At 37.5% G+C, this 72,089-nt stretch overlaps 1 protein-coding gene across 1 annotated transcript; it reads right to left on the bottom strand.

Moving 5' to 3' along the window:
* Window positions 1-35,311: 35,311 nt before the first annotated feature.
* On the bottom strand, window positions 35,312-49,964 carry CXCL14 (C-X-C motif chemokine ligand 14). The gene is made up of 4 exons (XM_014069731.2): window positions 49,640-49,964; window positions 48,639-48,744; window positions 41,820-41,930; window positions 35,312-36,399 (listed from the first exon to the last, which is right to left on the bottom strand). Exons 1-4 carry the CDS (start codon window positions 49,701-49,703, stop codon window positions 36,384-36,386), a joined length of 297 nt encoding a protein of 98 aa, XP_013925206.1. The 5' UTR covers window positions 49,704-49,964; the 3' UTR covers window positions 35,312-36,383.
* Between the last annotated feature and the right edge of the window lie 22,125 nt (window positions 49,965-72,089).

Below are 72,089 nucleotides of genomic sequence, written 5' to 3'. Positions count from 1 at the left end.
TAAACAAATGGGAGAAGTTGAGAAAAACTTTCCAAAAAACGAAGCTCTGAATTTAAACTTCGAATCAACCAAGAGTGTTTACACTGGGGTCGTCTCCTCTCAAGAACGATTGGAAGTCCAAACGTATCCTTTTTTAAAAATGTATAAGGTAACCAAATTGCAGCCCCTCCTATCTGAGCGCCTTAATTTATCTCAGAAGCCAGCCAGCAATAACAGCTCCCTGTTTGAAGTTTTTTTTTTTTTGCTTCATACTCACTTCAAGCGCGCTCAAGGCGGCGGTCCACGCATACGACGCACGCTCGCCCGCCCGCCAGCCCAGGTTCCAAACGTTAATTTGGAGACTTGGGAAACCCGGATTTCGGCTGAAAGCGAAAGGAGAGGACACGTGACAGCCCTCGTCTGTCGGAGGGATCTCTGCCGCTATCAGGTCGCGCGAGCAGCGGATTTGGCACACGACTGGCCTCAGATATCTTATATACCCTTGTAAAACAATAGATCTCGCCCCTCGCCGCCCTTCCCCCCCCCAACTCTCTTCTCTCCTTTTTGCTCGATCCCCCCAACCCCCCCCCCGCCCGCGATCTCCGGCGGCATGAATGAATCAAGGCATCAGGTCTGCCCCGTGCTGCACTTTCCTTCCTTTGCATAATTTATGTGCCGAGGATTCCGTTCTCTCCCGGGAGTGTGCCTATAATTACGGCGACCCAATGGCGAGCGAGCAAGGCCGGCGAGCCACGTGAGCTATCACTAGGCTAAGCCGCCTCCTTTGAGCTTCATTAGTCTATTAAAAGGGGAAGGGGGGCGAAGGAGGAACAAAGTGATTAGCCTTCGGGCCGGAGGCACAAGTCCCCCACAGGAGCCCTGGCGAGCCGGTCCCTCCCGCTCGGAAGGCGGCATTACTGGCCATTCAGCCTTGCGCCAAACGGGCATTGGGGAGGAGGGAGGGGGGCGCCCGCTTGGCTTTTTTCGGGTCTCCCTTTTTTTTTGCCTTTGGTTTGATTTTATTCTTTTTTTTTTTTGGTGGGGGGGGGAGCAGGGCTCTTTTCTGAGCCTCGGTGAATGAAGCGCGGCGTGATCTGGCTGAAGGCATCAGGAAATAACAAAAGCGACGTCGCCGGCCGGGAGAACTCGACCCCCTGCCCGTTGAATAGAATGAGGAATAAATAATCGCGATCATAATAGTGTCAAAGGGGGCATCGAGTTCCTGTCATTCTCTTCTACCTGCCGCATTAGATGCTCTGTGTTTGTGTGTGTGTGTGTGAGAGAGAGAGAGAGACGGGGCGGGAGATTTCTAATTAGCGCTTGTCTTTAGGAAACTCAAGAATAGTCGGGAAGGCTCTTCGTTTTGCACGAAAAAGAAAAAAAAAGAAAAATACATTACCGCGTCTTTATTTTCGGCTGAGAACATAGCGCTTTTTGCAAAGTTCAAAACTCAGAATAAAACAAACAAGCGCGCCTTCTTTTCTACCCATTCTCCTTGCCTATGGAGAAAAAAAATTAACAATGATGTGGATTTATCCTCTTTTGGGATTCCATCCACTTTCTTTACTTTGTGGTATGCATATATAAGGCGGAGGCGTGTTTTCGCATTATCAAGTGGAAGGTGCTTAGTATTAAAACATGGCTAAGTATTGGTTTTAAGTTGTTATAAATTATCCTAAGAGGTTAAAAAGCATTTTGTCCAAGTCAGTTTGGGATAGTAATAGTTTCACCCACTGCCAGTTCTAATCTACATCTATTTGGAAAGCAGGCAATATAACTTTGCTTGATTAAATGTAGACAACAACACAGTTACTTTATGAAAGTATTTCTTTTGCATTGTGAAGTGTCTCAGCATTTTTTTTAAAGTTAAAGAATAAAAGAAACAGCACACCTGATTCTTAGTGATTCAGTCAACATTTATTTTATAATTTATTTGGTGATTGGATTTCTTACTACAGACTTGCAATACTTAGTGGTTTAGAATGATAGGCACCATATAATAAAATTGACAACAACATAAAGTGTAACTAGAAAAATAACAAAAATAGACAGAAAAAGAAGGAAATGGCATAGAAAAGCATCACTAAAACGTTACCAGGAAAAGTTCAGTGTTAAACACCTTTTAAAACCATCAAAAGTCTTGTAGGATTTGGTTTGGATGATTTGACTACAACACAGAAGCAATTTGCTATTACTTTCTTATTCTTTTTTCAATTTCCTAGATTGGGTTCCTAGGTGCCTCATTGAGTACTAATCAGGTTTGGGGAGGGGGTGTTTGGGCTTTTTTGAAGTTAGACAAGGACAGCTGGATGCTACTATCTGAAGTGGTTGAGTTGTGGAACAATCAAGAAGGATACCAATGTAAATTCAGTTACACAGATGTAGATTGCACTTGCGAGTGATGTGTTCAGTTAGGTGAAATGTACTTCTGCCTTGTACAAACACACTAGGCGACTAGGGTGTAAATTTTAGCAGAGTGATCCTTCCTCAACCAAAGTCCTTTGCTTTGAAAAGCTGCATCCTAAAACTAAAAGCTATGTTGTGTCTTTTTTCACTAAGGAGCTAGATGGCACCACTAAGCCAACCTGTTTATAGGCTACATTAGGACAGTAAAACAAAATCCAACACAAACATTTTGGAACCAGGCAATGGCAAACCACTTTCATATTGTTGTCAGAATATAATATAGATGTGTTCAGGAGTTGAGCTTGACTCAAAGAACTTTTGAGTACTTTTTCCTTAAGTCTGCAGAAGACGGGTGTTACATCCCATCCTCCCCTCCAGCCTCCACCCCTTCAATTCAATTATGTCCGATTCTCAGAGACTGGGGCAAGTCTTGGCAAAGTTTGTAATTTGTAATTAAGGTTTTGCCTTATAAGGAAATAATGCAAATGATAATTTTATAATAATAATGTACAGTAATATCTTTTTGCATGATACATTGGCTATACACCAAGGAAATCCAGATTCAAGTTTTTGTGACACCATGGAACTGGCTGATGTTTTCAGGCTAATCCATCTCAGCCAAAACTGCCCCTGAGGTCTTGTGTGCCAGCTTGAGTTGCCTCAGAAACGTGAGAGAAATATAATCAATGACTCAGTCAAGTTTTTATAAGGAGATACCACTATTTCCAGTTTATAAATTGGGAAATCCTGTAATGTTGCAAGTTTCTGGACTTCTGCATTCAGTTTATGTCCATTTATTCCCACCCCATTAGAAATGGGCACTGTCACGTTTTTATTAACATTTGAAGTAGAAAAGTAACTGCCACAGCTTTTCACACTGTGGGTTAACTAGTTCAAAATAATTCTAATCTATTTTTTTTTCTAATCGGCTATTATCTATAGTTGTACATATATTTATTTATTGACTCTTCAAACCACTTAGAGAGAGCTGTAAAAAGCTGTGAAGTGGTATGTAAGTCTAAGTGCTATTGCTATTTGCTAGCACAGCTTTTAGCTGTATTTGTAGCTTACATTTTGGACATTTATTTAAATAGATTTTTTGTTTTCATCCAGTCAGATCTGAAATAGAAAAATAAAAAGCATTAACCTATTGCCTGGTATTAAGCACACCATCTTCAGAGGTTTGTGTTTGTTTGTTTTTGCCAAAGTATACCATGCATGCAATTTATTTGGAGCATCTATTTAGTGACTTCTTATGAATTGTCTATACACTGAAAGAATTAAAATTGATTCATTAGCAAACATAAAGAAGTGCTAAATGAATAATTCAATTGGGCTCAATAGCTTGCTACTTGTTTTGTGAATAAATTGTTTAGCCAGCAAAGATCATTCTACTTAGGCTTTTAGGGCTTCCTTCAATGGAAGACAATTGCAGAAAATTCATTGACTTTTCAAAAATCAAGATTAGACAATTGACTGGAAAACATTTTAAAGAGAATGGCTTCATGGCTTAGATTTCTGTTTCTGTGAATAAAATTTTGAAGGAGTTATTTCCATTATAACAAAATTATTTTTATTTACTGTCATTTTTGATAAGTATGAATTGGTACAGATAATATATAAATAAGAGTGGCCTAGACTGACTTATTTTAAAGTAAGCTTTGTTATGGAATAAGCTTGACTATTTATTTATTTATTTTAATTAACTTCTGATGCCTAGATATTTTGGTAACATCCTAATCCTGATAATCAACAAACTCCAGAACACTTTTTGTGTGAAACAATTACAGGTAGTCCTTATTTAGTGATTGCCTTGTTTAATGAACACTTAAAGTTGCGATAGTGATAAAAAAAATAAGTGTATGACCAACCCTCATATTTACCATCTTCACAGATCTGTAGATCAAAGGTAAGATCATAAGCACAATTTCATTTTATTTTAGGGAACACTTTGCTTACCACAGAGTTGACTGGTCCTGATTGTAATTGCTAATCAAGGAATATCTGTTTTGATTTTTTTTTAGAATTGATTGTCTTGGCAGAAGAGTTTAAACTAATATACAGTCAGTTCTGTTGTTTAACTGGACTGCAGAAAATACAATGGTATATTTAAAGTCCTTCAGAAAGTAGCAATACGTTATCACATGAATAATCCCCCCCCCCCTATTTTTCCCTGGTATTTACTATGAGGAGAATTTTAAAGTTCTCTGTTTGGAATTTGAATAATTTGCTGTCATATGATTATCTAGTTTACAACAATTTGTATAATGCTTAATATCCCCCCTTCTATCTATTCTATCTATCTATATAATCATCTTCTATCTATCTATCTATATAATCATCCATCTATCTATCTATCTATCTATCTATCTATCTATCTATCTATCTATCTATCTATCTATCTATCTATCTATCTATCTATCTATCTATCTATCTATCCACATTCCCTACTTCATACTGCTTAAGATTTAGTCCAGAATCTCCTATCCAAAATTCATGTAAGGATGTGCTCATATGCAATATAATGAATATTTAGTCAGAAGCAAACTTTTAGAGGAAATTAACTTTTAATTTTTAACTATTAAAAAGGGATGAGAAGGAGAAATTAAAGTAGATACTCTCTTGGAGGGGGGGCGGGTTCTATTTCAGTAATTCTGTTCTTTAATTTTGTATGAGGATTAGTGTTTATTTTTGGATGGGAATATTTTCGTAAGAATCTTATGCTTTTATAATTCATAATTAAGAGCAGAATACATAATACTTTCCTCCTTTTTTTCAGTCAACTGACCAGGTTTTATTCAAACAATTCTGACAAGCAGGCCTTTTCAATCCATGCCTTTTTAAAAATTGTTCTGTATTCCAACCCTCACAGATTTTGGAAGTGATTCTAAAACATACCCATTATCAATTTGAATAAGTCCTTTTATACATTGGGATTCGTTTCAAAATACTCAATGGCCAAAATAATTTGCAGAAGAATCTGGTTCTAAATACAGGGGAGGAAAGGATCAAATGGGTATTAGTTAAACAAAATGTTGCTCAAGAGATTTTTTTATAACACTTTAAACCTTTCTCTGCTTCTTGACAGGGTGTTTTAAGAAGCTGTTTCTTCATATTGCTGGATATCTTGAATGTTATTTTCCAAGTTCACTGAGAATTGTCCAAGTGAACCAGAAACTTCAGCATCTTTTTGCAGAAAGCACATCAGAATCACTGTACAGTTCAGTGGCAGTATGATCACATAGAGAGATGGAGACTCTTGGATAGGATCGTTCAGAGAGCTAAGTTTGTTTGATGCAGTTCAGCCAACTTTCTCTTTTCCAAAGCATGTGACTAAATTCCCCATATAAGGTACCATGTTCTTGAAGACCAGGTTGCACATAATAAATATTACTACTTATGAAGGACTAATCACTTTTTGAGTCCCTTCCTTGCTATCTGAATTTGCCATTTGGTTTGTTCTGTATCATTTTCTGTGATATGAGTAAACTGGTGAAATGTCCATATCGACTTAAGCAGTTATAAGTAAATAGTGGCTATGTTTCCAACAGTTCAGCCCCTGGCTACATGAGCAATCAGTTCTTCTGTTGTTGCAGTAGACTAGAAGCTTCAACAATAGCCTGTTAACATCTCTAAATGGGTTGCTTTATTTCCATTAAAATGCTACCACCTTCTATACTCATATGATGTCTGAGATGGACACCACCCACAAATCAGGCCAAAGTTCTTCAATATTTAATGATGAACACAAAGTGATTTTTCACATTAATTTTCAACTAAGTGACAGAAATGTAAATTCAAAGTCAATTTCATCGAAGAAATTTTCATTCCAGATAATATATAATGTTTGAATGCACTTGAAATGTTATGCTAGTTTCTGTAAGTGGTTCTTAAAGTACACTTAATTTTTCTTTCTCTCAGTCATTTATATGCAGTATGTAAAATAATAATTCAAGCCAAGTGGCAAATTTACCAAATTTACAGCAAAACCATCATCTCATCTGCTGCATTTTGTCTTCTTAACTGCATTAAGAAATCAGAAATGTGGTAACAATAGCTCAGTATATCCTTTATTTTATACACATTTTAGAACTTAACTAAATTATGGTTGCCTATGAACACAAAGTATTTTTCTTCCAGCAATTAAAATGTTTTAATGAGACAATCATAAAATCAACCATTAATTATTTTGTTTCAAACACTTCTGTGTCCTTTTGAGGCAGGTCTATTTAGAAATAGTTTAGAGAGTAGCCTGCAGTTTTATTCTTTCGCTGGTATTATATACAAGAGTGGAGAAGTCATTTATAAATAATTACACAATGTTTTGGGTCTTTGGGCTTGTATAATATATCAAAGCGATTAGTACATGCATTGTTCCATTGTAAATGGGTGTCCCCCCCCCCTCTTTGCTTCCTTTCAGTTTCACTTGCCTTGTATTCTAACCAAACCTTTTCCTTTAAATCCTTTGTCATTCTTTTAGCGTGTTACAGTGCTGGGGCATTGTTCTTATTCAAACACTCACAGCATGTGTAAAGAAAGCCACTGCTGTCGCATCTTAAATTTTTACCATAACTTCTTGATGATTTTTCTCCTACTTTTTTCAAGCATTTTTTTTTGTGGTGGGGGAGATGAAGAATAATGGTAATATCTCCCCATTGTTGCTTCTTTGATATATCTGATAGACCTAGAGAGAAAGTTAGAATGTTCAAAATCTCTTTTCCTTGGTGGCGCCTTTTGTTTGGAAGAACAGAAAAGTGGAGAACTCGGCAACAAGTGATAACCATTGGCTGGGTTTTGTCCCCTGTAACAATATTCCCATTCCACCCTGGATTTTATGGTTATCAAAGTGTGTGTTAGAAGAGGGGGAAGTTAATGGGGGATACCGGGGCATTTAACTTATTTCTTTTATGGGCAGCCTAAACAATACATTTTCAACCCAAACAATATCTGAGCCACAGTAGTAGTCAATGTCAGTCATGGTCTCAGCAGTTGACAATAAATGATCTTAACACAGGACAGTGTAAAAGTAACTCAACCCCCACCTCCAATTCCCAAATGACAGATGAGGCCATTTTAAAAGTGACTTTAAGGAGGGAATTAGTGGCATTTGTAGGTCCAGCTCTATTTTAGTCACCTCATAAAACTGCCATAGTGCCATAATGCAGTGTCTAGAAATTTGAAAATGGCATAGTCCACAAAACAACAACAACAAAGGAAGCAACAACAACACATATACACACAATTGCATTGTGTTGAAGAAGTTCAGGGATGAAAAGAACTAGCCAAGAGGATCCTCCAAGGAGAATGTCTGATGGGATTAAGCCTGAGATAGGATTGCAATTCAATGCCTGCCCATGTGAGAAAGGGAAAGAAAAAAGGACTACTCTGTTTTTGTTTTTTTTTTAAGTTTCAACAGCGCTAATCCATGTTATCCAAAAGAATCAGGCCAGAAAAAATTGTGGGGAATATGGAAGAGAAAGAGAATAAAAACATGATAAAGTGAACAGACGTTTATTGATGCTTGGCCTAGTTTCTTTTCTGTAAGTTGTAGAATTTTAAGAAAGACCAAGTTTCACTATTGTCTATTTGATGGAAATAATTATGAAACAAGACAAAAAGAAAAAGGAAAGAAGGAAGGAAGGAAGGAAGGAAGGAAGGAAGGAATCGCTATAAAATAAGGCCAAAATAGAGTTGGATAACATATTTTGGATAGAACATATTCAGCTGAAACTTTTAAATGAGAGTTTATGTTCAGAAGAAAAGCAGCCTCTGTATAGTAAATAAGACTGTGAAGTGGACATTTAAGAGCGAGTAGGGTATTTAGGGATCTGCATAACTTTACTTCAGGTTAATATCAGAATTTCTTGGGTAGCATTTAGCAATCTGTCAAGGCCCCAAACCTGTTTACATATGAACAGTCTCCCAGCAGATGAATGCCCTCGGCTTTCTTGCTCCCTTCTTCCTCTTGGCTCTCCCCCCACTTCCCTCAGAAGGGAAGGATTTGCTGCCATTTGCATAGCAGGTGCTTGATTCTTCATTCTTCGTTAAAGAAGTTTTAATATGGGATAAATTGGCAGGAATTAGGGGAGGCTGGAAACAAGGCAAGGGACCATACAGGCTTTGCTCAGCCGGTCTGAAAGAAAACAAAGTTTGGAACAGATAAGTGAAGGAAGAATAATTGCTGAAAAAAACTCTCCACACTTTGTATTGGCCTTGATTAAAACAACCTTACTTTCTTCTTCACGCCTATTAAAAATCAATGTTGCACTTGGTAAAACCAGAATCCTAAAGAAGACAGACATATGATTTACTGTCCAAAAGATCTCTTGAATCAGAAATACTGGTTGGAGAGTTGAAAATGTTAATTCCTGGTTTGTTTGTTTGTTTGTTTGTTTGTTTGTTTGTTTGAGAAATCTTGACATGCGAAGGAGAGGAGAGGAAGATCTAAAATTAAAATTAATGGTTTATTTCAGTGCTATTATAATTTACTAGAAGTGGTATCAAAAAAAGGCAGTCAGAAAAGTTAAGATGGCAGCCCAGGCTACAGATCAAAGTAATGCCCACTTTTTATAGGCAATGTATGGAATGTGGCTTCAATCATATAATATAGTCTTTTTGGATTCTGTTGTTGGGTATGAGCCAGGAACGAAGGGATACAGGTTTACAGATGGTACTAAGCGACTAGTGATCTCAAGATCTGCTAGTTTTGCAGAACAGAACAACTGAAACAAGATACATGCTAATCAGAGTTCTAATCTGTCAGAAAATGAGACCGAGTCAGACCGATGTAGAAGAGGATAAAACTGATAAAATGTGGAAGGACAGACGATATAGATGTAGAGAGGAGAGACCGGAAACAGTGACATGGGAACACATAATTCCAAGAAGTCCTGAGAGGGGTAATAAAGGTGTACCTCATGAGTGGTTTACTGCGAATGAGGTCAGAGCATATAGTGTTAGGCATGAACCGTATCAGTGCCAGGAAATGTTGGTAATACCCAAAGTATGTGCAATTGCTGAAAAATGTAAATGTTAATGTAAAAGATACTGTACCAGTGTTTGAAGATAATGCTGCTTGTATAATGCAACGAGGTGTGTGTGTGCTGATAGGTGCTGGCTGTGTGTCGCAAACTTATACATGGAACATTTTGAAACTAATGCCTTAGATAAATCTGAACACAAACCCAAACTCTGGCTTAGATGTGTTGATGACACTTTCGTGATTTGGCCACACAGGAAAGAAAAACTGGACAACTTCCTCACACATCTCAACAGCCTACACCCCAAAATACAATCCACCATGGAAATAGAAGCAAAGAACCAACTTCCCTTTCTGGAAGTCCTAATCTACAAAAAACCCAATGGCTCCCTAGAACACACCATCTACTGGAAAAAAAACACACACCAACCACTACTTAAATGCACAATCTCAGCACTACCCTGCACAGATAAACTCTGTAGCCAAGACCCTCATCTCCAGAACCAAACACCTAGCTGACAAAGACCACCTGAAAACTGAATTGCATACTCTCACAAACGTATTAATCTCCAACGGATTCCAAAGAAAAACAATTACCAACCTAATACAAAGGGAGACTCCCCCCAAAAACCGAGACACACAACAGGACAACGGCATCGTCCTCCTCCTCCATCAAAGGCACCACAGATAAAATCAGCAAAATTCTCCACAAACACAATATCAAGACAGCCTTCAACACTGACCAAAAAATAGCCAACATGTTAAGAAACCCCAAAGACAAAATCCAGCTAGAAAACCAAGGAGTGTATGAAATACCATGCAAAATCTGCCCTGCAACATACATAGGACAAACGAACAGGAGAATAAATGCATGCATCACAGAACACAAGAACGCAGTAAGAAAAAAAGAAAAAAACTTCCTCCCTTTTCCAGCACCTTAAAGCTACAGGAGATGAAATTAATTTTGAAGGAACCAGGTTAATCTCCAAAACTGAACACTTCAACAAAAAAATAATTATGGAAGCTGTCGAAATAAAGAAACACCCCCACAACATAAATAAACGTGACAATACCTCCCACCTACCAGACATCTGGAAACTAGCCCTAATCAATAAACAAGCCCCACCCACCACCCAGGCTATTACAACACGAAACAACAATGGACCCACAGCCAGCACCAATCAGCACCAATCTACCAATCATGATACAACCACACAACCAATCATTCCACTTACTGAAACAACACCAGCACTCCACATACCCCCACCAAGATTTATAGAAAGACGGAAGCTCCGACCACGCTTTAAGCCCAAAACCCAGCCTGAAGATGGCGAGTGAGATGTCGGCGAAATGTTGCCAAGACAATCTCAATCTTACACGGGAAAAGACCCGAATACAAAAAGACCAGCATACGTACACCCGGGAAAATCTACGAATATGTGTGTGTGTGTGTGTACATACACACACAAACACACCTACCATATTTTTCGGAGTATAACACGGACCTTTTTCCCTCAAAAAAGAGGCTGAAAATCTGGGTGCATCCTATACACTGAATACAGCATTTTTTTTGCCTCCTGAAATCCCACCCCTTCACCAAAATGGGTGTGTGTAGCTTGTAGGAGGCTTTCAGAGAGCTCCTGCGGGCTGGGAAGGGCATAAATGATTTTGCGCCCCCCCCCCCCAGCCTCCAGGAGCACTCTATAAGCTTCCTAATGCTCCCCCTTTTTTTTGACAAAAACAACAAAAATTTCTCATTGTGTATCCTTGTGTGTTCGTAGCTGAGTGGTAAGGGATTTATCTCCATGTGCATGTCTGTATATATATGTATATATATATACCACTAATAACTGTATAAAGGCTGTGTGCTATGTGCTGTGTATTGCTCCTGTGCTTTATCTCATAACAATAGCCACCCTGACAAAAACTCTGACAAGTCCTTTGGAAAAAGACATGCTGTTGTGCGTTTCATTGTGAACATGCAATTGGCTATGAAGTTCCAGTCTGGAAGGGCAAAGTATAGTTCAATTGGAGGCACTGGAAATTGTTACAACTGTGAGTGTTATTCTGTGATGAGACTTACGGTTTCCGTAGTGGTACCTGTCTTTGAAGATGCTATAGACTTCATAGCACAGGGCTTACCATTGAGTTCTGTCAACAGCCACATCATCTAGTTCCCTTGGTTGAATGTCACAGTAACCTAGGGTTTTCTTCACAGTGTCTTAGTAACACTTGCATATATAACTTGAGATCTCCAGTTCACCAAAAAGCAATTGGCAAGAACATGATGGATATTCATTCTAATGACATGACCCATCCACTACATATGGACTCTGATAAACCACCCAATTCTGGTGGACTTCACCTGTTTCAAGACTTTAAAGTTAGAGGCACATTCTTGCCAATGAATGCCACAGATGGAGCAGAGGGTGTGTATGTGAGATTTTTTGCAGTTATCTGATTTGTTGTTAATATCTCTCTGTAAAAGAGAAGGGATAACCACAGCTCTGTAGACTTTTGCCTTTGTGGAAATGTGAACACTCTGCTGATTGACCACTCTGGTATGCAACCATGCAAGAGCCTGCCTGATCTTGCTGATCTTAGAGTCAATTTCTTTGTCCAAAAACCCATCACTCAAGGTGACCCTTCCTAAGTATTTGAAGCTGTTTACCTTTTATCAGTTGGGTGTTGTCAACAGTGATTTCTGGTTCTGTAGGGTTAATACGGTACATGGCACAAGCTGATAAAGTAAAACTACAATAGGTACTCCTTCACATTTGCAGAACACAAACTGTTATCCAGTTCTTTTGTAAACACAGAGGTGTCACTGCAGTCCCAGTCTTGAAAGCACAGAATCTAGCAAAATGGGAGCACTTTTATACTTCTGTAATATAACTGGAAGCTTATAGTTTTATATACAGTTTCCCACTTAGTTTATGGAAGTCCATAAATTATAGATAATTTTTATTTACAGGGGAAAATTGTAATGAAGTAGATATGCAGGTGTTAAGGAAGCTTTTAGTGCCATGATGGCGAAACTATCACACACGTCCACAGGTGGCACCAGAGCCCTCTCTGCGGGCATGCGAGCTGTCACCCCAGGTCTTCTCCAATGCACACGTGCACCCACCTCCCTCCCACCAGCTGATTTTCAGGTCTCTGCCGTATATGTGTGGGGGGCAGGGTGCATGCAGGAGATGCCTGCGCACACGCAGGGGGCGCACAAACAGGGGCGGGGCGGGCAATTTTGCTCCCAGGAGGCTGCAGGAAGGCCTACTAGGCCCAAAGCTGGGCGCTGGGGGGGTTGTCACACTCATGAGGAAGGGGAAACGCCTGGAGGTCACGCATGCATGTACAGGGGGCGAGGCACACGGAGGGGGAGTAGCACATGCATTGCTACGACAACAAAAAGGTTAGCCATCACCGTTTTAGTGGATAGGTTAACTGAATATTTTTGGTGAACTTAAGTGAGTGACATTTCAAAGGAGAGGAGGTAGGAATTTTTTGTTTGGTTGTTTGGCAGCTGGAGGTCATTATTTTTCCCTTTCTCTGTTTCTGTTACATTTTACATCCAAAATATCATCAAGATTTTAAGGAATCATGCCATAAGGTTTCAAATGCAAGGAGAAGTAAACTATCTGGAGAAGTGTGGCCTATTTTGAAGTTTATTCCCGTCCAAAACGCTTCAAAAAGGTCTTCACAGAGCACTTCTTTGTATTTCTATTAGGTTTTATCAAACAAGATAATAGGCGCATGCCTGCAGTTGGCTACATCTGAAGAGAAGAGAAAAAAAAGGAAAATGACCATTTCCCCCTCTTTAAAATGCATATTTATTTCTCTACTAGACGTAAAGAAAAATTGCTAGTTTTCTATTGCAGATTGTCACCTGATCATTCCTTTGAAAGGTCCTGTTCTATGATGAATGGTAGGAACATTGATGAGAGACACATTTTGGTCTCCTCCTCTTGTAATGTGTATTTGGGTATGCATAATGGAAATGGAAAGCAAAAATGAAGGTAAAAACCATGGCTTATGGAACTGTTAATATGTTTTTGTTATGTAGCAAGTCTATTAATTCAGTTTTGCTCAATTAGAGTAATGGGACCTACTATAGCTTAAATCAAACATTCCCATTCAAAGGGAAAACAATTGCCAGTTCTTTAGCTGGTTTCAGCCTACATGTGCATCAAATTCTTATCCAGAACCTCGGATACTGTAATGCGTGGGTGTGGTACGTGCGTGGATTGAAACAGTGTGGCCTTTTGTAGCACTATCACTAGCGCTTAGACTTATATACCTGTTCATAGTGCTTTACAACCCTCTCTTACAGAATCAGCATATTATCCCCAATAACGTGGCTCCTCATTTTATCAAGCTGGGAAGAATGGAAGGTTGAGTCAGCCTTCAGTGGGTCAGAATCAAAGTCCTGGCAGCGAGCAATGAGTTAGCCTGCAATACTGCATTCTAACCACTTTGCCACTATGGCTCCTCTTATAATTGACAGATGGAAATTTTATTAACGTGCATATTTTCCACGTGCTGTCCAAGATGTTTTTGTATGGCCTATAGTGTGCCAATTAACTACCTGGGCCTGATTTATGCTATAATCTTTCAACTTCGGTTTTCAGCTCTTAATACTTTGTAATCTTCTCCAATTCTCTGTTTTCTCTTCTAGTATCTTCTGGTAGTGCCACATCACTTATCCACACTTTCTTCTTTTCAACTATAGTTAAACCTTGCATTATTATTATGATTGGTTGCAAGTCAGCCAGATATTTAGACTGGACTTGACATTTTTATCCACCTATTGCATCCTTCCCAAGGATCTGAGATAGACAGATGTCGTTTGACGAATTTAAATTTACGAACTTTAAATTTACCAAAGGACGCAGGCTGTTTCAAGTAAAACAGCCTTTTGCAATTGAGTGATGGTGATTTTGTCAATGCCGATGATGTTTAAGGGGTGCTCTAGATGTTTTGTGATTGCCCCCAATGTGCCTATTACTACTGATACTTATTATTATGTGTGGGTAATTTACACAATCTAATACTGGTGAAAACTGAATTCACATCTAAAAACCTCCTCTTCTTTCTCCTCCCACCTTCCGCTCAGTTGAAGATATAGATTCTTCTATTCAGAGAAATTTCAACTAATCTAGAGCTTGGGCATTGAGATTGAAATAAGCCAGTTTGTAAGCAGGTGTTCAAATTATTTATTCCAGAAATGTAAATAAACATTGGAATAATGTGAATGAATAGGAGCTCTCTCTCTCTCTGTGCGCATATACTGCAGTCAGAAGTATTAATAATCAAGTTTTGATGACGTTCTTTTGGAGTTGTGTGTGTGTCTGTGTGTGTGTGTTTTCCCTATAAAATCCCTATTCAGTCCCGGGTACTTTAAATCTCAATTAATTCATGAGGTGGTGTAATTCACAGCTGTGCCACAGACCAATGATTCCAATAAGATGTGGATTAAATTCCCATTACCTAAGACTAGTGCATTGCAAGGCAACAGGATTGATGTTGAAATCCTTTTTTATGTATGTTATTGCAAATTTGGCTGTCTGGATAGACTGTTGCAAGACCAGCAACCTGGATTCTTGAATAATCAAGAATTTAAGAGTTCCATGAATTTTCCAGTTGGCAGAGATTGGAAGATGACAGTTTCTAGATACAGAAATTGTAAAAAATAGACAGTTGGAGGGAAAGAATAGAATTTAATTAGAGATAGCTCAAACTGGGTGCAGTCTTAATGTTGGCTTAACATATTCACATTCTGGGAAATTGTTACAGCATTAGCTGTTCTGCTACATTTTTATGAATGTGCCATTAATCGTGACTCTATAACTGCATATCTTTGCAGTGTCCTCTAGTCAAAATATAATTAAAATTGACAAAGATATTATCAGCTTTTATACTGCTTTGTGGTGATAAATAGCACGTAAAAACCAGGTCTCTCTTGATTTTGCTTTCTATAATTGCATTTTTAAGATTGCTTTATGGATTGCAAGATGGGATCTTGATCTGTAATTCTCAAAAATAATTTCCTTCAAAAACCACCTGTGACAAGACCTAGAGATTTAAAGTGAAGATATTAGTGTCAAATGGGCAATTGAATTTTACTGAAATTAATGGCAGGGTCTCCAAATTGCAACGTTGCTCATTCTTGTTCCTCAACAATTGCCAAACATAGATTTTGTACAGAATAAGCATCAGAATGGATGATTAACAAATATATTTGTCCTATTAAACTCCTGCAAGGTTTGTAAAGTTTTCATACTTGCTCCACCACTGTAATATTGGGAGGGTTCATATGTTTATAGAGATAGACAGCTTCAGACAAAAGGAGCCCCCAGGTTCTCTGTGTTAAGTGACACCAGATCTGTGCAGTAACAGTGTGTTTGCAGATCTAAATTGTGTATGAGGCTTGGAACATTCCCAATTCAGGCAGCGTGGATCTTTATACTTATTTTTTTTTAATCTTTAGCTGAACCATATGGTATGGAGAGTAAGAACCAGGAATGGACAAACAATAGCGAAATTGAGAAGGAGAGGTCAGTGGTGCTGAGCGGGTGGGGCTTTAGGCCCCCCTTCCAGTCTAATGAAGCCGTTGTCTGGGGGTAATGAGGCACACGCCTCAAACCCTCTGCTTGGTGCGAGAGTCTCTCTCCCCAGGACGTGATTTGTCATACAATCCGAAACTTTGCGAGGAAGGGACCCGCCTTCTCAAGATGGAGATGAGCCATATGTCCACTTGCTTTGCATTTGAGAAGCAGGGGGGGGGGGGGGAGAGAAAGAGATTCTTGAAAAGGTTTAGTTTCTGGCAAAGCTTCAGGCATTATCTCCATTATCTACTCCAATTTCATGTACACCTCATTGGTGTTAAATATCAACTCCTACTGGTATATAAATCAGAAAGTGTTTTGTATCTTTATGGATCCAATGCATATGATCTTTCATATGGGCATGTGATTTTTTTATTTAATAGTCACAGATTGTGTTCTTTGGCATGAAGGCTGTTGGAATGCCATTTAATATCTTGCCACCAGAGAGGAGTCTCTTCTGCTCGTATGGGATCTAAAAGTATATTAAATCTCTGTGTTGAAAGCATTCTATGTTATAAAGAAAAAAATGTAATTAAATCCCACTGATTTCAGTGTGTTTCATGAAGACTGAATGCATTTTTGTATTTAATGCATTTTCCTGCGCATTTTATATCTGAATGACCTACACGGGAACACAAACCAGTAGCATTATTAGTATGCTCTAGCAACAAAACAAACAAACAAACAAACTTCCTTATCCTGAAATACAATTGATACAAAACATCTGAAAAAGCGTGGCAGAATAAAAGATAATACTAAACATGAATGAATTGTTTTTCGATAACCCTATATTGAAGCATCCTTATGGAAGTTGTACAGAAAAATGAAGTGCCACCAATGGATCAGTAGAAGCAAAAGCTACCACCTTTTCCTATAGCTGCATCTATGCTTGCATTCAGTTGGACAGCATGTGTCATAAACAATCCTTCTATTGCCTCTGGGGTATTTAAAGAGAAGAAGGTGCCATTAGATCTAAGTGAATAATAGCAAGCTGTTGTTTGTGTGTCACCTACTCAAAGGAAGCATTCCACATCCATCCTTGGCAAGGAAAAAGAGGGGTGGTCTTTTTTCACCTTTCTGACAAAGAAGCTTTCCTCTAGGGCTCCTGGTGCTGTCCAGGGTCTAATGCTGAAGTTTCACTAACTGAGCTCCTCTGACAAAGGACCAGCCTCAAAGAAAAGAACTGGACATGATAGTGCCGTCAAACAGTTTTTTCCTAAACTTTTGGGGACCACTTGACCAAGGGCTGAAATAACTAGAAAGCAGCAAGCATTTCTATGATGTAGCATTAGGATTTATAAAGCTGAGTGGAAGAAGTGATTGCTTCATTTTGGAGGTATCACCATGACAGTGATAGAAATTGAAGTACCCACTGTGGGTTGGTTCACACAAATGCATTTCTGAATTGCTATATTTTTCAGAGTATAAGACGCACTGGAGTATAAGACGCACAAAGATTTTGAAGAGGCAAATTAAAAAAAAAGTTTTTGCACTCTGCAAATCCCCCAAAACAGCCTGTTTTCCACGAAAATTGGCCCATTTTTTTGTCAAAAAAGGGCACACATAGTCTTTAGGAGGCTTATAGCAGTGTTTTTCAACCACTGTGCCGCGGCACACTAGTGTGCCGTGACATAGTGTAAGGTGTGCCGTGGGAAAAACACCTTATATATAGTCAATATAGGCACAGAGTTAATTTTTTTAAACATTTTCTAATGGTGGTGTGCCTCGTGATTTTTTTCATGAAAAAAGTGTGCCTTTGCACAAAAAAGGTTGAAAAACACTGGCTTATAGAGTGCTCCTTGGGTCTGGGGGGCAAAATTGAGCAAAAATATAGCCTGTTTTTCGCTCATTTCTGCCCTCCCCAGCCCTGAGCAGCACTCTGGAAGCCTCCTAAAGGCTATGCATGGCCATTTTGGTGACAGGGGTGGGGTTTTAGGAGGCCAAAAATGCTGTATTCAGTGTATAAGCTGTGCCCCAATTTTCACCCCCTTTTTGAGGGAGAAATGTGCATCTTATACTCTGAAAAATACGGTAGTTCTTTCCTCTGCTTTTTTTTTTCCATTTATCAGTTCAGATAAATTTATTTGCAAAAAAAAAAAAAAAAACCCACCCTGATTTTGTGGTCTTGAATGAAATGGAAAGAAAGGTTTAAGTGTTCAATCATATGTTTTTTTCCGAAGATCTTTTTTCAAAAATAGTGACTTTTAAGGGCGTAATAAAATATCTCTTTCTTTGTTTAAACTTATATGCTATTTCAGTCTCAAACAACTCTAAATAGGTAACGCTTTGAAAGAGATAAAACAATAAGTTTAATAGAACATCACAATAAAATTTTCTTATGCTACTACACTAAAATACATTCCATAAATCAATAACTCTGCTGAAAGTGGGACTCCAATACTATTAGCCTACAAATATAATTAGCCTTCCTAAATAACAATGAGATTGGTGTCAGTCTAATTCCAGGAGACTATTGTTCCAATATAAGGTGGACAATAATGAAAGATGCCCACCAGAGGTGGGTTGTTATTGGTTCACACCGGTTCAGGTGAACCAGTAGTGGAAATTGGGACTGGGTTGCCGAACTGGTAGAGACGCCAGGCTGGCCATACTCCCGAACCAGTTCCCCGGTCGCCCATGCCATTACCGGCATGCTTTTTAGTCATTTTATAATGTTCTGCGCATGTATGCACAATTAATGTGTGGTGGGTAGGCTCACACAAAATGAATTGGCAATAATGCTGGCAGCAACCCACCCCTGATTCCCACCTTTGTGGTTTCTGATAGCAATACCATCTTGGAGTAGGGACCCAAAGGGAACCAGTCCACTCTTCCAGATCTTAGATTGCTTCATGGATATTCATGAAGTGATTAAAGTCTTTTTTAGTGATGTTTGGAGTTGTCTGAACAAAAACTGGTGTATCCAAGCTACTAATTCTGGAAAGCTAATGGTACAGTACTTTCTTCCTTTTCTTTGAAAAGTTTGCAGGAAGTAGTAAGGTTCCTTCCCACTCCCCCAATCTCTGCAGCAAATTCTGAGAAGTCCTCTAATGCAGTGCTAAGCCATTTTTAATTTCTCTTCTACAGTGAAGGCCTTTCCCCATACTCTCCTTTTCTGCCTTCATCCTTGGGAGATGCTTAAATAGAAACAACTTTGTCAGTGGCTGCAAACAGAAGAAATAAAGCTGGAAGATTTGAGGTGATTGAGATTTGAGGAGGAAGCCTTAAGCTATAAAAACTAAATTAACAAGTCAACTATTAATGTTATATTCTTGGTTACAGCAGAGGGGATTCTTTGAAGAAGAAAGAAGTGGGAAGAAAACTTTGAATATTTCATCACAATTCTTTAAAATAAGGTGCAAATATTGTTTTCTGGCTGCTGTTATTTTCCCTAGCAGACTTCCTCTTTAATTGTAGCATTTATCCGGTTTTGATTCATCTCAGATCAAGATGGTAACAGAGGAACTGAAGGCTAAAGATTACAATTGCAAAATTGCTATTGAGGGAGCAGAATTCAAGCACTTTACTCATAACAATAACTCATGATAATTTACTCTCCAGTGAATAGAGATGTTAGATCTATGATTCAGCAGAACCAGCACATCCTTTTGCAATCTTTGTTTATACGTAGCCCCGCTATCCTACCATACTCCTCTATTTTACGTAAAAGTTGTATCCCAGAAACCATAGGATCCTCCAGGATAAAAACAAGGACTGCGCAGAAACTTCAATCTCCACTCTCTGGATGCTGAAGCCCAGTGGCCACTGCAATCTTAACATATTCATTATGACATAAATAAGACACCACATCAACAGATTCATAGAGTTTAATTCTCATTTGATAGAAACTTGTCACCACTTAGTAAATACAAAATTTCAGGGGACGAACCTTGCATCAAATCAAGATGTCATATCTGGTCCCACCTCTCCTCAGATAATGGATCTCATCTTGCTCATGTCCCATTGTGATTTGCACAGAGACTGGAAAAGTTCTCCTAAACGGGATAGGAGATTACAATGAATTAGGCAGATCCACAGAGATCATTCAATTTCCCCAAAGCTAGCATGTTTATATGCTTTGTGCTTTGCGAGTTGAAAACAATACATGGAGCCTCTTCCAACAGGACAATGCCTTAGTCACTTGATCAAAACAAAGGTGCTTGTTTTTAATCTATCAATTAATTCATATTGCTCTTTTGTCAGCATTTCTATATAGTCAAAGATTATGTAGTTACTGTGCTTGAGTGATGTTCTCACTGCTATGGAATTATCGATGATGAAAATGTCAGTAACTTTTCATCATCAGTAAAACACCTGTTAGATCCAATATGCTGCTATTCCAAAGCAGTTTTATGTGCTTTAACCGTAATGATATGGGCACAATTCAGCTTCTCCATTTCTCTACTTGGCAGAGGACACTGCCATCTGTTGGTCTTCCAATAGCTTGCATTTAATAATAAAATCAACCAAATTTAAGTTTGGCCTTTGGCATTTTCAGAAAACCTGTGAGAATGTGTTTTGACATTTTGAAATGGTCTTCTGCCACGTTCTTTAACTACTTGGCCAATGCAGAATATTTAAAATATTACTTTAAAAAAACAACACTACCATTATTTAGACTTTTTGAGTGACAGAATTTTGTCCTATTTTCAAAGAAATAAGTACATAAGTTCTGAAGAATCTATGTATAGATTCCACCCATGGGTTTTACCAACAACCAGACAAGAAAGTGCTATTTCTTGCACCACAGATATCTTGCACAAGAAGCAAGCAGCACAAAACCTCTTAAAAGAATAGCTCAGACTGATAAAGGCTACATACAAAATAAAGAAATAAACAAACAAACCCTGTAGCATTTTGCTTGTAGTTGCTAGCATCAGTGAATGTTCACCTGTACAGGTAGTCCTCAACTTATAACAGTTCATTTAGTGACCATACGAAGTTACAACAGCAGTGAAAAAAGTGATTCATGACCATTTTTCACACTTATGACAATTGCAGCATTCTAATGGTGATTTACATTTGGATGCTTGACAACAGTTTCACATTTATGTCGGTTGCCGTGTTTCATGGTCATGTGGTCATCTTTTGCCACCTTTTGACAAGCAAGATCAATGGGGAAACCAGATTCACTTAACAACACTGTTACTAATTTAAGAATGGCAGTGATTCACTTAACAAATGTGGTGAGAAAAGTTGTAATGGGACAAAACTCACTTAACAAATTTCTCACTTACCAACATAAATGCTGGGCTCAATTGTGGTTGTAAATTGTGGACTAGCTTTATTCTATTGATCATCGTTTGTGAAAGAGCCCCTCCTGATGCACTCTGCATCCACAGATAACATCTCCCTCTCCTTTTTTTGCATAATGTTTTTTTTTAAAGATACAGCAACATTATTACAAGGAGAATGTGGCATCTGAGTGTCATTCATTTTGATTCAAAAATAATATTGATACAAATGAGAATTACTACATTAATCAAACTTACGTGGTTCTAACGTTATTATACATATTTATGTCAGCACATAATCCTTCATTCTTCAGTTATTCAATATTTGCTACACCCTTCTAATAGTAATAGCATCATTCTTGAACATACCTGATAACACCCTTTTTCAAAATCTGATCTTAACCTCTACTTTTCACTTTAAATGTATTAGGCAAAAATATGTATAACAATATTCCCCCCTATTCCTAATTTCTTAATCTACTCTAATTTTTAATACAGCCAGTCTTGTTTTTTTTTAAAAAAGGGATCCTTTCGATCCGTCGTCTCTCACCCTCTTAGAAGTTTCACTTCTCTTTTTAACTTCTCCCTGTACTCCTCCCGCCCCCTCCTATTCCAGTAGATGGGGAGGAAGACTCTGAGGTAAAAGCAGTGTTAGACACAGAGTGAAGCAGGTTGAGTACTTTGTACACAGGAAAGGATACCCAGACTCAGAAACATAATGGGTGGCAGTAACAGATATTCATTGCCACCATTGGCACACCATTTTCACAACCAATATCCCAACAAATCCCATCCTAGGAAGCTACCAAACTTGCCAGAATCAAGTGTCGATCAAAACAAGCAACAGAAACTCTTCCATCGGATAGAGGGAGCTTTGTGGATACCAAGAGATAGACCAGGGGGGCGGGGAGGGGAATGATTCAGCTCCTTCCACATCAACCAATTTCATTGTATTTACGTACAATGAGAATAAAGATTATACTTAGACTTATCAGGCATTAAAAAGTGTGAGGGGTTGATCAGCAGATTCCTGAAAGAGTGGCAGCTGTCACCTTTTTTGTTCTTACATTCCACAACCTACTCAAAAGCAAAGATAATTATGAACCGGGTTACGTAATGGAATATGTGGATGACCTCAAGGAACAAAATACGCCTACGAAACATCCGACAAGAGAGGCAGGAATTTCCAATGGCTTTAACAGTCAGTAAATAAATTTTGAAAGGACCTGCACTAATGGATCGAGCAAGTGGAGATGGGAAGTTTGTCCTTTCAGACTTGCAAGATTCCGTTAATGTAGAGTTACAAAAATTAGTTGAATTGTTGTGTTTTCTGTTTATCTGGGAGGGCTGACATCAGTTTAACACAATGTTAAATAGGAGAAGGGAAAGCATCAAAATCTGAAGCAACCAAGAAGTTAAGGGCTATGTATGTTATCTCTCCTCTCTCATCAACACAAACAGGAACCAAGGAAGTGGGCAATCGTTGTAATAGTATATCCTACTGCCAAGCCCCGCAGCCAGTTCAGAAGACCAATGGTATTGAAAGCCACTGAGAGCTTAAGCAGCACAAGGGTAGATACACCATCTGTCACAAGGATCTGTCAAAGGTCATCCATGAGCATGACCAGTGCTATTTCCTTACTATACCCAGTCTGAAACCTGACTGACCAAGTCTAGATAATCCATTTCCCTCCAAAATCCTCTGCAATGGCCATTAAACCACCTTCTCCTCAACCCTCCCTCCCCCAAAATGAAAAATTAAAAACTGGTCAATAGTTGTCCGGAATCAAGGGTTCTATATCAAACTTATTGAAATAGACAAGCAGTGAGGTGAAAAATTGCCATTGCTTGATTGGTGGTATTTATAAAACAATAGATATTGTGGAGTGATCTCCTGATAATGAATCTCTTAAATTATAAAAATATGCAGAGTTTAAGAGCTATGCTCCATAACATTCCTACCATTCACATCATTTATGAGGAAAGAATTTTTTTCTTTCAGACATTAAAAAAAAACCCTGTGTTTTTGTTAAGTTTGGAAGCACTGAACTGTCCATGGAGATCCTTGATGGCACCAATTCAGTCTAGGTCAGTTCATATGTGGGGATTCTGCTTTGCTTTGTGAAGTCATAGAAAACCCAACCCAGAATAGTTTGCTAAAACTCAGGACTTGGCTAAATTCATTGCAGGATGGCCTCCCCCTTCCCCTATGCCCACCAAATATAGTCTGACTGACTTTCATTCTGTGGGTATTCTATTTCTGTATTTGCTTAAACAAAATAAAATAAATGTGTTGCTAGAAAAAAAGAGAAACATAATTTGTTGCCACCCACAGCCCAAACATTTATAACATTCTATTTTTGTAGCTTTAATGACAACAATCAAGTTATTTTCCACCATAAAAGGCCAGTGGCAAAATGAATTCCCTGTAAATTCTGCACACACTTTAACGGACTGGATGGATCACAGCTTCAAACGAAGCAATCACTGACAGATCTCAATATGATGTCAAGCAGAGAGCAACCAGGCCTACTGCTAGGATTCATCTGGAAACAGACTGATTTATTTTCTAAAATGATATGGGAAGTCGATAAAACACGAAAGTGTCTCTCTCAGGCTCTGACAGCGGCAGTTTGGCACCTGGCAGGTTAGTAAGATTTGAAAATATAAACCTTAAAATGGCCTAGAATCTTAGTCTTCCAGGAGTTGCATGTAGTAGTAACTTCGGGTATGCCATTCCCTCATCTCTGCTCTGTGGAAGAAGAGACATTTATGGACATACTTTAGATTCTGCCAGCCAGAGTTTAGCTGCCGCGGACTAGAAGACTGACTTTTTGTGCTGTGGCCCCTGCTCTATGGAATACCCTCTCTTTGGAGATTAGAATGGCCTCAACCCTGGTAGCTTTCTGAAAAGCCCTAAAACCCTGGTTATCTTCTTGTGTCTGGAGTGCTGAATATATCAAGGGCTCTGTATCCTGGCTTTATTGCTAACTAATCAAAAATTTTGGTTGCTGTGTATATTTATTTTGAATGCTTTATTGTTTTAAAATGTTTTTAGTGTTTAATTGTAACATTTTTTTTAATTTTAGGCTGGCCAGAGTCATTGACTGAGATATGTGGCTATAGAAATTGAATAAACAAATAAATAAGTAAATAAATATTGTCTATTTCATTAGAAATTGCACACATTAGTCACTAGATGGCAATCTTTACTACTTAACTGCAAACTATTTTTGCCCTTTTGCTTTCAGGAATGGCAAGCAATCTCTTCTGCAAAATAAATGGAGTTTATTAAGTTATTATCCATTAGCAGGATGCTTATGTTAATATTCTACATATAATCAAGTGTTTTATAATGATAACAAATCTCCCTTTTTATAACCCTGTAATCCCTTAATTCAGGGTTGAGTTAGGCTCAGCATTTATTAGTGGATGCCCTTCCATCAAGGAGTTCACAGCAAATATATTTCCTTTGTGCCCCAGGAGAAAAACTGCTACTTTTAGGATTGAACTCTCAACCTTCCAAATGGTCTTCACTGGAGGTGGGCTTCTGCCGGTTCGTCACTGATCAGGCGAACCGGTAATGGTGGCGGGGGGAGGCTCTGTCCACCCACCCGGACGCTTCTGCACATGTGAGCACATGTGCATGAGCAAACCGGTAGTAAAATAAATTGAAACCCACCACTGGTCTTCACCCCCATGCCACTCAAAATCTCCTGTCATGTAGATATTTATTTCTGAGTAAATATAGACGGTCTTATGCTCTAAAAATGATATGCAATTGGGCCTGCATTCTGTTAGGCTTGCATAAACCTACATGACCACAACATCACATCACCATTTCAGACATCCCCTTTAGCTGTTGTCTACCAATATGTTTTCAAATAGAATTGAATATTACAACTATCCTCTAAGAAGCCCTACATGACTCAGCCTAGGTTATCTTTAACATCATCCATCCCACATAAACGCTGCTCATTCAGTCTGAAGACAGAAAGATGCCTGTTGAAGATCTCCAATGGTCAAAAATATGATGGGAAGAGGCCCAGGCATTTCCTGTGGGGACTCCCCTTCTCTGTGTCAGTTTGTTCCCTGTGTCAGGGTTGTTCCCATTCTCCAGGGAGTCCAGAATTTCTTAAATATTTTGCTGTTCTAGAAGGCAGTTGGTGGCTTCAGTTTTGTAGCACCCGCAATGCCTAGAATCTTATACGCTGATGGATCAAACCTCAGAATATTGCAAGGCTTTCCCTTCTAAAGATGGAAAAGATGGTTAGCCAAGGCTGTGGGAGATCTACAGACAAAGGAACATCCTGGGTTGCAGATGACCTTTTGTGTAATGACGTCTGAATTTTCGCATAAAATAACTGTCCTAAAAAGACTTCTATTGCCACCCACTTTGTTGCCTTTTAGACACCAGAGGCAAACTATCTTGTTTTCTACAGAAAAGAATAGTGTATCTTTGTGCTTGACTTGAAGTCTGTGATTTCATTGAAAACCCTGCCTTTGCACGCCCTTGCTGATATCTGAATGTTGATTTCTGAAACTTAACTGTCTTAATCTCTAGATTTTTGCCTGATTTCAACCTGTTGGCTTTTGACTCCTATTTACATATTTAACTTTCTTGCTTTGGAGCTTGAGACCTTGGACAGATATAAATTTAACTTTTTAATGGGTACAATATGATAATAAGATACATTGTTGGCCTCAAACAAAGGCATTGCGCTTTAGATACAAACTCAAGATTAAGTATTGTGTTCAACTAACGTTTTGTTGGGGATATGCAACTTGTAGCTAAAGGATTGAATGCAGGTGTACCAAGCCCCCCAAAAGGAAAAAAATGGTCTTGGTCTTCAAAAGATGCTGCTCAATGATAACTTTTAAAGTGACAGAATGGGCAATATTAAGCATTTAACGTATTATTACGGTAGTAAACATTAATGAGATGTATGAGCATATTTAATGGCAATTTTTAAATGCTATTTTTTTTTCTGGCAGCCTCATTTGTAATTCTATCAAAAGTGCAATCTCTTGTCCCACCAACAATTGCACACATACAGCTTTACATTATGAATATATGATACTATCCAATGCTGAATTGGAATTGGACCACAGTTCAACTAGTGTAGTATAGCAGCATGTAAAAGTTTAATAAGAGATCATTCACTGTGAAAAAGTCTGCTGAGACTCTACTCTTCTACTATAACATACTTTGCTGAAAAAGAGTATGCCAAAGAGAAAACAAATCATTTTTATATTGGCAGGGATCTTCACTCTTCTTCCACTGAAGAAAAAATATGAACTATTATTATTTAATTTAATAATAATAACAACAGAGTTGGAAGGGATCTTGGAGGTCTTCTAGTCCAAACCCCTGCTCAGGCAGGAAACCCTATACCATTTACAGACAAATGGTTGTCCAATCTCTTAAAAACTTCCCGTGTTGGATAATTCACAACTTCTGGAGGTAAGTTGTTTCACTGGTTAATTGATCTAAATTTCAAGTCATCTCAGTCAGTGTAGAAATTGGAGCCACCTTCTAGACTTGGAATAGTTATTAGATAATTCAAATAGCACTGCAATCATCATATTCCAAAGGAAGCTCTTTGGTGGTACTTCTTGTCAGATCTAGGGTTATAGAATTTCAGCCTGAGGCTTCAGTCTTTTGCACAGACCCATTATTGACCTGGGAGATATTCTCATTTCTTGGCAATACTTCACAGAAAGTGATTCTATTCCTTTACACCCCTTATTCTTTTTCAAGAGTGCTTACTAAAAGTACAAGCTTCTTTTAAGGTAAAGTTTTAAAACTTTAGATTCTGTCTGATAGAATGTAATGTAAAGATGAACTGTTTTGGATTAGTTTACAAATTCTTAGTAATTCTTTAGTTTTTGAACTAAAAATTCTTAGCTTTGTCAATTTCTGCTTTGATTTTAATACTAGTTCTTAACTTGCCATACTATATATGATTATCTTTTCCAATTTAATGCTACTTGTAAGAGTAATAGTAGAAGGCTTTTCCTTTTTATTTCAATTCCTATTTTTTTATTTTATAAATCTTTAATTTCCTTCCTCTCTCCCTCCCTCCCCTACTTTTCTCCCTTTTCAATCTGTAAGTAATTTTAAAAATAATTCTGATTTTCTTGGAAATGTTTAGAAATGAATGGGTACTTCTTTGATGCTGCTTACTTATGTCTATTACAAATAATAAAGCAGTTTCTATCTCTAATTGGGCTTTCAGACAAGGATGACCAGCAAAGAAATAGAATTTTCTCTACCTCCTTTCTTTCTCTAGTAATTATCCAGCTCAGGTAGCCCAATCTTCTGACAAAGAGAAGTGAGTTGAGATACTTTATATGTCTACCTTCTACCTTCTGTCATCTCTCTCTCTCCCTCCCTATCTCTATCTGTGTGTGAGTGTGTGTGTGTGGGTGTGAGACTTTGAAACAATGTTCACTCCTGATGTCTGCCTTGCAATTTTCTTGGCAAGGTTTTTCAGAAGCGATCTGCCATTGTCTCCTTCCTGGGGCTGAGACAGAGTGATTGACCCAAGATCACCATGGTGGCTTTGTGTCCAAGGTTGGACTAGAACTCATGGGTTCCCAATTTCTAGCCTGGTAGTTTAATTTTGATACAAAACTAGCGCTTACACTGCTAAATAAATGTTCAGAGGATTCAGGAATTGGAATCCTTATTCCAGGAGAAAAGTGCCACAACAATAAAGGGGCACTTCTACGGCTTGGATTAAAATGGCACTGTCTGATTGAAGGGTACGTGAACTCACCAACTCTATCAGATTGAACTATACAGGCTGATATTAAGAGACAGGTGATTCCTCAAATAATCAAGCTCTCTACTATGTAGGGATTTATAAATCTTAATCAGCATCTTGAATCACAATATACCATTTTGAATGGGGAATTGTTAACCCATCCAAGTTCAAAGACAGAACACCCCTTGGTTTAGGTGGCCTAGCATTCATAATAATTCAGTATTGGTAGGATTGGATCAAAAATAGTTCCTATCCAAATCTGCAGAATGCCCAGGCACTGGGGCAGAATCTAGGTAGCTAATGACACTAATATTTCCAATGTGCAATTGGCCTATGATTATAAATGTATCTTATATTTTAGTGGCTTGATTTATTGCCTTCCCTCCACAACTGAGCTTCCTTTTCATATATTTTTGGCTCTCCTGAATGGCTTTGTAGAAGAATACTTAAGAGGCTAATGTGAACTATTTTGCATAATGTAATATTATTTCTTTAAGAAAAAGTGGATTAATGAAATCAGATAAAGCTTCCAAATTATTTTGTCCAAAACAAGATTCTTAGATTATTATCTAAAAAGTGAGTAATGAACAAATGATAGTCACAAAATAAATAAATAGAATTGAGGAAGCAAAATTCTGCTGTATTTTCTTCCATTTTCTACTATTGTTCAGTTTTTGATTGTGTGTGTGTGTGTTGTTGTAACTATTTGAAAAGGGAAAAAAAAGAACTGGGAGAGTGAATATTAATAAAAGCAACGGAGGTTCATTAGGCAGCTAGGAATGTGTTGGGGGGGGGAGATTTCATGGGTAGGGGGTGGTGTGGGGTTTTAACTAAACCAGAAATTCAGTAGAACAAAATTGCCAGAGAAGAATAAGCCAGAAGCCCAAAGAAGTTTTGAGCTGTGATGATGAAGAAAAGCAATGGCATTTTGGAATGAGATGAATTCATATTGAAGAATTGATCATATCATCACTGTGTAGATAGTTTTGCTATCAAAACTGCAAGCTACAACACTTTGAACATGTCCCACATTTATTTAATCAAAATTGGTTGAGCTCCCTTCTTTCTTACATCTGTAGATCCGGCCTGTTGAAGTTACTATCCCTGGAATTTTAAAACAAAAAGAAAGACAAACAAACCCAACATGTATTATACCCTGTATATAATAAATAAATATATTTCTTCTAGATTTCTACTGAGTGGTGAGGCCCAGGTATGATACAGATACATTTTTGTCCCTGTGTAAGCCGCAGAGATATAGGTGGACCTCTTGGTGAATTGTAGACAAGTTGACTGATACTGGAATCATCTTTGAAAATTCTCATGTGAAAAATAGCTGGATTAAGGTAACAAAAAGTTTTGGGAGCTGATTCCACACTATTTTTAAAAAAAAACATTGAATTTTTGATATTATATTTGTGTCCATTTATTCGACGGCACATCAGAGCAGTATCCAGTCAATACTAGTTGATCTTGAAAAACCAAAGCACAGATGAACCTGGTTAATTATGAAAGGGAAATGATCAGGAAATCACTAGTGCAAGATAACAACAACAATAAAAAATCTTAGAAGAAGGGAATGGTAAACAGTGTCTATAATTCTTCCAAGACTTCAATCTCTATATAAAGCCATTAGGAGTAAATTTCAACTTGCAAGAGACTTTACTGTTCTTTTGTACAAATAGTCCTGTTGTTCTAATGTTTAATTCAGTTGAGCATCAAATGATAGCCTATATCACATTAGGAGATAAGCCATTAAGAATACTGCCAAAATAAATATGAAAATAGAATTAGCATTTATCCCTGTTGCCTATCTGAATTTACAGTTAAAATACTAAATATTATATTTCTGTTGCATTTCTTTGGCAATATTTAATCTCTAGTAAGAGTGCACAAAATACTGTAGCCTTTTTAAAGTATAATTTAACAAAATGACTATGTTTTGTTGGTCTAGTTGCAGTTTGGTTTTCTTCAAGTTAATGGTAATTAGACTTGCTATTCTGGTCTTTGTTATGTCTGCCTTTTGTTGACTCTATAAATGAGATTTAGATTAGGTTTTTATTTATAGAGATTTGAGAAAAAGCAAAGTCGTCTACATTCCTATCCTATGCTGCGTATGGAAACTGGCTGCAATTTCAGATTTAAGAGATGTCAATACAATATTACAGTTTCACCTGAGAATGTTTTCCAGGAAACTGTTGTCCTCTGAAGGACTGTATAATTTTTCCTGGGGGGAACAATTAATTGAACTCATACATAAAGTAAGCTAGTTTAGAATGTATATATTAATCATTCCTGTATCCTGAAAACCACTTAAATTATATTAAAATGAGGGCAATGTCCTTGCCATTGCCCCTTGGATGGTTCTAACCATCAAGAGTACTTGGTCTCTTACAAATGCAATTGTGACTTGTAAAAGTTGAATGAAAGAACAAATCCTTGCTATACAGGATATTCATATGTTAGTTTAAATCTGCTAAGGGTCGCTTATATTTGTTGCAGGTAGTCCTTGACATATGACTGGTCACTTAGTGACTGTTCAAAGTTACAATGGACCCCTGCTTTACAGGTAGTCCTCACCTTATGACTATTATTTTAAAAACAATGTGTTCTAAAAGGAGAGATGGATAATGAAACATCTATTTAAAAAAACAACCAAGCTCAAGGAAAACCAAGGACTTTGTACTGAAAAAAACAACCACTTTTTTCAGTATGGAGTCCTTGGTGCTCTCTGAGCTTGTCCCTTTCGCAACATCCCCATGATCAAAATTTGGGCACTTGGCAACTGGCATGTATTTACAACAATTGCAGAATGCTAAGGTCACATGATTGTCATTTGTGAACTACCCAACCAGCTTCTGACAAGCAAAGTCAATGGGGGGGGGGGGAATTAGATTCACTTAATGACCACAAGATTTGCTTAACGACTGCAGCAAAAATATTATCAAAATAGATGTGACTCACTTAATGAGTGCCTTGCTTAGCAACGGAAGCTCTGGTTCCAATTTTGGTTGTAAGTTGAGGAGTACCCCAACAAGACAAATGTAGTATGGGTACTCCTGTACTAATGTGGGGTGTTTAGACATTGGTTAATCCCCCTTTATTTCTGAAATTTCTAGCTTTTTCCTTGGCCAGATGCCAAAGCAAAACAGCCAAGACATCTGGGCTGGGCATCAATCGCCTGTTTAGGGATGAGAGAGGATTACTTTAGTTTTGAGTGCTGGATGTGGTTCTTAAGGACTAGCTCTCAATGAGAAGTTTTCGTAACACTTTATAATCCAATTTTAATGTTTTTCTCTGAATCCTCAAGCCAGATCTGGCCCATTTTCAAATTCTTTCTTTTGCCAGCTTCTACCTCCACATCAAATTTGGTCCCGCGCTCTTCAGTTTCCAGAGCGTTAGCATGCTGATGGGCAGATGGGCAGAGTCCTCTACTCCTGTGCATAGCCTCTTTCCAACATCATGTTGGGTCAGGAAGAATAAAAACTCTTGAACCTTATTACAACCAGCCAACTTTGTTTCTTGTTATTTGCTTCTGTGCAAGTGGTATAATAAAAGCAATGAGCCAGAGGCAAAAGCATTGGTTGAGGGAACTGAAGAAACAGAGTGATGATTGTAGAAATTGATGATTACATTATTCCTTAACAATATGACAAGACCTGACCTGCAAAACCCCAGAAACTGACTAGCAGCAGACCTCCTGTATCTCCCTGCTGCCATCTAGTGGTTGCCTGGATTTTTGCAGCACAAATCTATCAGCCTTATCTTCTGCCAAACAGACCTGCAATTGGTTATTCGTCAATTAGTTGGCTCCCTGTTTATTCTTCCTATAAGTGAAGACAGTACATTTTCTTTAGATGCCTGGACAGCAACCAGGGTTCTGTACAGCACTTCACTATCTTGTGATACTATCCCAATATAGCAGTTACAGGTAGTCACTTAGTGACCGTTCGAAGTTACGGCAGACCCAGCCCCCCCAAAAACAACTTACGACCCAGTCGCAAAGTTACATCACTTCCAACTTCTGTGGTCGTTCGCTGTCATGACCAACTGCAATGACTCTGCAGTGTACATACACACCTGCTTGTTTCTCTGACACTCTGCCCTTCCGAATTCCCACAGGCACTGGATCTCCTTTGTCACCCCACTGGGTTTCACATGTTCCACCCCTCCCCCATGTCACAATTGCACATCTACTTTTCGAAGATCTGCACAGCTCAGGAGGTTGCAGTGGGGAAGGGTGACAGGCCACTCCCTTGCTGGGCCAGTGGCACAATCCCAGAAGTGGCTGTATTTTTCCGAATGAAAAATAATGCTGGTGAAGCTAAGGTTAGTATTAGTGAGGAATGGAAAACTGAGGGTTTTCTTCCCTTGCTAATCCCGTGACCCGTCAAAACCGCGGTAGACAAAAGCGCGCTCGACGAAAGCACGTACGTGACGTCATCAGCAGCGCGACGAAAATAAATAAATAAATTAAATTGAAATTAAAATAAAATTAAAGCAAGCCGATTCACATAAAGGTAAGGGTTAGGGTTAGGGTTAGGTTTAGGGTTACGTTAAGCGTTAGGATTAGGTTTAGCGTTAGGTTAAGGGTTAGCGTTAGGTTTAGCATTACGTTAAGGGTTAGGTTTAGGGTTAGGTTTGGGGGGGTTAGGGTAAGGTTTTCGCTTTATTTTTAAATTTACCGCTCACAGCGCGATGTTTTCATCGCGCTGTGATGACGTTACGTACGCGCTTTCGTCGAGCGCGCTTTTGTCTACCGCGGTTTTGTGGTGGAACCGCTAATCCTAGCTTTTGCTCCACCAGCATTTAGCTTCACTAGAGCTAGCATCATTAACAATGGAGTGCCCATGATCCCTGCAGGCGAGCCATTCCACTGGCTCATTGTCCTCACTGTTAGGGAAGTTTCTCCATAATTCCAGGTTGTTTCTCTCTTTGTTTAGTTTCCAACCATTGTTTCTTGTTCTGCCCTCTAGTGCTTTGGAGAATAAGTTGACCCCTCTTCTTTGTGGCAGCTCCTCAAATACTGGAATACTGATATCATGTCACCCCTAATTCTTCTTTTCTTTAGACTAGACAAATCTAAATCCTGCAGCCTCATATGTTTTAGTCTCCAGGACTTTGATCATCTTAGTTGCTCTTCTCTGAACTTTTTCTGAAGTCTCAATATCTTTTTGGTAATGTGGTGACCAAAATTGGTTGCAGTAGTCCAGGTGTGATCTTACTAGGGTTTTATAAAGTGGTACTAGTACTTCATATCATCTTGATTCTATGCTTCTGTTTATACAACCCTGTATATAACTCTGTTTATACAACAGTTTATACAGCTGTTTGTACAATATTTTCTTTCTTTCACTAATGCTAGTCTTAGTTTGCCAGTATTATTTTTTACTCAGAGAAACATGGCCACTTATTGGGATTGTACCACATGGCCTAACAATGGAGCAGCCTGTCCTCCTTCCGTACCACAAATTCATGAGCTCTTTGAGAAGTATGTGCGATTGTGGCAGGGGATGTGGTAGAGAGGAGATCTAAGTGGTATGCAGACCCCAATGGGCAGGAAACAGAGCATGGGGGTGTGTATCTCAGGGTGTGAGGGGAAGCACAAATCAGGTGGGCCTGCACTAGGTGCACTAAGCATTCACCACCTGAGGCACTCTGTGTTCCACTTAATGACCCACACATTTAATGAATGCTTTGTGGGGAGCAGGGATTGGGTGTGTGTTAAATGGGGTGGTTCACTTAACGGCCATAACCATCAATTATAATGGGCAGACTCCATTACAGTCGTAACTCGCAGATGACCTGTAAGGATCCCTAGTGAGGAGAGGCTGCTGGTGAAGAAAGTGGACAGACCAATATTCATTGATAGAATAATAGTTTAGCCTTGGACTCTGATCAAGCCAGGAGGCCCCTGCCAGTTCTTATCCTGATACCAAACTTTTTTGTTAGTAAAGAAATTTTACATCACAAATGCCTGCAGATCCTCAAGTATTCCAACCTCATTTTATCTTAGTTCCTCACTAGTTCCTTTCACCTGCTGTTCCAACTGCTTTTACTCTGTTGGGTTCTCCCTTTCCTCTTAATTTATAAGCACTTGTGTATGTGGCAGAGCAAAGCCAATATCACCCAATAGATTCATTTCTTCCTATGTGCTTCAGAGAGGGTCTTCTATTGAATAGTGTGACACTGAACACATGGATCCTGTAGGTTACAAGTCTGTGTACTTTTGCCTTACTACTACCACTATTGGAGAGGAAACTCCACATGAACTGTACATTATTCACTTGATGTTGTGAAATGATATTGAGAGGGATCTTGGAATATAAGTGGACTACCATTTAAATATTTAAATATGAGCCAGTAGTGTGTAACAGCTGCCAAAAAAGCCAACACAGTTCTAGGCTGCATAAACAGAATCAAGATCACATGACGTGTTAATACCACTTTATAATGCCTTGGTAAGGCCACACTTGGAATATTGCATCCAGTTTTGGTCACCACGGTGTAAAAAAGAGGTTGAGATTCTAGAAAGAGTTCAGAGAAGAGCAACAAAAATGATTAGGGACTGAAGGCTAAAACATATGAAGAACGGTGCAGGAACTTGGTATGTCTATTTTAAGGAAAAGAAGAACTAGGGGAGATATGATAGCAGTGTCCCAATATCTCAGGGGCTGCCACAAAGAAGAGAGAGTCAAATTATTCTCCAAGGCACCTGAGGGTAGGACAAGAAGCAATGGAAACTAATCAAGGAGAAAAGCAACTTAGAACTGAGGAGAAATTTCCTGATAGAACGATTAATCAGTGGGACTACTTGCCTCCAGAAGTCGTGAATGCTCCAACACTGGAAGTTTTTAAGAAGATATTGGATAACCATTTGTCTGAAGTGGTGTAGGATTTCCTGCCTAAACAGGGGGTTAGACTAGAAGACCTCCAGGGTCCCTTCCAACTCTATTATTCTATTCTATTCTAAATGCAGTATTTGCATCACGTGGAATACAAAAAAAGAGGATTTTATTAAATTCCTTTTGTGACTAGATAAACATTGTAAAAGGCAAAGACAAACCAGGGAACAAGTGAATGAGAGTAATAACAGTTTCAAAAAAATATGAATTCCACTTTGGGATTTGATGACATTCTTTTTTAATGTTCTGAATAGCTTTTTGAAAAATATGGGTAAGTGCACTTAAATGCAAGATACTTCTTGTGAATATGGGGGTTTCTCCAAATTCTAGTGGCATTAATAGTAAGATATTAGCCTTTAATGTTTACAACAGCCTAATCCAGAAATTGTTTATTGGAGCCCGAAATGTTGAATCCAATGAAAATTAGCCACCAGCCTTTAAAATGTATTTTATTCCTTAAGTTTCATTTGTCATAGAAAGAAATATGAAATCTGCATGCAACTCCCTAAATATTTCAAACATTTAAATAGTGTATGATAATTTAGCAGTACAATACATTATACAGAAAGGTAATATAGGGAAATGTCCTATAGTATATTTACAATTGAAAAGGTAGTTTTGTTATTTGTATTTTTTATAAAGAGGAATGTACTGCTTACCAGTGAAACGATTACATTCGAAATAACAGATTGCTGCTTTATGACTAAAAGTTAAATGTCCATTCCCCCACCAGAAACTTCATCCCTTCCCAATAATAAGGTACATTTTTGGATAATTCTAAGCTACAAATCTAAGAAATCATACATAATATACCTGAAGATATCACAACACAAAATTGCAAACTTCAGAAGAACTTCAGGTAAAAAAAAGTGTCTTTTCCATATTAAACTGCTTTAGAAATATTTTTATCCACCAAAAGAGAATGAGTAGTATATTTATATTGTCCCATCTGCAGGGATTAGAAAACAAACAGCTTTTATCAATTTTGTAATGAGAAATCTTATTTCCAAATTTTACAGCAGTAGATATCAAGGTACAGAACAATCCCTAGTTTAGCCCCTCTCACTCCATAGAAAAGGACACACCAAAAAGGTTTATTGTGGACTAGAAACCTGCCCTCCCCCATGCTAAAAAAGTGATTGTTCTAGATTTTGTTTTTAAGAAATTAAGATTCATTTTATGAGCTTATAAAGCCCAATATCGAGTCATAGGAACAGAGGTTATGAAATTACGATTATACAAATACATTTTAAATGAAGATTATGATTCATGATATTTTTCACTAGAAAGGAGCCATGTATAGGATCTAATATATAAAGACACTTACGAAATCTGGTGGCTTTTTTACAGCTATAAAATGTAAAAAGTGATCCTTGGTAACAAGAAAAGTGCTTTATAATTAACATAGATGTTGAGTTGTGTCTTGTGAGAAGTGATCTTTGTTGTCCATCTTTCTTATGCCCATCAATTAATCAATCCCACTTCTTCTCCTAGACGTCACTCTCTTATTCTTCATAAACTCTGAAAATATAAAAGCAAAAAGTCAAAAGGAAATATAAAAGTAAGCCTGACCAAACTGTGAAACAACCCCACAAGCTCTTCAGTAAACTAAAATTCAAAGCACTGATCTATCAGCCTTCTTGGACAGATGAGATTTAACATCTTCTGTTCTTTCTAAATCTTATGCTACTTAATCAACTTGCTGGAAGCATTAAAACAGAATTTGTATGGCCATTGGCCAGGGATGCTATAGAAGTAAATTTGTGCATTGGGTAGAGGATTGGACTAGATGGTAAAAAGTGATATATGATGATTCTGTGAACAGCAATATCAGTTCCCACTATTGTCTACTACTATTACTGTTCAATAGTTAGTACTATTCAGTGGCATATTGCGTCTTAAAATGGTGTTCAATAAAATTAGCTTTCTATATATGTTTAAGGCAATGCTAATATTTTGTGTTCTGTCAGTGTTGGGTTAATTATGAGTTTTGTTATGTTGCTGTGGTTTGCCGTTGCATATCTAAACTGTTTTGAAAGATATGTAAACAGTTGGACAACAATACATTAGGAAATACAGAATGCGAGATTTAATATAGGAAGAGATCTAGAAGCTGCTTTGTGAATATCTTCAAGAAGCTTTGACATGTGTTTCAAAATTAAACTCTTCAGGTTCAACAGCAGTTGATTCAGCGTAGAAGTCTGCTTGTTTATAGGCAATTGCTGTAATTTATAGCTTTTATTTTAAGATCAGAAACCTATAAATACTGAGAATGGGCAAAAATGTTTAATAAAACAAAGATGTAAATACTGTACAAAGTATAGCTGTGAATCCAAGTTCAGTGTTTGGAATTAGATCTTTCATATCAGAAACCTATAAATACTGAGAATGGGCAAAATGTTTAATAAAACAAAGATGTACAAAGTATAGCTGTGAATCCAAATTCAGTGTTTGGAATTAGATCTCCTTTCATATATTATTGTATTAATTCATAGTGAATTGTCTCTTAGATTTGTTTGCTCTGTTCCTACAATGTCCTTAACCCAGTCAGTCACTCCCACAGCCAAATCTCTTGGCAGGTCTATATTGAGAATCTCAAATCCCCACTCACTTTTTCTGAGGAGGGCCAGGAGAGTAAGGGCAATCTGGATGATACAGCCAGCCCTTCCCTGTTTGTCATGTAGGCAACAATAGGTATGGTTTAGTCAGAGGCATCTACAAGATTAGATGTTTTTGTCCAAATGACCAAAGGATTGTTGCACGAATATGATGCAAGCTCTACTCTCTTTATATACATGTATGAGTTGACAACATCATAAAGAAGGGACAGAGCTCATGTTACAATGGCATAATGCTGCTTTAATCTCTTCCTGCAGACAGCTTTGGGCCTGGCCACGACAGGTAATCAGCATTTGGTTGAAATGTTTGAATGGCTAGGCCTTGGCTGTGAGTGAATGTTGTAAATATTATTGCTTTTTCAGGTGTTCCTTCTTTCCACTTCTTTATTTAAAAGGGAAGATATGCAAAACAGGCTAATTTACTAATTTTTCCCATGGCTGGAATTACTCTACATTTGTGTCTCATGGGGCACATTTAGAATTGACCTTATGCTTCAGGGGGTAAATTGACCAAGTCAACCATTCCTATTTGATGTTCCCACACATATTGTGACAATGAGGCAACTATATTCTATGACACATTTCAAGTAAGCCATCAGACACAATACACGTTTATCCCTGCTACATATTAACAGAATCTTACAAGTCTGAAAGTACAATTTTCCCGTAGAATACTTAGGGTCTCTTCTGAAGCTCTTGTTCCACCCACTATGCAGCTGCAGGTTATGTTGCCTCTTGTGTGACCATTAACTAGGCAGCATCTCTTTGCCCTGTCTCCCAAGGTCTTTCACAATACAGATATCAATAATCTGTGACACATCTGATAGAATCCAGCACTGTCTATGTAACTGCTATTTTGTGGTCCAGAAAGGCACACCAAAAATGCCATTAAGGACCCAAAATTTGCTGTTCATTAGTTTAAAAAGTGAGGTAATAAATGCGAGCTTATTTACCTTATAAGTGGGACTAAATTGTAAGAAGCAGCAAATTTGTTACAACACACCTCCCACTGTTACATTTATCCATTTACAAAAGCAGCAAAATCATAATTTAAAATTGTCGATTATTTCTAGATACAACACTTGCAGATCCTTAAAACCTTCAAAAGTTTCCAATATACAATTTAAACATTAATTGTTGGGCTCTGTCCAACTTCTGCTGAAAAAAACAAAACCCTCCTCTCTTTTTGGGAGCAGGAGTATATTCTCCAAATAATACCTTCAGTGTTTTGCTTGTATTTTGAGCTTTTATCAAAGGGGAACTAGGTAGGCAATCAGGCAGGCCCTTTGTTCCTAGAAGTTCATCTGCTTCTGCTGTTTCACCTCAGGGCAGGTGTGCTAAAGTTTATTGAAGCAGAATGCTGAAGGAAATAGCTGTTTACCCAAGTCTCTATTCATCTCTTTTATACAGAGAAGCAATCTTCTGGCCTTTTCACCTGGGAAACAGGCATTTAATTTGTTCTCTAACCACAAGGGTTTTTGTTGTGTGATCCTGGGGCTATCACCTAGGAAGGTGTTTTTGAAAGATACTTATGTTACATTGGGTAGCTGGACAAAGATTTATCATACTGGTGCACAATTGCTAAGCCAGAGATGCAGTAAATAGATGTAGTGATATATTAGAATTCTTCTATATTTCTTATCGTGCTTTTATTATTTTTCGTAAATAACTCAAGGTGTGAACATACTTAATACTCCTTTTATTTTCCCCACAACAACCCTCTGAGATAAGTTAAGCTGAGAGAGACAGACTGGTCCAAAGTCACCCAGCTGGCTTTCATGCCTAAAATGATATCAGAACTCACAATTCTAATCTCAATTCTAATTCACAATTCTATATTAGGACGTGGTTCTAGAGGCAACATGCCATAATTCTAAAAGTAGAACTTTAGGATTTTCCAGAAAACCTGAACTCTAATGTTAAAAGATTGTACTTGCAGTTATAATTGACTGGCTCTGCAGTAGCTGAATGGAAGAACAGATCCTTAGTGTATATTGTATAATAAACAGGTTTTCTCCTCATGTTTAGGGATATAGTTGTAATTATTATTATTTATTTCAGGCACGTAGACTGAACATTCAAAACTTCTTATCCTTTGCCAAAGCTGAACCTATTACAAATCTTGGTTCTTGGTCAGGTATAAATAAAACTTATTTACAATGTGTAAGATATGGCCAAAACATGTCATCTCTGCAGAAACTGGCCAAACAGCACACCAGGTAGATCACATTAAATAAAACAATGTCCCTAATATGAATATCCATATCAGTCAGGACTTCCTTTTCACCTTGGACAAATGATATTATACTTTAAAAAAAAACAACGTGTCCCAGTTCTGTGACTTTTCCAGATATTATAACAATGTTCTGCTCCTATGCTTTTAATTAGAATGGCCACTTCAAACTGATAAATTAAGGAAATTAAAGAATATCCCTTTGCTCTACTGCCCTCTATGTGATCCTAGCTAAGAAAGATAATTTCAGACCTTCTAAATATTCAGGCTGATAATATTTCACATGGGCAAATAATTTCCCCCTCCAAATTAGAGAGAAGGAGAGTTCTTTCCGAAGTGCCTTTTTAGAGGGCATTTATAAAATCATTTAGTTCAGGGGCTATATATGCCTATTAATATCAGCTTTGTGTCCCTAAGAAAATGGCTTCTCTCAGGATTCCAAATGTGATGCAGGTCTGGTGATTGTAACTATGTTACCTCTAGCAGGATTATGCCAATTAGTCCAAAGGGCTCTGGATGAAGTGGGGGAACCACCTCTCTAAACCTGTTGCTGGGAGCACTGAAACAATTTGCTTTGTAACATAATTATAAAGTTCAGATCGACCCAGAAGATGTTTTAACTTTTGCTTTCATCTTTTAGATATTGTCACAATGCTTTGCCAAAATCAATGCCCATCAGATGTATCTGGTCAACTACCGCACATCTGGGAAGAAATGGATGGCAACTTTGAAAATAATAGCCCAGCACATCTGAAATTACTAAATTATGGAGAGATTTTTAAAACATTTGATTAGGTTAAAGCTTTGTTTATAGGTGAAGAAATTCCAGATATAGGTGAACTTTCCTGAAGCACGCTGTTTAACTTGAATTCAGTCTGAGCTTTGTGCATAATATAATCTGTAAGCAAAATGATTGAATCAGAAATGATCTTATGATTAGGCTAACTCAGGGTTGTAGCTAAATTTTAGAACTTGATTTTATTAAAGGATTTTAGCAAAGAATAAGCAGAGGATCTTTTTCAATTCACCACACAAGCATAATAAGAAAGATAATTTAAAGGATAAGACATCTGTTTCCCAGAAGGTTTTTATTTTCTTTAAAAAAATTCTCCCCAGGGCCGTCTTCTTCTCAGGAAAAAAAAGTTGAGACTCTATTTGTGTAATGGGTAGCAAAAAAAATTAAAACTGAGCGGAGCTCTTTTTTTCTTTAATCTTTGGTTTAATCCTCCCCTGCATCCATTGCAAGAGAGTAGTAAAACTAGTCTTGTGAAACAGAATTATGTAGCAGAAGTAGAAATGAAGAATGCATTGCATTTGCAAGGGCTTCTGAAAAATAATAAACATTGCTTCCTGCTCATTCCCTACACATTGACCACTTATTACACACACACACACACACACACACACCAGGAAAAGGCAAGCATAATTTATGTTTCATATTGCATGCATAAAACATGACTAAAACATTAATGATCATCCTTATATTAACACTTTATCATAAATTGCTGTTGCATCTAAGTAATAATTAAAATATGGAGTGGCATATTAGTCAGTAAGAAGGTAGGTAGGCAATGTTTAACACACTGGCTCCAGGCTTAAGCAGAAGCTTTTTGTTTGTGTGGGTATGTTTTTGAGTCAGTTTTGACTCCAGGTGACTCCAGGAGTAGTCCTTCATTTTTCTTGGCAAGGTTTTTCAGATGTGGTTTGCCATTGCTTCCTTGCTCCAGTTGAGGGGTGGGGGAGTGATGGGGTTAAGATAACTCAACTGGTTTTGGATCTAAGGCAGCGCTAGAACTCATGGTCTCCCACAGTTTCTAGCCTAGATATAATTGGCTTTCTGAAGAAAATCTACTTCAGCAGAAATATAGATACATTAATCTGTCACTCTTTCAATAGGATAAGTTTTTTCAAGTTAGATTGAGACTGTATCTACAGAGTGACACCTCGCATGCTTGTCACTGTAATACTGAATCAAACATATGTCAGAGACATCTTTTTTCCAAATAAGCAAATTTGGTTAACAAGAAAGCCCTCTTGTTATAATAATGCTATATGATTGTCGTCACCTGTATATAATCAATCAAACCCACCTTTCTTTTTCTTTCCATATTGTATACCACTTAAGTAATCTTTTTGTACTTGGGAGTTTAGGATGCAAGCAGTATTGATGGCCACCTCGGAATCGTGATTTCATTGTGACTCTGAAATAAAAACCAATTTGTGAGTACAGAATGGAGTGGCTCCTACAATTTTAACAAACAAGATTTGTTAACACCATAATTAGTTTCTCATTCTTCAGCTGAAGAAGCTTCTTGAATGAGAAGTGAAACTTCTTCAGAAAAACCAGAAAGTCCAGTTGTCCTCTTGAAACAAGCACCTTTGGACAACCATAATTAGTTAACCATCTAACTTTCTACTACAAGCATTGGGCAAACTGTCTTTCCAGGTGTTGCTAATCTAGATTTCTCAAAACATCCTTTATTACTGACCATGTTGACTGGGACTGTTGTGATATATGGAGTATTGGGACATCTGGAAAATCACAGTAGTTCATTACTCTCTTAAGAGCTATTTTGTGTAATGGCTGTACATGTTCTATTTTTCTCTCCACACCTGAAACCTTTATTGCATTGTTGCATGCGATTTTGTATTAGGCAGAACCTTCCACTTCAAGTAAGTCATAGTTCATTCACTGGTAAACAGACTGCTGTGTCATTCGCATTACTGCTGTTAAAATTCTGTTAGAGAATTGGAGTAATAGAAAGTCTGGATGTGCTTGGTTCATCTTTCTGGCAATCAAGCTCTTAACTAAACAAATTGTTAAATGGTAAAGAAAAAAACAAATCTCTAAAGCAGCCTGGATCACCCCTGGCAAGATTCAGATGCTAGGTGGGTCTATTTTTATACCCTACAAGCTCTCCTATGCATTACATTCATTTTTGGTGCATGTAAATAACAGGTCAGAAATGGAAAATTGTATATATGTATCTTGCTGTTCTATATAGTGAAACTTCCTAAGAACCAGAATATTTTTCAGTAATCTGTGGCTCTCAGATACCAGCATAACTTTAAAGTGAAAAAAGCTACTATAACATTCCTAATCTTTGCCGTAGCAACCACCTTGACAATATTTGCAACTCTAGTTCTTGTGGTTTTTTCTGTCACACCAAATGCCTACTTATGCTCTCATGGATTTCTTTGGTGCACTATGGCCTCATTCCTCTTGGCTCCCTTTCTTCTCTAAATTTGTGTAAAATGTTAGAACAACATAACCATACCAAACAATCATTTTGTTAAAAAATTTTCATGAATCCCAGCACTTTATGTCTGAATGTGTATATGTACACATATACACACATAGAATGTTTCCGTTGTGCTTGTAAAAAGAGCAACTGTTGAGCTTCTTATTCATGAGTGATTGTAATGTAGCTCATACTGCATGTCATATAAAGTCATTTTGTTCCATTACGCATAGTGAGCAGTATTATCTCATTCTTTGTATCTTATAATCTTTGGTTTATAGATTAGCATGTTGCCTGAAATTACTAATCATGGTTATTCAATGAACTAGAATTAATCAATCTAGGGATTGATTGTATTCACATATCACATGAATGCCTTTAGGACAGACATCTTAACTTGTGAAGACCTGATAGAGTAAATTTTACAATATTTTTCTCCCTGATTGTGATTTAAATTACTTGTTATAGTCTGTCTGTCTGTCTGTCTGTCTGTCTGTCTATTTATCTATCTATCTATCTATCTATCTATCTATCTATCTATCTATCTATCTATCTATCTATCTATCTATCTATCTATCTATCCACTCTATACAATGACATTGAGTTAACATATAAAAGCATTAACAGTCCTAACATTTTCAATTCTGAAGTCTTGTAGTTTGAGATTGCAACCTTATACATCCTATTCCAAACAATTCTGTTTAGACAAGGTTTGCATTGCAACAGAGAAGAAGAAAAAACTAGAAACAGAAAGAAAGAGAAAATGTACCAGGCTGGTAGGCAACTAAGTTTTAGGATGATCTAATTTTTTTAAAAAGTGCTTTTGTGTTATGAAAAATAGAAAAAAATAGAAGGGATCTTAAGACTGCATGCTCAGAGGCTTAATTGTGAGAGGTTTTTTTGTTGTTGTTGTTTTTAGCAAACAGGGAAAATGTTCTCTAATAGGGATTTCAGTTATATTTCTACCTCAGAACTTCTGCCTTTTCCCTTCGACTGCCAGATCTGGCCGAGCTTCTAAAAGTCTGGCATTCACAGCTCCCTCATGCCCATCCTAAAAAAAGCTTGTGATTGTTTTTCTGCTGGCCTTCCAACATCCCACTTCTACTGGCATTTTGTTTGTGAGAGCACACTGTTGTTTGGTTTTCCCATCAGGCAGCCCAGACGAGTCCTTGGCAGCCAATGTTCAGGCAGGAAAGCCTCGCACTGCTTTTGTTATGCTGATGCACGTTTCTGAACCTTTTGTCAGCTTCAGGTCACTGATGTAATGGAGACATAACTTGTCTATGCAGGCGGACTGGGAAAGAGCTACCTCCATACCTTCTGGAAGTTTGAACATTTCTCAGGACCTGTCAGAAAAAGGAGGTCACTGGCACACTGGACCATAGAAGCAGTTGGAACAGGCCTTTCCTGATTTTCAAATGAAAGCTGATATTTGGGGAATACGGAGGGGGAGCAAGGGAGGAGGACACCCTCCCTTCCTGTCCATGAAGCTATCTTCTGAGTTTATTTCTCATAAAAGGTAGTTCTCCACCCCACCAAATCCTGGATGGCCAAGCCATTCGTTTTCTGATCCAAAATTTCACACTAAGCTCTTGAGGATTCCATACTAACAAATGCCAATGAATCGCTGTTTCAGAGAGCCAATTTTTCTTTCTTTCTGAGAATTTCTAAAGAGAACTTTTTCTTGTTGGGAGATTGCATGATCCTTGTGAAGCAGAGTTGGTAGGGCACACATTTTTGCACTGGCCCTATTTGTCAAAATTTTATATAGCTTCTATAATATATTTTTGTTCAGTGGTGAATTTTTTTTTTTTTTTTTTACTACTGGTTCTGTGGGCATGGCTTGGAGGGCATGGCAGGAGAAGGATACTGCAAAATCTCCATTCCCACCCCATTCTGGGGCCAGTCAGAGGTGGTATTTGCCAGTTCTCCAAACTATTCAAAATTTCCGCTTCCGATTGTTCAGAACCTGTCAGAACCTGCTGAATTTTACCCCTGATTCTGTTATTTCTTAAGTGCCAGTTTTTTGTGTGATTACCATTGCTGTGCATTATCAACGGAGTAAATCAACTTATGCAGATAGTACATTTGAATATTGCTTTAAGATTATTGGCCATAGATGCATTGGATGGATGCATTACATTTTTGTGGCTGGTCTTCAAATATAATATTGCATTTACCATATACTTACTATCATATTAGCATACTGGTGTCTGGATCACAGATTCTCAGCTCTCTTGCCCACAAAGGCTGGGTATACAACCTCAGGGCAAGGCAGTTCTAAAATTCCACTCCCCTCCCTTCTCCCTATCCCATATCCATGTTCATTAACTCTCAGTTGATCATCACCCCTGTGTATTGCAGATTTGAACAGTTATGCATAGATATATCCCTGTTTTTGTTTTTTTCTCAATAAACACAGAATGTTTAATACAGCCACAAAAAGTATATCCCTAAACTGCTAATCTTCAGATGGTTGTAATTCCCAGACTATTTCTGGTGGCTGGGAATTTGTGAAAGGAAAATTGCAGCACTTCGGGTGGGGGGTGGATTAAGGAAAGGCTACTATAGGATCAAGTTCAGAGAGAGCATACTCTGAATTCTACAATTTTGGTAAAAGGAATTGTGGAACAACATGCTAGATTCAGCCTAAAGTTATAGGGTTAATATTGTTCCCAGGAGCCTATGCTATTGGATTAATTTATGCAAAGACCTGTTTTTGGTCAGAAAAGATTCTTTATGCACTTAACTATTTATTTTATTGACCTACACTCCTTCCATAAAACTGATTTTCACTTTGGCTTTTTTATTCAGGTGAATCAAATTTATGCCTAGCTTCATTTTGTTTTATGAATGTAATGCCTTATTATTATTACATAGCTTCAACTAGAATTTTGGGCAGATATTATTTTAAGCAAATAATATATCAGAAAATCTTGAATCTGCTATGTTTGAATGCCTTCAAATTTACTGAGAAATTATGAATTGAAGGGATTTACTTCCAAATGACTGAATATATAATTTGATTGTTATGAATATTGAATATTGACGGTCAACTTATGTAACAGCCATATATACCAGACCGAGTACAGAGCTGAGAAAGAAATGATAGTGATTCAGAGCAAAGTGGAAGAAATTGTTTTGGCAAGGCACATTCTTCCTTGCTACAAGAAATATTTTTATGGTGTATATTAAACAATTCGATATTGCTTGCAAAGAAACAATACATTAACAATCCACCGCAATTCTATTTTTAATTTCTTGATTTTGCATAAATCTCTATAGGCATACATTATCCTCTAAAATCTGAACATTTTAGCTTTTTTCCTCCTCTCACTCTTTACAGCTGTGTGCAGAAGTGCTTCATGATCGTTGAATGAGCACAGAGGTAAAGGAGTTTGATGCACAGCGCATGAATAATCCAAATATCACCCATCTCTGAACTTTGAACTGTGATGAAGCGTATGTGTGTATATGCCATTTCCAAAATTAATTTTAGGAATGATCCTAATAGATTATAATAAAATAGAGTGCAAAGCCAATTTATTAAAAAAATGAGCATCTGTTAATCCCTATTTCGGTCCTGGTAAGAGTGGGTGGGCACATTATAGAAAATGCATGTGAAATGAAGAACAATGAAGACAAGTTAAATAAGATGTCAGAAATGATAAAAGCACCATTTTAAATAACTTATGGATGCAGGAGCTCAGGTTTTGTTTTTGTTTTTTTGCTACAGAAGTCAGTTAATAAACAGACTACAAATTAGTATATTTCTTTGAATGAGTATCTTATGAAATATTTAATTATTATTGTAAGTTAGTTGTATTGGTGTTGAATTCATCCATTTTCCCACTCTTCAACAGATTTAGCCTTAGAAAATATTTGTATATCTAACCAGAAGGGTTCAGAAAGAAAAAGTTAAGTGAAAGAAAATCTTAAGACTCTTTTTTATGTTTGTCTTTCTTCATACTTCAGTATTTTTTAAGCCTTAAAGATTAATAAATTTGGAACCACATGTAATATATGGGTCTGCCTAAGAAACATTTGGAGTTATCAATATGAAAAATCTGAGATTACCAGCAATTAAATCTAGCAAAGAAATTCAACTGGTTCCGAAGACAAACTAAAAGGAAGCATCAGAGAGTATTGTTTGGAGTTTTCAAACAATGGCAATGAAAAATAAAATCCCTCTTGGCTTACAGAACATTGTTTCCTGGGACAAACTTGTTCTCTTCCTGCTAGAGCAAAAGAATCAATGTGTTGTTGTTTTTTAAAAAAAGGACAGTGTGGGGAAAAAATACTTCTTAAGAAGTGGAGTAGTGTTTGCTTTTGCCATCATTCCAACACAATAGTGGGATAAGCTGTGCCTTTCGGTTCATAGATCACTCATCGTTTCAATGAGGAGTCACAAGAGAGTGATAAAAGTGAGCAGGCAATTTATTCTTTTTAATATCTTTACTGTTGAAACTGTTTTTATATGGTAGTATCCAGTATGGAAAAAAACATCATTCTGGCCACTTCCTTTCCTCAAAGTTGATGAAGCAGGTGAACCTTAATTCTACAAGAGAGCCTTTTCCCCAACTTCTGCCAACTTTTTCGAACTAATATCTGTGATGTCCTGAGTTATATCATTGTGGTGCATGTCTAAAATGAAAGAAGCCACCGGATATTTCGCATTATATACTTTAGCTAGTAAACATTTTTCAGGTGCGCGGGGGGGGGGGGGAAGAGTCTACTATTGAAATACACAAGAAAGATGTTATGTGATCTGAAAATAGCTATTGCTACTTTCCTCCATCTCTCATATTTGATTTATCACTTGGAAGAAAAGGAAATATTGCTAAATGCCTATGCAGAAGGGTTCTGTTTTTTGCATCAGTTGACACAGAGGAGAGTGAGCTGTGATGTACTAAAACTATCCTTTTTTTAAAAGTAGGACCAGTTCATTTACATTTGTTACTTACGTGGGTTTTAGAGCCCATTTAAAAAGTTCTATGTGGGATTTTTTAAAAGGAAGATTTCGTTAGCATGTTTTTGGTATGGAAGTCAAAGGGGTGAGTATTATATAAAGTTGGCATGATTAACAATGACTTGGCAAGTGATTCTATTTAGCACAAATTCCCAAAGTGGTAGAGGTGATTTTGGGTACTGAAATCAGCAGTTTTACTCAGCTAAGAGATATTCCTTATGTATAGTGCAAATCTTTAGTAGCAGTACATCTCACTGAGCTTAATGGACTAAAAAATAAATATACTCAATATTACATTACAGTTAAAGGTTTTTAGTCACTTAAGAGAATGGGATTGAAATAGTTGCTGTCTTGCAGCATTGTATAATAAAGATTTTGCGTTAATTGCTTCTGTGAAGATTAAGATTCAGAGTATGAAAACTCTTAATGCCCAGACATACACAAATAAATAAGTACAGGTATATAAACAACTGAAAAGATTTATTGCATTTCTAACTTCATATTGCACTTTTAGTTTACACTTAACAAATCCACAATGTTTCCTAAATGTAAGAGAAAAAACAAGTTTCCAGCTATTTTGCTACACTAAATATGATATGCTTCTGTAATAAACAGATTATTTTAATCATTTTAACATTTGCAGAAAAGCAGACTTAAATTAGATTTAGATATAACACCGTTTTTAAAAAAAAACTTACATGATCATTCGTTCCTTGCAATATGGATATTTTGGCCGCTCTTCAAGTTTCTGAATATCAGATAATCTTATTTTCGGACCCTTTCTTAAGCATTTGCATTTTGATCCTATAAGACAAAATGTATGTGTCCATTTGTGTATGGACTAAGTTCAAATATTATTTTAAAATCTACAGAAACATCTTATTTGTTTATAGTTTCACTTTAAAAAACAAGTGCTATATTTGTAAACATTTTTATATCGCTTCAATCCTTCATATGCTTAAGCAGTTTACATTCAGTTGAAGTAGACGGAAGATGTGTGAATGTCTGTTTATATACAGAAATTAGATCTATTAGATCTAGTAGGGCTAACTCCCAAGTAAATCCACTGGATTGCAACCTTTGTGTATAACAAGCCATGTGACAACCCCATTTTATTAATTACGCACCTGCTGTGTTGAAATTTAATGACAAAGAAAAGTTTAAGGAAAATTATGACCAATGACTTTCACGGATGTTAATTTCTTTCCTTTTGATACATATTAAAAGAGTTTGCCAAAAGCATTCCAAATTCATCATTTTACACTCTACAAACTTCAAAAAATAACACAGTACCAAGCTGGGCCAAAGAGAAATTTAACCACAAGCAATTCAAGCCTTCCAACAAAACCAAAATGTTAAAAAAAATTCTTGATACCTGCACCTGTTTGAGTTCTGTTCACTTTTCCCACTGTACAAAACCTGGAATGAGTTCACCCTTCAAAGCTGATCATTGCAAGAAGTAAACTTTGGCTGAAAAATTAAATGCGAACCAGGGTTACCCATGGCTTTTCATGGGAGCTTTGCAAAAATTTCTCATTTTTTGCAAACCTATATTCTATGGTCTCTTGTCATTTTTCTTTTTCCAAATCCTTCCAAGGACCACAATTGTATTTCAATCTGCTGTTTTGGTGAGGGATGAAAGGGAAAAACGCCAGAGTGAGTGAGAGAGACGGTGGTTAGTGAGGAACCTGTAACTTACCTTCTACGCTGGTAAAGCAGATTACAAGGACCAATATGAGGAGAACTGCGGTCAAAAGCTTCATAGTAAGACCTGAAGAGCCTAGAAATGGGTTCACTTAGGTCTCACTGGGTTAACCTGCTTTCTCTTTGCCCCCGGGATTGTTCAGATAGAGGAGGTCAGATGGCGTTTGAGGGATGCCAGGCCAAAGGACGGATCGTGACTGACTCGTCCGGTTTTGCTCTCCTGGTTTCTGTTATGTCTCTTCCTGCACGTCCCGCCAGTTTCAGCTCCTCTCTGCCTGAGCACGGAGGCTTTCCTCCTCTTTTAAAACAGCTCCTGCTGCCCTTTTCCTCTGACTCATTAATATGCAGATAGACTCAGTTACTTTCAACAATTTCGCAATTCCCCCCTCCAAAGGGAGGGACTTGCAGCGAGCAAAAATAGCTGATTCTGCTTAAGGCAGCGAAGTATCTTCGTGGGTCTCACAATGTAAGGAGAGAATATGAAGGTGAGAAAGACGGGGTGAAAAGGAAGCCTTCTTCCCCCACCTCCACCTTCTCCCCCCCAAAGAAACCTGGGTGCAATCTGTCAGAAAACCCCCTTTAGCTGAAACTCTTGGGAAACTCATTGGCTCTCAGGTCAATGCACCTCACAAGGCTCCTATTGAGGATAAAACTGGAGGAAAGGATAGCATTAACCTCACAGAGCTGGAGAGAGTTCAGAATACAAGTGATCCTAACAGTATAGGATTTAAGTGTGAATGGCAGCTCCCAGAATTTAGCACAGAATAACATTGATGCTTTGATTGTTAGGAAATATTTCAAAGTTTTGCAGGCAACCTGCTTCCTTTCAGAGAGGATAGTGAATTAGTTGGCATTTTCCCTTTTAAAGAGTGCAGCTCTGGGCCTTGCATTTTCTGCCACACACTGAAACCTAAGCTTACTGTGTTGCAGATTCTGCAATGCATTATCACTGTATAATGACCACCGCTAAAATTGGGGGCAGGAACAACACTTATCAGACTTGGCTGATGACAACCTACAATCTAGAACAATCTAACCTTGTGTGGGAGATCACCAGAAAATCTCAGAGCTGAACTGGGAAATTGAAAAAAAAAAACCACCCTAGAAAGGAGGCATTGGAAAAACCATTTCCATTCTTGTGCCAAGAATCAACTCTTCAGTAATCAAGCTTGATTTGATGGAGTCATGTTGAATTAGATGAATGAATGAATTTGGTGCAGGATATCTGTCTGTTTTATTTATGCTAACATGAGACTAATTTCAGTGGTTATTAGAAATGGAATTCCACCAACAAGCCATCCCTATGAAATATCTCCCTATGTGTAAACACTTTATCACGTCATTGTGGTGGGAGTGGTGATTGAAAGCATATGTTTCTCTAGTCTTCGACATCTACATGATGTCATTTTTGTAGGAAGCACACTGAAGATAATTTAATGTCTACTGGTTAGAGTTGGAGCAAACCACGGGACTGTATGAAGGGGGCAAGAAAGTCTGCCCACCTCCAGTCAGAGACTGCCTCACATTGTGAGTCAGAGGTCTGTAACTGATGATCACTTACGTTTTGATTTATGTCTTGATCAGGAATTCCATTTTTTTTCAACTAACAGGTTCACTAGCCTGAAATAGTTGGAAAATTGTGCTCTATAGTGAAAGTGCAACTTCCCCGGTTCTAGTTTTTTCTTCTTGAAACTTCAGTACTAAAGGGATATCAGAATCTGGTTGATTCTGGAAGTAGCTACTATTTGAAATCCTACAAATCAAATTCCTTGTTGTGATCTGTTTAAATTGCACCTCTCTGCTAAGTATTGTGGTGCTCCAATTGAACAAGAACCTACTTTCAAAGTAAAATGGAGGGGAAAAAAATACAGGTGCTTCATGATTCCATCTTTATTCTTTATGTTTGGTTGGCTTTGTATAATTTTTGCTTTATGTCATTAACTTTTTGTGGCTTGAATATTGTGCTGTAACCCATTGAGAATCTCTGGGTTGTTGCAGGTGAAAACAAAAGAATGGTGGGGGGGGGGGAACCAGGCTTGTTTTCTAAAGGTGAAGGGTCATTTAGGCCACTACGTCCAACCTCTTCAATATGTAGAAATACAAATTAAAAAGTTGCAAACATCTGGCTATCTAGCCCCCCCACGTAAACAAATTGAGTGAAAGAAAGGCCATCATTTTGGAGGGGGGGGGAATTGGTTCCATTGTCGAACTATTTTTATTATTGGAAGTTTTTCTTATGTTCCATTGGAATCTGCCTGAATTAACCCCATTATATCTTATATTCTTTAATAACAGAAAACAGGTCTTGAGCTTTTTCTGTGTGACATTTGTTCACAGGCTATATCTTTAGAATGCTTTCATATTCCCTATTAGTCATATTTTCTAAATATATCCAGTTTTTCAATCTGTTGTCATAGACTTGCATTTTAACTTGCTGATCATCTTTCTTGTTGCATTTTTCCAAACCTCATATTTCTCTGAATTATTCGAAAAGGGTGGCATTGAAAACACAGGTAGTATGTGGCCAAAGTTGAATAAACTGGAATGATTACTTTCTGTGGTTTGGAAATAGTACATCTGTTGATTCAACCCACAATTGGATTTGTCTTTTTTTTTTTGCATGCAGAACACACCACTGGCTCAAATTCAGGCTGTAATCAATAACTATCCTAAGAACTTTTTCACAGATATCACTACCAAACCAGATATTCCCCATTCTATACATGTGTGTTTGATTATTATTATTTCCTAAGGGAAGAACGTTTCATCTAACTCTGTTAAATTTCATTTAATTACTTTCAGCCACTCTCTCCAATCTAAAATTGCCTGTTTTTTCTCCCAGCCAATTATTCAGCCATCTGCAATTCTCATTTCCTCAATCTTCTTATTCCAAGTCATTAATAAAAATATTAAAGAGTAGGACATCTAAGCCTGAACTTTGAGACATACCAGGTGATATTTCTACCCAGTTCCACAAGAAGCCTTTGATGAGCACTTTTTGAGTACAATTATCTACCTACCCAGTTCATCATCATTCACTTAACTGGCTTATTAATCAAGATGTCATGATGAAATTGTCATCTACCAAGATAATATCAGAGGTAGTGCAAAATAAAAGTTCATATGGTATAGAATAGTTAAGAGATACCCTTTTCTACTCACATAAACCATGGCTGTATATGAATTCAATTTTCCCTTGTTTGTAGTGAATATGAGCACAGAGCATGGAAAAAGAGGGATTTTGATAAGTCAACATTCATGAATTAATTATTCAGCAAAAGGAAACCAGAAAAAAATGGGCTGTCCTTCTTAATTAATTACATGACTATGAGAGCTTTCCTTTCAGAATCCAATATTGTTTCCAATGTCTGAAGCTGGCAATTTAAGGAGTACATGCATACCACACGCACAAAGAATATAATGAATGATGTATCCATTCCCCCCCTCCCCAGCATGTTTCCCACTCATGTGAGACGTGCTGCTGACATGCTTGGAACATCTTGAATATCCTTGAGGCTTATTAATGCAAATCTCTGTGTTTCCTTCTTTCCCAAGACGTGCTTCTTCTGTACCTTCAAGTGCTTGTCTCTGTGTCTGTATGCATGTGTGCCTCTCTCACTGTGTGTGTGCTTCTCCCAGAAAATAAGCACTCTTGGGTCAGAGGTCATGGCAGCAAACATGCAAATGAAATGCATCCCGTACTGATCTGACAAAACTCACCTAGTGACCATCAAATTATTGTCTTGTTTTTTTAGTACATAGTTTAGAGGAAAAAACAAATTAAGACATGAAAAATTCAGGCTAAACCCTGCAAGGTTCCAAAGCATGGCTGGGTTGGGAAAGAAATAAGGAAACAATCATGTCCTACTTCTCAGGCTTAGCATATGAATTTAGAGATTACAACAGACAAATCTGCTTGTGATTTATTTTCTTGCTTTTGGTTGGGATTAAATGTGTTACAAGTCATCACTATTATTTATTCCATAGTGATTAATGTTATTCAAAAACAGAATAGATGAGCCACTATGTCCCCTTGCTGGCTCCATCCAGAAATGGTGAACATGGAAAGAAAAAGCAGAACAGCCTAAGCAGGAGCTACCAAAGAAGTGAAGGGTCAAGGAGACTTATCTGCAAATTTCTATAACATTAGGTTCATGGGTTCACTATCTCTCTGCTTATCCTGTCTCAAAAAAAATATATATAATAATCACAAAATAGGATCATGGCAACCAATCCAGATTCTGTGAAGCAATATGTCTTCTAAGGTACTCTACTTAGAGAGTGAAGACAAACATCTGAGGAGGCCTGCTTGATATCTGGAACTCAAACAATATTCAAGCCTTTTGAACTCACTTATATCCAGGTTGATTATTGGAATTCAGATAATGCTGCTTGCATAATGGATATGAGCACTGTGAATAATTGGCATCCATTGGGTGCTATTGTATTTGCATTGTCATATGTGCACCCGGAGCTCTTTGGTGAAAGGTGAAAATCAGGTATCAATGGGCAAACAGAATGTGGTCCTCACTGTGGCTGTGGATGAAGGAAGTGAATGACACTAGTGATGGGATTTAATTTTTTTTACTACCAGTTCTGTGGCTGTGGTTCGATGGGTGTGTCATGGCTTGGTGGGCGTGCCTTGGTCGGTGTGGCAGGGCAAGGATACTGCAAAATCCCCATTTCCTCCTCATCAGCTGGGACTCGGGAGGCAGAGAATAGATGGAGGTAGGGCCAGTCAGAGGTGGTATTTACCGGTTCTCCAAAATACTCAAAATTTCCGCTACTGGTTCTCCAGAACTGATCAGAACCTGCTGAACACCACCTCTGAATCACACCCTTTACATGCCCAAACAGGCCATCCAACTCTCTCTGGGTCATCCTATTTCTAAGGGACAGGATTTGAAATAATCTTGGGTTATTGCTGTCATTGTCTGGGTTGTAAACTAAATAGCTAGACAACAGGAAACAGGCTCTTTTATGATGGGTAGTAAGTAAAGGGTGGCACGTATTTGGGAAAGAGATACGATTTTCCCGGGACATATGCTATATTTCAATTAGTGCTAAAGTTTATAGTTTAATTAGGGTATACTTTAATTAACCCTAAAGGCAAAGGGAGAGGAGACATAATGGTGGAAAACAAGCTATTTTGAGGCAGAAAAGAAAGACAGCAAGCTAGCTCAGCACTGCAGATGGGATTCCAACGTGGGGTGAGATAAGGAGGAAGAGGGAGACAAGGCATAAGAGAAAGAAGGAAGAGATATGGAATAGGCAGGAGTCCTGAAAAGTGGCCCAAGAAACCCCCCCAAATGGCCTGGTTTTTGGTTGGTTTTTTGGCCGTTTTCCAGCGCCCTGGCACCCGCAAAGACCAGCGGGTGCCAGGACGCACCGGACCATATGACCAGTCCGGTGCACCCTGGCACCCGCTGGTCATATGCACCAGACCATATGACCAGTCCGGTGCATATGTGCACACCAGAAACCAGAAAAACAGTTGGTGATGGCACATGTGTCCATAGAGAGGACTCTGCGTGCCACCTCTGGCATGCGTGCCACAGGTTCAGCATCATGGTTATAGGAACTGGAAGAGATTCTGCTTGGGAAATTTCTTAGGGATTCAGCTCTTGAATCCAGGACCAATTCTGTGTTCAGAGTTGTGGCTGTACATAGTTTTCCAAGCTGAGAAACCTGCCCTGCTTTGCAGACATCTGTAATACAATGCAATAGGTGGAAGATCTTTAGATTGTAATGAGTAGAGTCCACAGCAGAAAGTCACAAATCTAAGTTTCCAGTTTTTCTTATTTTGTGCCCACAGTGAGATGTTAAAAGTGTGCTCGGCTGAGAGATTGACTATTAATAGAAGCAGCTGTAGACACCAAATTTAGGAATGGAAAAGAGAAGAGAAAATATATAATAATTGGATCATCATCATCTATTCTGCTGTAGCTGTCTTGGAGGCAGGCTGTTGCTTCAAATTGTGTTTATGTGTGATCCAATAAGACATTTCGCATTGTTTTTCCATAACTTTCATACCAATTTATATCACAAGTGTTTTTCATAGTAAGGTGCTTGGCTTAATTTCTTTTAATTGGGGGAAATTAAAATCTTTTAATTTAATTTCTTTTAATTGATATTTTTATTCCTAAGAATTGGAGGATTCTTACCATGAAGCAAAGTTTATGTTCAGTTTAAACATTGATTTTCCTACAATCATTTTGGATATTTCTCCTAAACTATTATGGAGACATTAATGCTATGTGATGTTTCCCTAGAGATAGAAAACAGAATTGTATTCCTGTTGTTACTATTGTTACTATTCTTTTCAGTTGGTAGATATTGACAGATGTTGGTTTCATTCATTCTTGTTTTCAACAAAAGTGTTTCAATGCTAACTGGATGACAATCAAGCCAAAGTCTGTATAACTACTAATAACTGCAACTTAATGTCTTTCTTCTTGAAAGAAGAGCGTAATGAAAAACATACCCATTCAATCTTTCCCTCCCTGAAATGGATAACAAGCCCAACATTTATTCCAGTGAACTTTCCTTTCAGCTATTCTTTTCAAGAATTTGTCCTTGGGACATAGTTTCTTAATGACAGTGCCCAATGGTGAAAATTAAACCATGAATATACTAGCGAATGAATAGATATTTGGCTGTTTACAAAACAGAACTCTGTGCTAACAATATGTCTGGTTTATCTGTCTTAACCTTATCTAATGCAAGATAAAATCATTAATTAATTATTGTGATTGCTGCAAATTCCTTCAGGATTAGAAGCCCTATACCTTGCAGAGTCACCTCCTGGAAAACATAGGTAGATAGGTGCTGCTGAACTCATGGTTTGGGTTCATTAGAAAGCAGATGCTGAGCTAGATAGATCTTTGATTTGTTCCAGCACAGTTTTCTTCATGTTTTGTAACATGAGCAAATGCAGCATTCCATTATTTCTGCTGCCGATATTTTAACAATTGAAATTTGGTTTCACTAACTGTTTTGCCAAGGGGGGGGATATTTAATCATTACACTTCTGTCATCAAAATCTGCTTTCATTAGTTTTAACATCAGAAGAAAGAGAGTCCAACTATCCTTGCTTGAGAACTGCTGTCATTTATTGCTGGCAGCAATAGAATGTCTCAGGATAGTAAGGCTTTTCTTTGCTTTACTCAATTATGAACTTTTAGATAATTTCAGAAAGCCACACTGGAAATAATTGACTTTCCCCAGATGTGTTTTGTATTGTTTTCCTTTCCACATGTGTGCAATCAGGCCATCATATATTCATGCAGCAAATTAATGTTTTTGTGTGCATGTCTGTGAGATTCTTTGTGCTTTCTGAGGTTGGTTGTTTACTTGCAGACATTTCATTACCCAACTGGATAACATCTTCAGTGCTAGAAGGGAGTGGGGTTTGTTCTGTGTTCATTAAGTGGCTTATCCTGTCTGCGTTGGTGCGAGTTGTTTTCTTCTTGGTAGATCATGCTTGTCCTTATAGTTTGTGCTTGTCCTTATCTAAGTATATCAATACAGAACAAGAGAATAAAGATTCTTCAGAGAACCCTATATAGAAGAACAATATCTGCAAATAAAATCATTGCCTGTCCATGTTGGGATGACCTCAGAAATCCCCCAAAGATATGAACAGACTCATTCAGCACAGGAGGCTAACTTGCTCATTTGGAACGACAAAAACGGGGGCCTGTCTGGGACCCACTATAGTATTGGTCTGTCTCCTCTCAAGTTTTTTTTTTTCATCTGAAAGAGAGCAGGAAGCGGAAAATCAAGTCCAGGAGAAATCTGTAGTGAATATTCATAACTTCCAGATGGAGAGGAAGCTAAACTAAGCAGTGCTATAAAATGTGACAATTGATTCAGGTGAACTAGTTGAGCTTAAGGGAAAAAATGCTGACTTGAAATGTGCAGCAATGCCCTCTAGAAGATCTTGTAGGATCAGGTGCTTTCTTTTTCAGGATCATATCATACAATATGTGTTTCAGTCTCACAATTTATAACTCTGAATTTCTGGAGACAAATCATTGCTTTTTACTTCATTTTCAGGCTTCTGCCTTGCTGTGAATTTTGATAAGTTAATTTTTTTTTGAATTGTTCAGATTAAGCTCCTAGACTTTTCATGGTTATTAGTTGCAAAGCCAGCTGACTTAGAAACTGGTACTAGATTCTTTCTATGTTTTTAACCCTTGATTTCAAACACTGGCATACTAAATTATTGCCCTTAAGATCCTGAACATTTTTGTTGCCTCAAGCATTTACTGCTGGTTTTGCAGATATACATTGTTTTTTTTTAATACATCAAAGTTATATGGCTGCCCATCCCATAAAAAGTGACATGATACCTTTTCTCGTAATAAAACCTTATTCTAGCAAGTACTACATTATTGGTCACTGAAGTCTATTCACAGTTTAGAAAACAAAAGCAAAAATAATTAAGACTGTAGACCATATTCTAAGATGGGTAATTAGATTGCTTAATGTGGATTATCCTTGATGCGTGTTCATTTTTTATCTTAAGTTTAATTGTCACTGTATTGCTGTTACATTTAACAAAAGGGGTGATCCCATTTCCCTAGTCCCAGAATTAGTACCTTTCAAATAAAACACGGAAAGCCAAATGTATGTAAACAGCCATCATAATATATTGACTGGTAGAGGATAGAAACAGTAGCGTTTTTTTATTACAGAAAATGAACTTTATTGAGGAAATCTAGGAAATTAGCAGCAAAATGAACAGCTAGAAGGCTTTTCATTAAGAAGGAGGAAAAGGAAGGAAAAGGGAAACCTATGAGTGTAAAAAGAACAAATGGAGGAAAAAGAGAATAGGTCAGCTCAATGTCATATTTATCTTTTTTTTAAAAATATAAACATGGGGACAATTATCAGCGCTGACAGTTTTTATTGCATTGGCAAGAGAAGAAAGGACAGTGAATCAAGGATTCATGGTGGACACAAACTGAATCATGGGCTTAGGGAAATCTCAAGTCTGAAAGATTTCAGGGAGAAGAAGAATCGCCCCATGAAAAATACTAATGACTTGGAAACCGTAATAGATTTAGTTGTTAATTCTAATATGATAAAAAGGGAGTGGTTAGAAATGCCAACTTACTGCTATTACTCACCTAAGCAAATTGATTGCACACTGGTAATAATCTTTACAGCAGTACACGTTGGCCTATCTAGCACAGTGAAGATCATTTAATTTTGGGTAGAACATAACTTGAGAATTTACAACCTTGACTTTTCCCACCCACTAGCTGAATAATATGTTGGATAATGTCCTTATCCATGTCAGTAGAAAATCTGGAGAGCATGTATATGACAAAAGAATAAAAAGGGAAAGATTAAAAGAGATTTTAAAAAGATTTGGGAGGAATTTAAATGTGGAACTCTCACCATCTTGGTTCCTCATGAAAGCCATTTTGAGTATACTTTGATTTGACTTTTTCAACCTAGATTTGGCTTGGCTGACATTTCTTGGGAAAAGCAAGAACCTATAAGTACCAGGGTGCTGAGAAACATGTAAAAGGGTATCAGTATTCTGAACTTGTAGCAATATAATCCATTCTAATATTTTGCATGTGACACAATAGAAATTAAACTATCAGTATAATATAATTGGTTGACTTTGTGAAGAAATGAACTCTTGTCTGTAAACTCAACATGCAAAGATTGATGCGCTCCCGCCTAGAATGGGTGTGTATCTTCATATTCATAGGTGTGGTTTTTAAAGACATTATTTTGCCTGGGAAGAGAATCTAAATATTTATACTTGACTAGTAACCATGGACTTTCACCATACACAATACAAAATGTGAAGGCAGTTCTGTTACTATAATTTAATATTAAGAAGGATGACTAAAAGGTCTCATGCAAAAGAAGCAGATTTATTCAGGGCACAGTAAAGATCACAACAAAACATCCATTACTTTAATCAAGCTAAATACATATCCATTCACCACTGAAACACCTTTTTAAATGCCCCAAAGCTGCTTTTTCAGGAGGCAACTGGACTTTCTTGTTTTTGTTTTGAAGACATTTCATTCCCATGTTTCTGAAACATCTTCAAAAGAAAAAAAAAAACAAGAAAGTCCAGTTGCCTCCTGAAAAAACATCTTTGGGACAACTATGACCTGGATGACTAAGAATCTCCATAGACCTTTTTAAATAGAAAATTATATGGTGTTTTCTTTTCAAATTCTTAGAAATTGCTTGCCAAAGGAAAGAAGAGATTGCTGTTAAAATCAATGTTCTTATTTGGGGCATCAGATATCATGGCCCACTTTTTATATTATTGTATTTTTGTAGCATGCACAATTCATGAAACTGATCTTTGAGGAAAGATTGTTTCTCTTACAGATACTTTTGTAATCATTTAATTCTCCCAGTTCTTTCTTTCTTCATGTTTCATCTGAAAAAGCTAGAAAATAGATATGGTTTTACTCCCTTTCCCTAAACATTACAATATATGGTCTCATATCTTGCATATCAGAAGCCAACTGAATGTGGCTTTCATTCTTAAGAGTATACTAGCATGATTATTATTTGGGGGGGGGGGGGGAGGAATACCCTGGTTCTAATCATAACTGATCACCCTTATTTTGTAGGGCACCATACCATCACAAACTCTTTGAAAAGGTAGAAGAAAGATATATGGAGAAAAGATGGGATGGACTAATATAGTACAAAGTCCTACACCTATCAAGAAGAGCTTTTATATCCTAGAGCAGTAAGGTTCAACACTCCTGCATGCGGCTGGAGTGCAAGAACACAGAAGAGAGCAGCTGGCCCATGCATGTGCATATGCGCAATGGAGAGCTGCTCTCTTCCAGATTCTGATGTGAGCGCAGCTGCCGGAACCCAGAAGAGCAGCTGGCACCAGCACACATACTCACAGAGAGGCTCTGCATGCCACTTCTGGCACATGTGCCATAGGTTTGCCATCATGGTCCTAGAGGAGTAGATTTCATGGCCTCAATGTGGCTTATAATTCTGCCCCTGGACAAGGAACAATCACCACAGGGGCTATGGGAAAGGACTGTAGGACTCTGCAAATGTATTGCCTCTCCCTTCAAAAAGAGCAAGTGAAGCAACAATACCTGTGAAGAGGTGTGTTCAGAATGTGAAAGAAAATCCTCAAGAATCCTTAAGTGCACTGGCAAGGTTTATTTCCTATAGATTCATACAACCACAACAGTGGTGGGTTTCAAAAATTTTTAGAACCTATTCTGTAGGTGTGGCCTGTTTTGTGGGAGTGGCTTGGTGGTCATGTTACTGGGTAGGAGTGGCCTGGTGATCATGTGACTGGGTGGGAGTAGCCTGGCAGTCATGTGACTGATGGGAGTGGCTTGGCAGTTGTGTGACTGGGTGGGAGTGGCCAAGTTGATGTCACTGAATTCTTTGCCCCAAAGAATGACCTACAAAAAGAAGATATAAAAAAGAGAAATGTGTTATTTTGTGCACTTACTACTTAAATAAGAATAAAATAACTACACAAAACAATAAAACAGCTACTTACAGAAGGAATACAGAAGAAAGAAGTAGGCTGACTGTGGAGCATTAAAGAAAGGAACAGAAAGGAACTTCTGCTCCTAGCTGTGATGATAAAGATCTTATCGCAAGGTGTATCTGCTAAACTCTTGGCAGCTGCAATCATGTTCTAATTCTGCATATATAAACATGATTCAGCACTCCTTCCTAAACATTGCTTCATTTCATACAGTGATGGATCATGTGGCCCAAGGATTGTAGCAAACATGTAATTCATCTGTTGAAAGGTTCCTTAAAGCTGGTTTAAAAGTGCTAAATTATGTCTTTTAATTATGCCAGAAGGGTGTGACTGGTAACCACAGTTTGATTCTTTCAAATACATGTTTTAAAATTTCTGAACAAAAGAGGAAAGGAGTTCTTCTCCTACCTCCATTGTGATCACTGTGGTACTGTTGTGTAATTTCTGGATTGCACTGTGATTGTCTCTCTCCAGGTTACACAGCTCGGCTTTCTGAGCTATTATTTTTATAAATCATTCAAAACTCAACTATTCCAGGAAACTTAACACCATTCTTTTATTTCTCTGGATACAAGAAGTCCACTTTTCCAGAAGTAATTCAGCTGCCACTGAAAGCCAAATTAAATTCGGTCATTGGGCATAAACTACAAATAAACTTTTGATTAGGTTAGGCTCTAAGCATTGTAAGTAAATAAACACAACATCATTTCTGATTAATTTCTAGTAGCCTTGCTAAAGTTGTTAAATAATGAGGGGAAAGAATCAGATTACTGGAGTCCAATTTAATGGAACATTTTTCTGTCTTTGTAATGTTGCAGGTTCATAGACTGTTTATCCATCTGCAGGGACTTCTATCTCTTCTCTAGTGACCACTTTTTTCTCTTGGGCAAAGAGGCAGTGTGATCTCCCACACTATGTGAGTATGTGATTCATTCTGCGACGTAGTTGCTAAGAGGCCTGTCCCATTTGTGTGCAGCAAAGGAGAAAAGATTTCTTTCAGTTTTAATGTTTCCATTTTTCATTGATTTAATTTTCAACTTTCTCTGAACAAACCCATTTTGGAATGAAAGCAAGATAAGACAAGCAGGTCTTTAATATTCCTTACTATTGAGTTCTGGGTTTGTAGAAATCTCTTTAAAGATTAATGCAGAAAGCTATTTATTTATTTATTTAATTTATTTAGTTTGTCAATCATGTACAAGATAACAGGAATAAGAATAAACATGAATAAGAACACAGGAAATGGGTACAAATAAATGGGGACAGTAGGACAGGAATGTTAGGCACGCGGGTGTGGTTATGCACACCTCCTACTGACCTCTTAGGAATGGGGAGAGGCCAACAGTAGACAGTTTAAGGTTAAAGTTGAGGAGGTTTGAGGATGTAACAACAGAGTCAGATAGTGCATTCCAGGCATTGACCACTCTGTTGCTGAAGTCGTATTTTCTGCAATTGAGTTTGGAGCGGTTTACCTTGAGTTTGTATCAATTGTTTGCCCATGTATTATTGCGGTTAAAGCTGAAGTAATCATTGACAGGTAGGACACTGTAGCAGATAATTTTGTGTACTACGCTTAGGTCTGTAGGTGGCGTAATTCTAGGTTGTCCAAGCCCAAAATTTCAAGCCTGGTGGCATAAGGTGTTCTGTTGCGAGCAGAGGAGTGGAGTACTCTTCGTGAAATACCTCTGGACTTGCTCAGTTGTGTTAATGTCCGATATACAGTGTGGATTCCAGACAGATTAGCTGTAGTTGAGAATTGGTCTAACAAAGGTTTTGTATGCCCTAGTTTTCAGTACGATATTACCGGAGAAGAAGCTTTGCAATATTTCTTTTATACTTCTAGATCCAAAATTTGTACTGAAGCAGTTCACTGTTTATCCATGGTAAAATGAAAAAAACAGGTCAAAGGATTTGTGTGCTATAAGTAGCTGCCTAATTCAATGTCTTTAATAGGAGTACAAAGTTCTTTTAAAATAGGGAAAATGTAGAATGGGAAGAATATAGAGAGTATTAGAAGTCAGGTCCCATAGAGAATTTGTTATATAAATTATATTAAATGGTCAAATTGGTTATCATTTCCTTATAAACATTTCCGTACTTGTTTAATGCATGACCTTTGAGCATTCCTAAAAAGAGTAACATTTTCTCTGAAAAAATACTAACAAAACATATTATAGTTGACCTAGGGGCCTGACCTCTGACATATCCTGGATAGATGGATGGACAAATGGCTGGCTGGCTGGAGAGATAGATAATCAATGTATCTATTTATAACAGTGAAAGATGGATACTTGTGACTCATCCCAGCATATGTTGAGAAAAATCTTATATGTAGATGATTGTGGGATACTGGAGAAAAAGACGTATGTTAACATAAAAATCTAATTTTCACTTTTAATTTTAGAACAATTGTAAGAATGGTGTTTATAAATTGAAAAAGAAGATTAGGGTGATTTGTTCACTTTCTTATTGTTATTTTCTCATTCTATATTCATATTGTGTGATTAGCAAAATGGAATTAAAAGCCCATCAAAGAAAAGCTACTGGATTTTGTATGTGTTTTAGGTTTGTCACTTGAAGTAAAACTACATTTTTCCATATATGTTACTCATAAAATTTATGGAACTGGGTGGATTTCTAGTTGTTCTCCTTAAAACTCTCTAGGGATTAATAAGCATTCAATTTAATATCCTCGGGGGAAACATCTTCTAGATGTTCAGTTTCTCACGCTAAGACTTGTGCGTTTGGGTGGAGTTGCTCATTAATTTTTGAAGTGGTCTAAACTAATGGCAGGTGTCAGCAATCAAATACTGCAATAAATTATATATTGCTTGAGCAAACACAGTTATGTGAAGGTTGGAATATATAAATTTAAGTAGGAAGATTATAAAACAATGAAATAATGTTTGTGCATTGTGCATGCTGTGCATTATGCAATGGAATGGACTTATTGTTGTTTTTACCATTCAGTTGTCCAACTTTTGGGACCTTATAGGCAATACCCATCATTTGGAATAATATATACAATGGAAAATTTATATTAATATATCTTTGATCTTTCCTGGATATATACTGCTGTGTACTAAGTCTAGAAGCAGAACTTCAGAGAAATGGGGGTCTAATAGAAATTAATGGTGAAATGTATCAAGAGATACCATATTATGTGACACCTAAGCTGGAGAGCAATTCTGATAGATTCCAGGAACAACATCAGAGGTCTCTGTCCAGAAGAGTACAGTACTTGGAACAACTAAGATACTGTGCGGATACTGTGGTAGATGACCTGAGATTTAGAAAGACACATACCACCCCATCCATGGGGTGGAGAAGAGAAATTGCTTTTATATCTAATTATAGTACAGTAGAAGTCTACTCTAGAGGCCAGAATGCCTTGTACCTGGTGGAACATGCTTCCCAGATTTCTAGATCTGCTGAGTGTGAACTTGAACTTTCTATTACTCCATTGGGCAGCAAACTTTAAATATTGCTATCTGAATAGAATCTACATGTCTGTTCTATTTACAGTTTAGGGTAAAGCCTAATTTTAATCCTGGTGACAGCAAAAAATCCATACCAGAATACTGCAAAAAAATCTTATATTGATCAAATAAACAAAGTTTATATTACTTCTCTTTACTTAGAACAGTATTAATCTTTAATTCAATTAAACATTAATTTGGACTTTGATTTCTCTTCCATTCTTTTTTTATTGCATTGTACAGATTTCTCCAAGGCTTTATCAAGTCTCTTATAAATCCAATAAGAAAACGTTTCCCAGGTCATTCTCTTGGTTTCTCATTTGTAGTTTCCCTTTAATTTTTCAAACTTCAGCCAATTTCTTTTGTATATCTAGTAAGCCATTCTTTTCCTAAACATCCCTGTGACCTGCCATTTTTAGTTCCACATTCTGCACATTCTTTGTCTTATGCAATAACATTTGTTCCATATCTGCCATTCCTTCATTAACATCTTTTAGACAGAGTCTGTCCAAAGAAGCAGACCTAATTACTGACAATGTTGATATTGTAGTTAATTATGTTTAATTTTTTCCTTTAATGTTTTGATGTCATAATGCTTTGTGTCACTTTGTAAGTACCAGTATTAACCCATATCAAGAACAGGCTTTTTATTGAATATATGCAGGGAAGTTGAAGGTGTAGATTTAATAATGAATGTTTATATTGGAGGTTTGTCAGAAAAATGTTAGAATGTATGACATCTAGGTTATTATGAGGGCAGTATGAAAGTACATGATAGCTGCCTATTGTACTCCAGTGAATGAAGATAATGGAAGAACCAATAGGTGAGTTTTGGAGAACATTGTGCAGTATTCTGAATGAAATAACATGAGTGAAAGAAAATAAGATGAGGGAGTAAGGAAAATATGATTTGGGGATTTGGGGATTGAAGAATGAATAACAGTGGTTATAAGGGAATAACCATTGGGAATAAGGTTTGTCCCAAATGTATAGTAGAAGCATAAGTATGTTCACATCTATACGCAGAAGAGAAAATGATATAAATCTAAAAGCATAGTTGATTTGATTATTTTGAAAGATTGAAATAATTGGAAAAAAATCAAAGGGTGATGAGAAGTTTTGGAGGTTAGACAATACATTGATCAATAAATGAGTTAAATATAATTCAACCTTCTATTATTCCCTGTTCAGGCATGATTATTTCCATTGTACAGCACTCTTATCACATTTAAAAATCAACTTTCAACTTTACAGTTCTGCAAAACTTTCCATAATTCAAGTTTATTCACTTTAACGTACACTTTCTTCAAATCAAGAAATATAAAGATTTCTTCTTCCATGCAATGAATGAACACATGGAATATTCATACATTTATTATGGGGTTGCCAATTTGCTTCTAATGTAAGAGCAAACCATTCATCACCAGTATACAGGTAGTTCTCGACTTATGACCACAATTGAGCCCAAGATTTCTGTTGTTGGGAGACATTTGTTAAGTGAATTTTGCCCCATTTTACAACCTTTCTTGCCTCTGTTGTAAGTGAATCATTCCAGTTGATAAATTAATAACCTGATTGTTAAGTGAATCTGGCTTCCCCACTTACTTTGCTTTTCAGAAGGACGTAAAAGTGGATCTCATGACCCTGGCACACAGCAAAGGTCATAAATATGGACCAGTTACCAAGCATCTGAATTTGATCACATGATCATGAGGATGCTGGAAAGCTTGTAACTGTGAAAAACAGTCACAAGTCACTTTTTTCAGTGCCGTTGTAACTTTGAATGTTCACTAAATGAATTATTGTAAGTTGAGGACCACTCCTAGTTTAATTTCATATATACATGACTAGGAAAAAGATAATGGCAAACCACTTTCAAAAAAACCTTACTAAAAACTGCCTGGGATTTGGCTAGACAGTTGACAGGAGTCAATACTGACTCAATGGCAAACATAAAAACCAGGTATGGTATAGTGTCAAGAAGTAATGGGTAGCTAATAAACAGACTGAACGCTAAAGTGAATGATGAGTAGGACAGAAATACATTAAATAATAAATTAAGAAATACAGAAAGGACAGAAATACATTAAGAAATACATAATGGTAATAAAAAGAGAATGGACAGAAATCAAAGCATAAAAGAAATCAAGGAAGAGGAAATGAATGAAAAAGTAAGCTTAAGAATGTCATGGTTGGATGGAATTGAAAAGACATTGGAAAAGATCTGAGGCATTTTAAGCGTAAATGGCAAACTTTTAAGAGGTGCCTGGGCATAGTGGAAGCAAAGGTACTTTACAAGAAGAAGAGATTGGGGTTTTATTGGATTTTTCTTGTGGGAATAAAATTGGACCATGAAGTATTCAAACTCCTGGAAGGAAGGTGATACATTCATTCAATAAATAATATATAAACAATTAGTACTAAAAAGATGAGAAAATTTTTCTGAATGTACTATCCTTGGCATGTGAGCAAAATCTCTGCTTTTTAAATAAGGACTTTGTCCTGCAGTAGACAATTGCACCGGGATCAGTTTTCATATTAGATTCCACTATTTTTCTACAGCAGAAAAGGAGACAAGACCATTGAATGACTCTCTTTCATATTTTGGAAAGTGTCCTATGGCAGGTGTTAGGACAACCTGGCTTCAAGAAATCTCAGGAGTTGGAAGGCATCCAAAATTTTGAAAACCCTTGAAAGCTTCTTTGACCTCACAGACTCTTTTTCAGAATAATACAGAGATGGAGAGGAAGTCCAAGTTTTCTAACTACCTTACTGCCCATTGCTCTCTTTCGGTTACAGAGCATTAACACTGTGCCAACTCTCTCTTCCAGCGTCCCAAAGTTTATGTGAAAATGACTTGTTTTTCACTGCTTTGGAATTTCTTTCAGATTTCATTTGATGCAGATTTGAAGCGTAGCTTATTGTTATGTGGAGCTTTAAAACAAACCTTACATGTTTTTCCATTCCACTGCTGTCTTTCTGGGTAATTAAACTCCCTGATCTGAATAAGACTCATGGAAAGAATTCCTGCATTATATTTTCCCTTTGCATTTTACTAGCAAGCTGGAAACCAAATGGCTGTAAGGTCATAGGAGAAAGATCTGTGCAAAGAAAGATAGGACATGTTTCAATTTTATACCCCTTGATTATGATAAAGATAAAAGGTTTGCACTTTGGCCATGATAATTGCACCCTAAAATTCCCCTTCGGGATGGGAAAAACACTTAAAAAAATATTTCCACAAAAGCATTTGAAAGCAAATGAAGAAAAAGTTACACACTACTATTGGATCCTCTGATGAAACAGAGAGCTGGATGCCATATTGTTTGTGCTACTGCTGTCCATTTGTTGGCTATAAATATTTCGGTAATCTAAAATGTAATCTGTTTTACAAGAAAGCCTTAAAACTAGATAAAGAGAATCCAATTAAACAAATGAATTAAAACATTACTTATTTGTTTATTAAAGAGTGAGGAGGACCTGCTAGAAAAAGAGAGCAAAATGTAATAAGCATAGTCCTGGAGATTCACATAGCTTTCTGCAAAGTAAACAGACCAAGTCTGAATGAATACATTTATTAGTTTTAGAAACTCAGATTCTTATCATCTTGCACAGGGGAAGGTTTTCCTATTTTTGCAATTTTTGATTAAAAATAATAATAATAAATAACGCCAAACAAAATCCTTATCCATCTCTAATCTTGAGTTATTCTCATCACTATTGGGCATGGAAATTGAAGCTAGAGGTTGGTGACACTTGCACTTTTAAGAAGAAAAAGTGAATTAGTTACCCCGGATATATTTGGGGAATGAAAATACTGGTCCTTTAGCAGAATAAAGAGTTTTCACTTGCTTCCTTTTATGGATTTTAGTGGGGGCAGAGAGGTGTTGTATACCATGTTTGAAGAGAAAATGGATTCTAGAAAGCTGCCCTGGAATGCAGAAGTATTAAGTCATCTGCTTGCTTCTTTGGGAATTTTTTGCCAATGTTAACATCCATACAGAAAAAACCCACATGGTTCACAAGAGAAATTGACACAGGTGAGTTTTTAAAGAAAGTAGTTTCATATGCCATTCAGACATCTTTGATTTGGTTCTAAGAAAAGTATATAGACAAAGTTACAAGATATGTAAAAAAGCAAGTACAGTACATGCAGGTTTCTTAGACAATTGTCAGACAATGACCATTTAGTGAACTACTATTCACACAATTAACATTCCTTAAATCTCAGTTTATTAAATATTCCTTTTTTTTGCAAAGGAAAAGATAAGAGGAAAGAGCGAGGTGATAATCTGTGGGAGAAAAAACCTTTAAAGGCTTTATTCAGAGCTGTGGCGATGAAGGAGAAAGGCCTTGCTATACTGAAAAAAAGAGCAACTCTTGGATTGTTGCTACATAAAATGAGTCCAGTATTTCATTCCTTTCTTTTATGGGTTTATTCATATGTGCAGAAGGATTGGAAACAAAAGGAGAAGTGAATGAAACCAAAATGAGGAAAAACCTAAAGCAATTTTTCCTGAAGGCCGTGTTCATGAAGGTGTTGCCCTTACTTTAGAGAGTCTTCCCTTTATCTAATTTTAACCTGTAAATTGCCCTATTTGTAGTAAATAGCCTGGGAATCTTCAGCAAAATGGGCTTCCTATTTGGAATTTCCTTCCCTTCCCTTCCCTTCCTTCTTTCTTTCATTTTTTCTCTCTCTATCTCTTCTCCTCTCTTCTCCTCTCCTTTTCCTTTCTAAAAATTCATTGCATTTTACTAGGAATAAAAAGAAATAAATATGGATAGTTCTTCCACATGCATATGGTGCTGAAACTTGAATCCATACCTGGATTAAACTGGAACATGTGTCCATGCAAAAGCCACAGAGATGTAAATTCTTTTACCATATGCTATCCCATAATCTTAAACCCAGGTAAACACTAAACTGATAATCTGTGAATATTATTGCATGTGGTATCTTTCTCTCCAATGCTTCAACAAGATCAGATTCATAAAAATTAATAGCTACCTATGATTTTTTGGGGGGAAGTGGTGGTCCAGTGGCTAAGATGCTGAGCTTGTTGATCAGAAAGGTCGGCAGTTTGGCAGTTGGAACCCCTAGTGCCGCGTAATGGAGTGAGCTCCTGTTACTTGTCCCAGCTTCTGCCAACCTAGCAGTTCGAAAGCATGTAAAAATGGAAGTAGAAAAATAGGAACCACCTTTGGTGGGAAGGTAACAGCGTTCTGTGTGCCTTCGGCATTTAGTCATGCCATCCACATGACCACGGAGATGTTTTCGGACAGCACTGTTCTTCGGCTTTGAAACGGAGATGAGCACCACCCCCTAGAGTCAGGAACAACTAGCACATATGTGCGAGGGGAACCTTTACCTTTATAAGTTTTTTCCTACTTGACAGACCACCATTAATATGCAGAGGACATTTTGAGATTGACTGAAGAGAAAGCTATAGCAATGTACTGGCTACATTTACTTCTCTGTGTGAAAAATTTCTCAAACCATGCAGATGTGTGTACTTGACTCAAGTGCTTCATTTTGTTTACTCTTAATTGTATCACCTGGCTCCTCTCCAGGTCCTTCTTAAAGCCAGCTCAAGGAGCTCTCAAGTTGGCACAGGTGCACTCAAGACATCCTGCTAGTGTTAGCTCTCTGCTTCTGGATTTAGTGCCAATATTACACTCTAGGTCAGATGCAATGAATGTTTCATCTTGAAAATTGTGGGATTTTCTACAACTAGGGCCAGACTTCCTAAAAATGTAGTTTGTTCCCTTATATATGTAGTAGCTGATTTTAACTAGATGAGATCCATTTCCTAGAGAGAAATGCTCTGATCAAATAAATTGCATGAATCTCATCCACATGATTAGTGAATAATTACGTATATTTATGTTTATTTTGCCAAGCATGGAGATGGGAGAAACTAATTCTGGCTATGATATCACATAGAATGTAACCCTGCAGTGGAAAAATACATTTGCAGGCTTAGGTCAATTAAAGGTATAGGCACTTCTCAATTTGCCACCATTTGACCTTTCAAAGTTACAAAAGCACTGAAAAAAATGACTTATGTCTGCCACTCACATGTTGACCATTGTGACATCCCATGGTCATGTGATCAAAATTTGGGCAACTGGCATGTATTTAATCACAGTTGCAGCATTTCTGGGTCATGTGATTGCTGTTTGCAATCTTCCCAGCCAGTTTCCAACCAGCAAAGTCAATGGGAGAAGCTGAATTCTCTTAATAATCATATGATTCACTTAATATTTGCTGTGATTTGCTTAACAATGGTGGCAACAAAAATTCTGGATCCAACTGTGTTCATAAGTCAAGGTCTACTTGTATGTTACTTGTCAAAAGATAGGTTCTCATGAAGAAATATGGCAGTAAACTATACTTGGTTTGTTCAATTAAATAATAATAATTTGAATAATGTGGGGTCATTTTCAGATATGTAGATTTTATTTAAATCAGCTAGCTACCAAGAGATGCATTCTCATGATTTTAAGTGCATGACTTAGGAGGGAACCAATTGTGTTAATTGATTCTTGTGCAATGTTTCATTTTAAACATAGCTTTATGGCACCTATGAATATGCTGTAATGATCTGAATCAACTCTTAACAAATGCATGGGCATTGATCTGATAGTCAATAGGTGTGTCCAGAGTAAAAACTATAATTTAAATTCTGGTTCACTGACTCAAAGATCACTACCAAGTTTTGTATGGAAGCAAAACAAATTGCAGAGGTGTCATGGGAATGTAGGGTTAATTGATGTGCTTCCGAGCTATAGTTCTGCAAACTATTATTGCCACAGCAACCTCAAAAACACCTAAGAAAAAGCTTATATGCTCCAACCTCTCTGTGTTGAACAAGTATGAGTGTAGAAAGCATCTCTTTACATTTTCTTGCATAAGAATAAATAACGTCATATAGCGTTGTGAAGAAGCAGGGTACTCGGTCAAATAGAATCATGAGTATAAGGCCTCCTAGATGTGAACCCTAAATAATAGAAACTCATTGGTGTCTTTGGACCAGTTGCAATTTCTCTACCAAGCTTATTCTTCCCAAGTTGTAGAAAGCATTGAAGGAACGCAAAGATCTTTCATTTCCTTGGCCCACAGTGATATTCCTGTGAACTAAATGGCTGATCCCAAGTCTCCCAGTGAATTTCCGTGGCTGAGAATGGATCTATATCTGGATTGACTCAATGTTCGAGTATCAATTTATCTAACTCACCATGTTAAAACTTTCCAAAGGTAAGGCGATGCAAATCTAGCAAATAAATAACTAGAGGCAGAGCTCCAAGAAATAGCCCAGCCCTCTTCTTCCTGCTATTTTTAACCTGCTCAGATATGATGCCATGAGAGCCGGCTGGGTGACTTTGGGCCAGTCACTCTCTCTTAACCCAACTCACCTCACAAGGTTGTTACTGTGAGAAAAACA

This window comes from Thamnophis sirtalis, unplaced genomic scaffold (assembly GCF_051295495.1).
Source record: "Thamnophis sirtalis isolate CommonGarterSnake01/CBP01778 unplaced genomic scaffold, rThaSir2_p1.2 scaffold_3, whole genome shotgun sequence".
NCBI classification, from domain to species: domain Eukaryota; kingdom Metazoa; phylum Chordata; class Lepidosauria; order Squamata; family Natricidae; genus Thamnophis; species Thamnophis sirtalis.
This window is presented reverse-complemented; position numbering and strand designations above follow the sequence as displayed.

Excerpts from the sequence above, each read along its gene's own strand:
- CXCL14 (XM_014069731.2), bottom strand. The coding sequence starts at position 49,703 with ATGAAGCTTTTGACCGCAGTTCTCCTCATATTGGTCCTTGTAATCTGC. Across the intron at positions 48,745-49,639 it reads CTGCTTTACCAGCGTAGAAG|GATCAAAATGCAAATGCTTA; the intron begins GTAAGTTACAGG and ends TTTGTCTTATAG. Across the intron at positions 41,931-48,638 it reads TGCAAGGAACGAATGATCAT|AGTCACAATGAAATCACGAT; the intron begins GTAAGTTTTTTT and ends TTTTTATTTCAG.